Source organism: Diplotaxodon limnothrissa, linkage group LG20, assembly GCF_057381915.1.
Source record: "Diplotaxodon limnothrissa isolate DT_005_m linkage group LG20, D_limnothrissa_male_GT1.1, whole genome shotgun sequence".
Classification (NCBI taxonomy): Eukaryota; Metazoa; Chordata; class Actinopteri; order Cichliformes; family Cichlidae; genus Diplotaxodon; species Diplotaxodon limnothrissa.
Window position 1 is genome coordinate 37,462,326 of NC_140615.1, and position 53,199 is coordinate 37,515,524.

Sequence of the window (53,199 nt, forward strand, 5' to 3'; positions counted from 1 at the left end):
ATGTAACTCCTGTCTGCTGTAACTATAACAACGACAGTAAACGCACAAAGGATAAACAAACAGGCTTCAGACTAATGGAGGCAGGTTCACAGAAGCTGAAGAAGGCGTACCGCCTACTGTAACAAACAACAACTGTCAACTACAGTGATCGGCCACAACGACAGAACCACTAACATCTGAAGGAAATGTGGCTCTGACACATACGACCCGTCAGGTGGACGAAACAGAGCCATCGCCATCCACGGACGCACCACCCGACATCCTCAAAGGAACCAGCCAATCTGCTGCAAGAATCCCAGTTCCAGACACTGCAGGACACCCAGCCCCCCACCAACACCCCAAGGTGGTGCATCCACGCCCTAATGGGAGAGTGTTCATGCAGCACAGTGGTGACCGACACACTGTCAGGCATTCAGAGAGTAAAAGCCCTGGCCTGCACAAAAAACACCTCATCACCAACCGTGTAAAACAGACAAGAAACAACATTTGTTTTAAATAAAAATATATTTTCTCTTTAATTTAAATTACATTTGAGTCGACAAAGCACAGCAAAGTTCTGGTCCTGAGCTCCTTCATAGCAACAAAAAAGCGAACCCCAGCAGATCTGTGTAGGAAGGTCAGTTTAGGAAACGGAAACCTCAAAACTCTGTTTTCACTGAGCTGCTGAGATTCGGGTCTCACTCAGTCGCTCACGGCGAGACGCTCGGAGGAAGTCGAACAGTCTCACGTGTCGTCGGTAAAAACTTGCCCCAGGATGGAGAGCCGAGCGCTGAACGGCTGAACGGGGCAGGACAGCAGAGGGGGCGTCTTCTTCTCTCCGGGTTTCAGAGCAATGCTCTCCGATTGGCTGCCCCCCTCTGTCTGTTTGGGAGGGGGTTTTGATTGGCTGCCGGGCTGCGACAGGGTGAGCAGGATGTCTTGTAGCTCCTGGCGGTCCTGGTCGTGCCGGCCGCAGCAGTACAGTGCCGCCGGATCCAGAGGGTGAGCCTCCGTGTTAAAGATGAACCCCCCTGCCCCTAACACACACTCCCCCGCCTCCCCACCCTCCTCCCACGACCCGTCCCCCTCCGTCCCTCCGCCGTGCAGAAAGTGGGTGGGGTCAAAGAGCAGGTAGAGGTACTTGATGGTTTCAGCTAGAAAGAAGGATTCCATCCTGTTGTCCAGCTGGTGATCTCGCAGGTCTTTAACCTGCAGGAAGAAGAGCGAGGAAAACTTTACTCGTGAGCTCTTTTTAATCACGAGCACTTCAAAGTGATAACTAAGGCCAGCCAATCAAACTGATAGTGGGACTTACGCTGGCATATCCACACGGCGTCTTGGCGATCTTCTCGATGGACTCCAGAGCGTCGACGCCCAGCTGGAGATAGGTGTGATCACCTGTTGCCCTGAACAGGTACATCGCGCTCTCGATTAACTCTGAAACACGTAGGAAGAAGGAAGATCAGCTGGTTTGTTACTTAAAGTTGCTCAGAAAACAACCAAAAACTAGACTCCGGAGTTTTATGACACCCAGGTAACTGACATCAGCGCCTTCAAGGTTCATCTCCATGCATGCATGAGAGGGATGTCCTGAAAGGTAGTAGTTCATATCTGAAGCTTTGGCTTGAGGGGGTGGGACGTGATGAGGGCTGAACTCAGGAGCAACACTGTGCGTGTATAATAATACACAATAAATAAATCACAATAAATATTATTGCGATAAAGCTCTGTGTTGGTGCCCATCTCAGAAAGCATTACTCACCTGCTGTTTAGCTCAGATTATCTCAAGACACTAAAAATCAACCAGCTTCCCATCACTCCCTGAAGCTGATAAATATTAGTCTGAATGAGCTCCGACTGTAACCTTTGACCCCGAAGACAGAACGCGATAGGCGGAGGGTGTTAGTGGACTGACCTGGTCTCAGTGGGTAGCCCTCTCTCTTATCCACAGTGTAACCCTGAGGGATGCTGTAAAACTCAGGCAGTCCTCCAAACTGTCTCCACACAGAATAATAATTCTGGAAAGTTCTCACAGCACTGTCCAGGTTTCCCAGCAGAGACTGAAACACAGATTTAACTTTGTTTGTATGTTAACAGCCTCCCGTTACAGACTTGTGTTTGTGCGTTCACTCACCTGCAGGCCGGGCCAGAAGGCCTCCAGACTCTGGAAAATGGGCATGGACACAGTTCCTTTGTGCATCTGCACCCACAGGTACCAGTCGTCAAAGCGGGTGTAGTTCTGGATGGCTCGATCATACGCTGATAAAAGACATCACAGGATCAGACATCAGATGTTTGGTTTTCCTTCTGTTTGTTAGCACAGAGGCATCAACTGAAGCTTTCACAAAACTTTTGCCAGAAAGTGCAGAAGTTATGCAGCTGGAAGCATCGGACAAACCAACCCTGACGACAACTTACAGGCTAGAAAAAATATTTTATTTGTCTCCACAAATCAAACTTTTTTTTTTACTAAAACAGGAAATTGCTTAGCAGCTGTCAGGAGGAAGCGCTGTGACTGTTACCCTGAAACATGCTGAGCAGCTCTTCATCCTGCAGCATAACGGCTCCTTTGACCAGATACTCGAAGTACGAGTCGACTCCCGCGCCAATACCAGCATCCTGAGCGACCCACTTCGTGGACACGATGTCAATGTGGTTCCCCACCTGGGCGGGCAGACAGGTGACAGAAACAGGTAGGAGGGCTGTTCCTTTTTTATTGACACATTCAGCTAAAAGCCAGCGAGCTCTGGCAGGGTCGCTCCTTCACCAGCTCCAGGACTGCTGTGATTTGGCACAAAGCCCTCCACAGAAACTTTCGCATAAAATCAGCATATTTAAATGTTTTTGTTTTTGTTTAAATTAATTTCACTGACTAGCCAAGGAAGACAAGCTGGCCTATCAGTGGCTCACCCTATACAAATGCTCATTAGGCCTTTTCCGACTTTAGCTGCCATGTTTGCACTTTGGGTTGGATGTGAGCGGACGGTTGTAGCAGACACTTTATTTACCAGTCCGATGTCAGATCTGGTCTTCCACAGGGCTCTCAGGGCTCGGCGGGCGACGTTCTCAAATGTCGGGTCTCCCGTTAGTCGACTCAGTGTGGCGAACTCCAGGATGAAGGTTCCCACGCCAGCGGTACAGGTGACCGGTGTCTCAGTGGGACTGACGCCACGCAGAAGGTTCACCGTACCGTACGGCATGCCGGTGGGAGTCTCAAACGCTGATTTATTGTTGAGACAAATTTCACTGATTTATTCATGTGTGCTTTTCAAAGTAGTTCATTAAAACTAGAGAGTCTGAAACGCCAGAACACACCAGGCAGCAGCTTCCTGGCGGCGTCCTCGGCCATCCTCAGCAGCGGTCCTGAGCAGGGCCACCCGGGCTCCAGCTCTATTCCCGCCCTCTTCGCCAAGAGATGGGCTGACAGCAGACCACCCACAACTACACGCAAACACACACACACACACATTAACCTGAGGTGGACACTCTCCTTTGCCACAGCTCCTGTGCCCAGAGGTGCAGTGTATATAAAAACAGCAGTTTAAATGTTGAACATGAGTTTCCCCTCAGAGTCCGAATCGTCCGTCAGTACCTCTGATGTTGGTTTCAAACACGGACGCGTTGACGTCGATGTCGAAGTCGACGGTGTCTTGGAGGATCGACGCCACTCGCTGGAACTCCGTACGGTTTCCCAAAACCTTCAGAGAGAACACATCGGACGACTGTCGTGTCACGGCACAGGAGTACAACATCTGCTCATCGGTGTTTGTTAAAGGCTCTGTAAACGTAAAACGTCTGTTTCCAGTCTTACCAGCAGAGTGTCGAGGGCGTCAATCAGAGTGAGCGAGAAACTGTGGAGAAAAGAGCAGCAGGGGTCATTTTACTGTCTCTGGCAACTCTTAACCTGACATAATGTTTTCTTCTGAACCACTTTAATTGAAGAGAATATTTTCAATGTTTTACTTTGAAATTCTTTGTCTAAACGTAACTTCCTTCCACATGCATAAATACATAAACAAGAGAAAAAATCATAATCGTATAATTTAATATTTAAGTCACAATTTTTTAATGTGATGTGTGTAATGTGTTGGACTTTGGAAAAAGCAGTAAATTTATTAAACTTTTATAAGAGAAATCTTGAATCTGTTCATTAAAGGGAAATGATTTTCACATGTTGTGTCCTTGAACTTGACCCGATTTTCTAAGTAAAGAAAAGTTCACTGCAGTAAAGTGTACTTTACATTCAAGTTTTTAAACTGCCTCACCTGCCCCACGTGTCCTGTCCATCGCAGGTGAGAGGGCGGAGCTCATCGTAGGGGAAGGCGTTGTCAAGGTAACTGTTGTAGGCGTGGTAGAACATGGATTTGATGCGCTGTCTGAGAGATGAAGTTTGTTACATTAAGGACGGGACAATTTATCAAAGCATTCAAAATTAGATGAAGCTAATTCAGTAAAAATTGGATTCTGCAATTTTTCCCTCGTGTGAAAAACGTTAAACATCCAAGTACAAAAATATTTCAACATATATTAGAATCAAAATGGAAACACTCTGAAGCCATAGCAACTTTTTTAACGGGATTTCGGAAAAGCAAGCAAAGTAAACCACTGAACAGTTAGAATAACTTTCAACGTTTTTCAGAATAAAAGCTTCTCACATTACTGACACAGGCAAACAAACACGCAAACGAACGAGAGCAGATCGAGCTGTACACAAATGGCTGTTTAAGGTTGTTTAGGACCAGAGTTCATACTTTACATCACCTAAACGAATCTGTGTGCTTTCATCGACACATTAAAAACGTTTGTGTTTCAGGTGAATTCAAAGCTTTTAAAAACAAACCGATTAACCTGTGAATATGTTGGGACTTCTCTTAATCATCAGTTTGAAATATCTGACAAAATTAAACGCACATGTCAGTTGCTTAAGTCAAAAGAAAGAAGGAGGCAGCGTTCAAATTATGAGGCAAATGCAGCTGATAGTAGAGTGAAATATTTCCACAAACATCAAACCTGCCCACACCCACTGCTCAGGAACAGAATCAGTCAAACACAAAAAACAAATGAGAGACGATTAAAATGCAAATGAATTTCTGTGTCAAGGCAACTCGCACTCGCATTTATCTTATATTGTTTTAATGCCACTGCTGCATATCATTAAATTTGGCATCTCTCTTCCACAGTTTGTTTTTTGTCTTGTTTGTGGTCTTGAGTTCTTCCTCCCCACAGTCGCCAGCTGTTGCTCGTGGTCTGAGTGTGGTGACTTTGTAAATAAAATACAATAAAACGACCCAAACATCTGCCGGACGCATTGCTAAGATGACTGCTGAGTGGAAATACTTGCTTAGATAAAACGTACAGTAAAAAAAAACACTTTACAATTATTATTTGATTATTGTGTTGTGGGAGTTTCCCCACTCTCAAACTCACAGTGGGATCCCAGTCTAGTGTTCGCGTTTGCCCCTTCAGACACACGCACCCACCCTCAGACTCGCTCCAGCTGGCGTGATGAAGGGAGGATGGGTGGTGTCTGCACAAAACTCAACTTTAAACCGAGTCCAGACGGAGCTGGTGTTCGTACCTGACAGCAGCCATCTCCTCCTCCGAGAACTGACGAGCCGCCGCATCCGTCAGCACCCACACCAGCAGCGCCGCGAACACGGGAGCGCGCATGTAGACAGACAGACGGACAGGTGAGACAGGTGGACTCGGACACAGATATGACCTGAAATCAAAGATCGGGGAAACACGCACGGAGCACAGAGCGAAAAGTCTTCTGTTGTTGTTGTGCAGCTGTCAGGAAGCAGGAAGTTAGTCATCTGCGCATGCGTCGAACCGGTGCGCTGACGAGGACTTTCGACGTGGAATCTCATTGGACGTTTTTTTTTGTTTTTTAAATAAACCTTTATTAATAAACTGATTATATGACAATGACGACAGTAGAGCCATTGAAATGACAAATTATATAACTGGACTGTAAAATATATACAGATATGAATTAATACAAAAAAGTTTTATTTTAAAATTACGCTCCGTTGTATTTATTTCAGAGAACGTTTATTTCGTAGAGCTAAATGTATTTTCCAGCTGTCTCTTATTTTCATCTCTTATTTTATTAATTAAAATTATACTTATCTCTATTTATTTACATAATGAGTGAGCCAGTATTAAAAAGATAACTTTGCAAATATGGATGGACACACGTCACAAAATACTGTACACTTGCAGTAGTGTGGAAAGTCTTTGTTTTGTTGTCAAAGAGCCAAACATACATACATGCAGAGACCTGCCCCCTACAGAAAACACAGAGTATGTGAATACCCTGAACAGCATGACAGACTTGTGCAAAAGACCTACAGCCATGTAATCTCTATCATTGCACGTTAACTGAATGCTTCCATTTATTACTGCTCCACTGTATTTTAGAGTGACAAATTTTTCCCCCAATCAGAAAAACTATATGAGATGTTCAGTAATAATAAAGCCATTTTAGTTTCAGAGCTTATCACAAAGCTACTATTTAACTAACTGAAGCACACCTGAGGCGATCCTGGTTTGTGACATTTGTGTTCATCGACAAAACGATGACATGGGCTCAGGCTCAGAGCTACTGCAGGGCTCATCACACAGACCTGGCCAGTGCGAGAAACATGTCAGAGAATCAGAGGGTAAAGGAGTTGGTGTCTGCTGAAGATCGAGCTGTCTGGATCGGCCTTTTCAGAGATTCTTGGAAGTGGACGGATGGAAGGACCTCCACATTTAGATACTGGAAAACAAAAGAACCAAATAACCAATACTGGAGAGAGAACTGTGTGGCAGCATACTTTAAACATTCTGGAAACTGGGAGGACTGGAACTGTGACTGGAAGAAGCCATTTGTCTGCTACAGTGGTAAGCCATGATTCAGACAGCCTTCAGCTACAGCTACACACGGCTGCATGCATGCAGTGCATTTAGCTTAAAAACAAAACAGAAGTAATTTATATAAAAGTTGGAAAGTTGGACTTCAAAACTAATAATGCATCAAATTCTGTGGAGTCAGGCAGCACATCCAGTGGGTGTTTGTTGTAAATGCACAGAAAGCAGCTTTCAGTGAACCTCACTGGCTAACTGTGAACCTTACTTTTCTCTTTAAAAAGATCCTGTTTACAAGCAAGCGGTGAGAATCAGGCTGGAGAAAAACGCTCATCTGGATCTGAATCGTGCTGCTGTGATGGACGACATGCTGAAGCTGGTAATTTTTAAAGGCAACAAGAGTTCCAGTTTACATACAAGTCAGAACTTCTCAACAAAAAACAGATTTTAAATCAATCGACGTGTGATTGAAGCACAGACGTACAGATTTATTTCAGGGGGTTCAACAAAAGTACTGAGCTGTTTAACTATTAGTCATTTTCAACTTAGATAGCCAGATTTCCAAGGCTCAAAGGTAACTGGACGATCCAACGTACTGTGATATGGATTTTTTAAAGGTTGATGAAAATCTTTTGCAGTCACTGATTTCCTGAAGTCTGGAATACGTGGACATCATTAAATGCTGTCTTTCCTCCTTTGTGTTGCTCAGCGTTTCACTGCAGCCGTGTTTCATTCCTGCTTGTTTGTGGGTTTCTCTGCCTTCACTTTGGTCTTGAGAAACTCTTGGGTTGCTTTTGCAGTTTGCTTTGGCCCATCATCCCTCTGTCCCATCAGTTCTGCAGGTTCTGAACCTGAGCTGAGAGTCCACTTCATGATTCCTCCTGCTACTTCTCTCAGCAGCCACATCATCATAAACTGGTGGCAGCCACACATGATGTGATATTCTTCAGATTGTAAGCGGTGTCTTTCATTCGCTGGGACACATTATTCTTGGTCTCATCTGTCCAAAGACTGTTTGCAGAACTCTGGAGGTTCAGATGTTGTGTTTTTTCTGTCTTTTCTTTGGCTTGACCCCCCTGGTGTGTAACAAGACCAGTATGTTTGCCACATCAGATTGTAAATATTAACAGAAATTATTTTGTTCCCATTAAAAAGAAGACACCGGTCTGGTATGTGCGTCCTCTCCTCTCTCCCTAAGGCTTTGTAAAAGGCCCAGCAACTGTAATTATTGTAGTGGCCTAAACAGTAATTATTTTGGCAAATATGATAATGTTATAGGACATAGTTTTCTTGTAAAAGAACAAAATTGCAGTCAAGAATTGACTCTATTACAGTTTTATGGCTTACATTTTCTGTGTGTCTCAGGTTAAACAGCAGCTTCAGGCCCACGGGGTTAGAGTATGGAACGCCAGGACTGCCATAATGAATTAATTAAATACACCATTAAATAATTAATTAAATGTGGCAATAATTAATTAAAATTGGAATTAATTAATTAAATAAATAGTTATGACACATGTAATTAATTAATTATTGACACATTTAATTAATTATTTAATGATATATTTATTTATTTCATTTTGGCAGTCCTGACGCCTGGCTCTCGTCATGAAATAATTTTATCTGTCAGCCTCACCCATCAAACTCAGGGGGCGGGGTTAACGCTGCCCATGCAGCTTCTCTAACATTTGATTGGTTGCCGTGCAAAGTAAGTCAAAACAGGTCGATCCTAGAAAATCGATTGCTTGTGTAGACTTGGGGCAGCCAGTTATCCCAGAATGCAGATCAAATCACAAGCAGCAATGGTGGTGTAGTTTTAAAATACCCCGTTTTTCTGTCACCAGCTACACTTTTAACAGTGTTTTAGCCGCGAATGTCGCGACGTATGTCTGGTCAGGTTGTCAACATAGAACATGTTTGCAAAAGTGCTCAGATGTTTTCAGAGATTTCACTAGCTCTGCTAACAGTTAGCATGCAGAGTGCACCGAGGGGGTACGTTAACCGGTTTGTTTACATATTCCACTCTCCGTGTTCCACATGTTGCATTCGCAGATTCTCATTTTCACCGAACGATCGTCTCTTTCCGCCTGGTCTTGTGTCTCTGTGCTTCTGTAACATAAAGAACGAGCTGACATTTTTCTCACGAAACCAGCGATCAGCTCAGCAGACCCTCAGTTTACCTGCATGCATCCTCCTCCTCATCTGTCAGCTGTTTAACACCTGCTGCTAATTCAAGAAACACGCCTAGTTACCTGGTGATAGTCACCGTTTAACTGGGCAGCTGGTGCTCGATATAACGCAATGTCAGCGCATTTTTCTGCACAAGATAAGTAAATATAGTGTTTTCCCCGAGCGCAGAGCTGCTGGAGCTCGTTTCCTTACAGAGCACTTTATAGGCGAACAGCTTTATCAGCGGCTGATGTCCAATCACCGGCACACAGCTTTGAAACCTCAGCTGAGTTTTAGCTCTCAGTGGTTAAACGCTGGACTTCATTCACTCAGGTTCTGTCTGTCGGGTCACGTTTACTTCGCTGTTTTATTTACAACTGAGCAAATCGGTTTGGCTGAGGTTAAAGTTACGTTTCATAACTGCATAGTTTCACAGACGTTTAATGGTTCACTGGCACATGTGTTAGACTGAACTATCATCTAAATATCATCTGTTTTTTAATAGTTATTCAACTGTATTCTAAGCACCAGCTGTCTGTTAGAATGTGATTTTTTTTCTCTCTCTGTTGGCAGAGGTATAAAAATGCGCAGGAAAATCTGACATGCATGGCGAACTTCACCGACGATATTTAGGGAGGAATAAACACACATCAAACATAAATGAACCATTTGTCTGTCTCCATAATTGAGAGAATTTTCTCTTCTTATGTCAACACTCTCTCTCTTTTTTTTTTCTTTTTTTTTGCTTTTTCGGTCATGTTATGTTTACCTGTCAAAGGCTTGTTACAAACTATGAAACACATTGTGCAGACTTCTGGATGTTAGAAGAAAACGAATACTGCTCATGAATGAGACTAAAGGCAGGAAGGTGTCCTTTAAAACTAAACATGTTAATAGGACCTCCCTATTTATATCATAGTTTATGATATAGCACGTGTATTTCAGTAATAGCCTGCTGAGGCCACTATACGTGCTGGCCTCATATCAAATGTGAAGGCAGACTGAGTCTATGTTTGACGTTTGTTTATATCTAATCTTCCTTTTGAAACATTTAAACAGCAGCGAGTCTGCAGCTGAGGGAATACAAACTCAAACTGTCCGAACAGGTTTTCTCGTTTCTTGGATTCATTTGGTGATTTATTAAATGTATAACTGTTATTCTAATCTGCTGCTGAGTCTCTTACACTTTTCTTTATGCTGTATATTTTCACGTCTCTGGAATAGTTGGCAGTTAGATAGTCAGCTGGGAAACTTTGTGTTAACTCATGGAGCTGAGGATATCGTGGATATGCTGACCTCGCTGCGTGGTGTACAGAGCGAGGTCAGCATGATTAATATTCACAATAAAAATATTAGCCGAACATCATGAAGTCTGTATGTGTTTCATAGTGTCGAACAACCTTTGTACAGTTAAAGCCAGCAGTTACTACATGACGGAAACACCAACGTTATCTCTTTTATGTGTTTATACACAGGTCACGCTGATTACTGAACAAAAACCCAAAGATCAGATGTTAAACAGATTTATTTGCTCTCTCTCCTCCTTAAACATGTTTTTAATGTTAGTTATAATTCAGAATTGGCGACTGAAACACGTAGGACACATAAGAACATCAGGAAATAAAACATCGATAAATATAACCTCAGTAAAAGAAGTCAGCGGGGGTTACTACAGCTGTGTACCGGGGCCTGCGCTTTGTCGGTGGGATTGCTTGCGAGGCGAGCGGGTCTATCCCACGCTTTGCCGTGAGACTGGGCAGACATCTCCGAAATCATCGAAACACTTTTGCAAAGAGGCTGTATCTTGACAAACCGACCAGACACATGAAGATTAAACCACTACATTCTCGGCTAAAAAAATATTAAAACGGTATTTGGTAACACACAAACAGGGTTTTTCAAAGCTCAGTTCTGTTAGCTTCCACATGCCGGTTGTTGTGTGCTAGAAACAATGGCCACCAGGCCAAAGCAATGGTTTTGACTCGATCAGCGTTAACCCCGCCCCCTGAGTTTGATGGGTGAGGCTGACAGATAAAATTATTTCATGATGAGAGCCAGGCGTCAGGACTGCCAAAATGAAATAAATAAATATATCATTAAATAATTAATTAAATGTGTCAATAATTAATGAAATGTGTCAATAATTAATTAAAATGTGAAATACATAAATAATTAATTAAATGTGTCAATAATTAATTAATTAAATGTGTCAATAATTAATTAAAATGTGAAATACATAAATAATTAATTAAATGTGTCAATAATTAATTAATTACATGTGTCATAACTATTTATTTAATTAATTAATTCCAATTTTAATTAATTATTGCCACATTTAATTAATTATTTAATGGTGTATTTAATTAATTCATTATGGCAGTCCTGGCGTTCCATAGTGGGTCTGTGTCCCAGCATTTAGTGTTTTTGAATGATTAATAGTCTTTTATTTCATTCTTATTCATAGTTTCTAGTTTCTTGGTTCCTGTCTCTGTGCCTGTCTCATGTTCCCAGTTTTGCTTCCCCCCCCAGTCTCATTGTGATTTCTCCCAGCTGTGCTCTCCCCCCGTGTCTCGTTCCCTTGCTATCTCTCGGTGTGTTTAAGCCCTTTGTCTGCACATCTCCTGTTGCATTTCTCATGTTCCAGCTTTCCTTGTGTCACAATACGGCTGTGTGCAGGCAAGAGAAGGACCCAAACGCAAACTCAAAAAACAGCTTTATTGCTGGTGTGGAAGGGAAACAAAGAACAAAACTAAACTGGGAAAACTAATAATAAATCGTGCTTGGAAACACAGGGAGAATAACGGGGATAGCGAGGGGGAATGAGCCACAGGAGGAGGTAAACTTAACAGACTGGGGAGACAGAACATAGGGACCTGAAACATGGGACAGAAAGGCACAGCAGACACAACATGAACATAACGACGCCACAGGGGAAGAGTAAAACAGAACACAACACAGGACCTCTTTCAAAATAAAATAGGAAACATAATGAAACGCAGACATGAAACACATGAAGGACAAGGGAGACTTAACAGGGGTTGAAAACACAAGGGGAAACTAATAAACAAATGAAGTTAGATAACCTAATGAACTTAAACATAAACCATAAACATCAAAAGACCCAGGATCGCGACACCTTGTTCCATGTCTCAGGTCTTTAGTTTCTTTGTGCTTGTTTTTAGGTTTCTTCCAGTTTAGGTTTTGCTAGTTTCGTCATTGTCACCCTTTGCTTTTGTCTGTATTTTGCTTTGCTGTAATAAAGGCTCACGTTCAGTTTAAGTCTGTCACTAGTGTCTTTGGCTGAGGATTTGTCCCTTTTATCTTTTGATTCTTTTACTGATCTTAACTGTTTCAACTATTGTGGAGTTTTGTGCTGTTTTCATTTGATTTTGTTTACCTGCTATCCTCATCTGTTTTCATTATTTTTTGCCTCTTTAGTCATTTTTTTCATTAAATCCTTGTGTGGATCCCGTGAAATGTGATAAATATTACTTTCAGTTTCTTTGTATCCATCAGCTTCATGATGGGATGAGGATCGATTCTGAAAGTTGGCTTGCTGGACTGACCTGGTAACATTGAGTAACTGTACGTGTGACAGCAGCATAACCTGTGCTGATAAATAAAAGGAAAACAAAGAATGGGAGAAAATTTTTTGATGAATTTTGATTGTTGTCACAAAAAAGTGTATGAAACAAGTCCTTTCCTTTAAAGCAGGAGGATGTGTCGCTCCTCCTGTGTCGCTGTTCTAGTTCTCCTCTGATGTGTAATCTATAATATAGCACGCACCCTGCTCCACACAGCGGGTGTCAACCCTTGTTTATTTGACCTTGTGCAGAGTGTGTCTGTCAGGTTTGTCCCTCACCAAAGCAGACAGGCTAGGAAAAGGTGGAAATGTGGAGGTGTCTGGGGAAAGTTGCAGAGAGGTGTGAGTGTTTCCTCCATACAGCCTTGGCATGGGAAGTTTTCATCTCATCACAGGCCACAGATGTCTTTACCTGGCCTCACACTGCTGGAGATAATCCTTCCATAGCCGCTTACCACACCCGGGCACTGGATGGTTGGATGATGCTGGATCGAGACTTACAAACATCCAACAAATGGAATATGCTGGATATTAATTTTCAGCCTACTCTATGGCAAAGGTGGTTTTGGTCAAACCTTTTGGTTTTTGGGGTTAATTTTCCCAAGAGCCCAGAATTATGACCTATAACTGTAACGTCTCCTCTTACTAGTATCAGTTAAAAAAAAATTAAATTGATGCCTTAATTACATCAACAGCCACTTTAGTTCATTTATGCAGCTGAAGGAGAGAATTACTTACAGTAATATAAAATTTGCCATATGTGAAAACAAGAACAAAATTCAAACATTGATCTTTCAGCTGCTGGCAGTCTGACGCTGCTCTCTCCTGTTTCTCTTAAATGACACTGAATGTGCAGCTTTGTGATGGAGCTGGCAGCAGGTATCCACATACAGACATCGCTGCCTTATGATCACTCCTTACACATTTCCTTTATGTTCATTCAGGAAACTTCATCACATCCCAACAGCATCAGTAAAGCTCCACGGTTACATCATCCAGCCAACAGCGTCTCCAGTATCAGTTATATGACACGAAATAACCTCACAAGCAAATATTCTCCTTTTAATAACTTTGCATGATGTAAACATTAACGTGTTCATGTATAACCTCCTGAGTTATTTTATTATCTGAGTGTGTGCAGTGACAGATACGAGCAGAACAAACAAGGATGGAGAAACTTGTTCTGTTCATCGCCGCTGCATTGGAGCTGGCCACCATAGAAAACATGGAGGATGTGAAGACCCTGACATGGTGGACTTGAGCAAATCTGATAACAGACAGCGATGTGAATTCACTCTCTCTGTTTAACTGAAACATATTTTTGACACTGGCTGTTCAAATGCTCGTACACGTCACGTCTTCATTGGACACATGGAGTAATCACTGACAGGACAGGCTCATGAGAGTATGATCAAAGTTTCACCTGCTGGCTGCGATCCTGGACTGGACTGTATGATGATGTAAACAGCTGTAGGTTTACAGCTGTTTATGAAAATAGTGAGGCTGAGTTCAGAAATTGGAAAGGTGGAAAACCAGACAGCAGAAGAAGAACATTGTGCACAGATGATATCTTATGGGTTGTGCCAATAAAGTCCTGGTGTTCTCCTCACCGGCTTAGCCTCACACACAATTTAAGATTAAAGTAAACGTGTGAGCACCGGTGCTGCATCTTTTTATTTACATAGTAACACGGGAGGAGGCCCCGGGGCAGACCCAGGACACGCTGGAGAGATTATATCTCTCGCCTGGCCTGGGAACGCCTTGGTGTTCCCCTGGATAAGCTGGAGGAGGTGGCTGGGGAGAGGGAGGTCTGGGCCTCTCTGCTTAGGCTTCTGCCCCCGCGACACAGCCTTGGATAAAGCGGATGAAGATGGATGGATGGATGGATAGTAACACGTCCTCCAGGCCATCCATTCCCAAACTCAAGAATGCTTTACAACAAGCAGAAAGTCCCCTGGAGCCTAACCAGTGTTAAGTCTTCACTCTAATCAAGACCCAAGAGAAAGTGATGTTTTCATGAAGATCTTATTCTAGAACATGAACAGCACAGGCTGTTGGGTATAAATTCTCAATGCTACACAGTCATGCTAAGCCCAGTTTGTGACCCAGCTGCCACTGGGACATAAGCTTGAAGTCACGTGTAAAAAAGACGACCCATATAAAACTAGAACATGCAACATATACTCTGGTTACTATTGAAACTCCCCCCCCCCCCCCCCTCTCTCTCCATTTAAATAACGACTGAGGCAATGAGTTCATTTACCCCTTTATGACATGCAAATCTGATCTAAATTATTTCCTCCTTATTACTTTGCAGCTCCATGTTTACCGTCATACATGAAACAGGCAACAGACGAGGATGGAAAAGTTTCTTCTGTTCATCAAAGCGGTTTCAGGCAAGTATTTTAATCTATTTTTCTTAATATTAGTTAACAATAAATAAATAGCTTTATTATTTTTTTCATCTGGTGACTTTCACAACTATAAATAATATTTTAACTACACACCATTCTTTAATCGCTGTACTGATTAAATAATCAACACGACCGAGCAGACTGAAATGGATGAGAGACTAGTTTTGCTTGTTTTTCACCATGTAATTAATATTCACATCTGTGTCAGGGCTGTGGGCCGTTTCCTCAAGTGCTCAGCGTCAGTACCATTTTGTTTATGAGCAGAAGAACTGGACTGAAGCACAGCAGCACTGCAGACAGTATTACACAGACCTGGCTGCAATAGAAAGCATGGAGGATGTGAAGACTCTGAACAACATGGCAGACTTGGAAAAAATGAAATACTCAGAATACAGCAATGTAAATATCTCCTTAACATCGTTTTTAATAATTATATAAGATGCAGATGATGCTCAAGGTATCCACATGAAATTTGTAATGTGAAAATCAGAAAAAATACTTTTTGTTCGTACATTTTAAACCTTTTAAGTCCTTAGAGCTAAAATTTACTTTGTATTATTGGGCCAACGGTTGAGTTCATGTTCTTTATGTCACACCTTTGCCCAATGAAACACATGAAACACAGCGAGCCTGGATCGGCTTGTACAACGACGTGAACAGCTGGAGGTGGTCGATGGACGACACGGGTTTCTACAAAGATGGAGAACCTGAGCTCAGAAATTGGTCACCTGAGGAACCGAATAACTATAAAGGCACTGAATGTTGTGCAGAGATGTTTGACAGCGGATTATGGAATGACAAAGACTGTGATGCCGTCCGTAATGCAGTCTGCATTTACATCGCAGGTGAGGACTTTAAATAATACAGAACCATTCAAACATACAGGGTTTTTCTGTGATTTCTTTCCTGACTCTGCTTCTATTTGCCTTCATGTTTATTGTTTCTATCTCTTTCAGAGTCAGATGTGACATTTGTCTTCATCAAAAACATGATGACATGGACGGACGCCCAGAGCTTCTGCAGAGCTAATTACACCGACCTGGCCAGTGTGAGAAACATGTCAGAGAACCAGAAGATAAAGGAGCTGATACCCAAAGGGAAAAAAGCCTGGATCGGCCTTTTCAGAGACTCCTGGAAGTGGATAGATGGATCCAGCTCCTCGTTTAGATACTGGGATACAAAAGAACCAAACAACAATTTTCACAAGGAGATGTGTGTGGCAGCATACTTTGGAAAGGAAGGAAAATGGGAAGATTGGAACTGTGATTATAAGAGAGCATTTGTTTGCTACAGTGGTAAGCTAGCCTATGCTATCCCGTCAGTATTGTCATTTAGCTCAACTTTGCAGAGACAGGGCAGCGCTGTTGTGCCTCTGTTTGTGCAAAAATGACAAACATGTACAGTAACTGTTCTGGAGGCTGCATTGAAAAATGTAACAAAATACCAGGAAGTGAAACCTTTAAAGTGTGCATGAATCTATCTATCTATCTATCTATCTATCTATCTATCTATCTATCTATCTATCTATCTATCTATCTATCTATCTATCTATCTATCTATCTAACACTGACACAGATTCAACTGTCGCTCAGCTGCATAAAGTTAAAACCATGTCTAGCACCATCTTCTGTCAGTACGTAACGTGACATCACAGGGTTGGCTGTTTGGTTGCAGTCAGTAGACTTGCATTAGTTTACTTTAGCTAACTAAAAATCAAGAAACACAGTTATGTTTGTGGTGTGATGTGCATGTAGTAACCTGTGCTGTTGTAAACTGGCTCCAAGGCTCTCCTCCACACAGTCCTCATTCATAAAGTGCTTTGCAAACCCGAACATTGCAGCTAACAGCTGGATCTCCAGTTTCAGTGCAGCTAGCCAAACGACAAAAAAACCCACTGACTGCTTATGAAACAGAGTGAAAGTGGGCAGTTTATCCTCGGTTCTTTACATAAAACTAATTTGGACAAGCAAAAGACTTTTCCTGTTACTATTAGTTAGCTAATATAAACTAATGTAAGACTTTTAGCAGCGACCAGCTAACCTGGTAATGTCAGGTCCTGTGCTGACAGAAAAGGGCATTAAACATGTTTTAAAAGCTTTAACTACTTATTTCTAAAACCCAGCTTCACAGTGTTACATCTATGTCATCTTTGGGGAGCAGGGCTCCATGATGTAAATTAGGCTTTGTGCATGTAGAGTTTCATGCCCACTTTTGTACAGTTTGGAGATGATAGCACCTTTCAGTGAAAAAACAGCAGCGTGTGCTCTCTCTTCGGCTAACCCTAACCATTATTTTCTTTCATTTACAGAAGTACGTGCTCGCAGCAAGCATGTAGTGAGACTGGGACTGGTGAAAAACTCCAGTGTGGACCTGAGTGACCCTGCTGTGATGGAAGACGTGCTGAAACAGGCAGATCATTTAGATTTTTACTTTGTGTTTCCTTTTCATCTTTTTCAGCACTCTGTTGGGTTTTGAATTTTGGAAACAAAACTACAACTACACATGTGGTGTAGACACCCAACTGAAAAATGTCCAAAACCAGTTTTATGATCGACAAAGTGAAAAACTTTGAAAAACCAGCTCAAACATACAAGTAACCAGTAAATATTCTTGAAGGAAATTTCCATCCCGGGTTTCCTCCGTGGCGTGAGCGATAAGCAGAGTTTTGTCCTTTCCTTATAAGACTCCTAATTATTCAAAGTAACACTCAGGTATGCCGTTCAGCAGGTTAGTTACAGCGCCGGGAGCAGTTAGGAGAACAAAGTGACACAGACTGTTCAGATTGCTCTCCCACAATCAACTCAAAGGTTTATTAAGTATACAACAGCTTATATAGAGGAAAAAGGTTCGTGTGTCAGCATGTTCTCAGTTCAAACCGGTACAGACCAAATAAGGAAACGTCTTCCTGCCTTCTGAGCAAAGAAGTATCCTTTGTGTAGTTTATCTCTTCAGCTACAATTTATGATCATCCCAGCAAAATACTCTCCTAGACATAGAATACAGAGTTCTTTCATTAGTGAATTCTGAAACAAACCACCTGGCCTTTAACAAGCTCTTTTCTAAAGGATAAGGAAGGGAGGATGGGAGTAAGGAAGTGGTCTCGTCTCTGTGGTATTTTCGACCTTGGGGTACCAGCCTGTGATTCTTACACATCAATTCTTGGGTCACAGAGAAAGAGAAAAACAACTAGTAAATGGGCCTTATTGAGTAACAGTTTTCACTACAAAACAATATCCTGTAAATGCTACCATGGTATCAAAATATCACAACAATTCTATTGGGAAAAAAACCAAAGATAACACAACACATTTCACATGGACATTTGTTGCATGCACTCTTTATTTAAACAACTGCAAACTTCCACCAGCACTTAGTTTTTAACCAAAAGCTATAACTACTGTCATTTTTAATCTATTTATCTTTGTGTTTAATGTCCTGAGAAGTTTGGCAGAGGTTCAGGGTGGGAAGGACAATAGTCTGCGTGGGCGGGTAGAGCGCATTGAGTGGTGGTAATAACCCTGTGGAGGGCTTTCCTCCCTGCTCCTGGCACACAGATGCAGTATGACATGGATATCTATTGCAGACTGGTGCCACCTACAGGAGTTTTCCACCTCTAGAGTAGCCGCCATGATTGCTCAGCCAAACTGTGTGGGGTGTGTGCTGAACACAGTGCATGCCTCAAATCGCCCTCCAGTGAAGTGATTTATGTGCCTGTGATGTCACTGCCCACAAAAAGACAGCAGTATATTCAGTGTAAATTATATTTAAATTCTAATTAATATGATCCCTTCAAATCAGCTGAGTAAAATATGCAGGATATAGCTGGAGACGTTTTTCTGAGTGACATTCAGGCAAACATGTTTTTTGTGTTGCAGCTTAAACAGAAGCTGAAGGACCAGAGAGTCGATGGAGACATCAGCCTGAGCTGGAGGACGCAGTCAGGTGGGGAGGTTTTCTACAAGGATGAGAAGCAAACAAAGAAGGAAGCTCGAAAAGTCAAGAGTAGCCTGTGAAGAGTTTTCATTCTTTGTTCTTTTCAAAATTATTAGGATTTTTTTACCGTCTAATGTTTGTGACTATATCAGTTTAAAAGGTGTCAGAGTTGATGCTACATGAAGTTAAACATCAAACATTTTAAGTGGAACAGCTGTTTTTAGCTACTCGTTTGTGATGTGAAGCCCAGACCGATGATTTTACAAACAGAAAAAAGAAAGATTTTATTTCAGAGTTTCTCATTTCGGGTATTAGTCGTGTTTTTGACTTTGGAAAACGTATTTAATATTTTCAAGTTTGAGATTCTGTTTCGAGCTGGAAAGTTAGTTCTATTCATCTGGACGTCACACTTTCGGAGCCTGAAGAAGTGTCCTGGATGAGCGGGGAAGCGGTTCTCTCACTCCAAACACTGCGTCCAAATGCATGTTTGCATTACGATCGTTTCTATTTAGTTGTTTTCATTGTTATTAATCTTAATTTTTGTGTTTATTGTATTTTCATCCAGTTTTCATGATACTGAGTCTCTGGTTCTTTTTACAATATGTTGATGAGTTCAGTGCTTGTAACATCTTGTGTTCACACATTTGATTTTATCTGTAGTGCTCGTTGTAATTTTTATCTTCCCCGTGTCTCTGATTGTGTCTCTCTGTTCTCTGCGTTTCACTGTTGATGCTGGTGTTGTCGTATACAGTGGTGTGAAACTCTGTTCACCATTTCCTCATTTTTTTGCACATTTTGCTTCAGATCATCAAACAAATTTAAATATTAGATAAAGATAAAGTAAAAATAAATGCAGTTTCTGGTGTTTATTATTAAGGGGGGAAAACTCACAACACAGAAGACATGAGCATTAAAAGGCGTTCGGAGGGGGTGTGTTCCATGTTCAATCGAGATAAAGTGTCCCTTCACTCGGTTAGGCAAAAGCCAACACTTTTCGGTCCACTCGGGTGGCCTTGAATGAGAGGGGAGAGAGTCACAATACAGTTTTGTTATCTAAAGGAGAATTTTGTTGTTCCCTTCACCTTTTGCCTTGAGCATCCAGCTGGCGCTGGGGGGCCCGCATGAGATGAAGATGGTAGTTGTTTTGGTTAGTGCAAAGAAACTGCTTCCAATTTTACAGTTGGTCTAATTTCCGTCACTGTTCACCAGGTCTCTCAATTCCCGTTGTTCTTCTCCAAGATCTTATCCATATTGTGTTCAACAAACTCAGTCTTGAGTACACACAGCCGTGACATCATCAACGGGGCGATCGTGACTCAAGAGTTGGGAGTTCACCTTGTAATCGGACGGTTGCCGGTTCAAGCCCCGGCTTGGACAGTCTCGGTCGTTGTGTCCTTGGGCAAGACACTTCACCCGTTGCCTACTGGTGGTGGTCAGAGGGCCCGGTGGCGCCAGTGTCCGGCAGCCTCGCCTCTGTCAGTGCGCCCCAGGGTGGCTGTGGCTGCAATGTAGCTGCCATCACCAGTGTGTGAATGGGTGGATGACTGGATGTAGTGTAAAGTGCTTTGGGATCCTTAGGGACTAAGTAAAGCGCTATACAAATACAGGCCATTTACCATTTACCAATCATGTCGGGCAGCCTTGTGGGGTTTTGAACATCTGTAGCTGCTTCTTGTTCTTTGATAAGCCAGGTCCGATCCAGCTCCAATCAGCCAAAACTCTGTTACCGTAGTTCCGAATTGGTAGATGTCATTCAGTGTCCTCCACCGAGAGTGTCGCCAGACACACAATGCAACGGACCATCAAGTATCCGACAGCAAACATCTCCACAGGACAATAAGGCTCTCCCAAGCCCAGGAGGGTGTCCGTTTCGTTAAGGGACCCGTTGATCAAATCCATAATTCTTCTTCAGGTTTTTAGAGAACAAGTCTGGGAGACTCTCTTAGGGTTAGAGAATAAGCGAGACTATACAAAGGACATGAGAAGCCAATCAGGAAAGATAAGGGAGAGGGAGAAAGTGCGATCGCCTCCGTCAAGAGCCAAGAGTTGAAATCAACTACTTTGTTGTCTGGGTCAACTTTGCTAGCGAGAGACAGAGAGAGGCGTTGAAAGGCTGCTGCAACGAAACGTATTGTTTCAGAGGAAAACACGAACACAGCGTACAGTCGAGTCTTAACAGCTTACTTACAACTGGGCTCGTCAGGCTCTCTTCTTGGCTGCAGTGGTTATTATTATATTTACATGCTTCCAGCTCCCGTTTCTGCTCCGTGGCAGCTCGTACTTTTCCTTTCTCTCCCTCCTCGCTCACAGACACATCACGGGTATGACAGTCCATTCTCCCTGCAGCACGGACTACACTGCCCATCAGGCTGCATGCTTTAGGGCTATGCCGTAACACTCTGCCTGTTGCCTTCATGTTAAATAATTTTTTAATAATTTTTTAAAATATTTCTTCACGTCATCATGCGGGCTGCAAGTAGAGGTGACATGGGCGGCGTAGAAACCAAAAATAGAGAGGTCAAAGACTAACAATTTGCATATTAATAATCAAGAAACTAACCTCATGACTCATTGTTCCTTCAGTGGGCTGGTTTCAGTCATTGTTCAAATGTACTGTTTATAAGATTGGGGAAACCTGCAGTCAGCTGAGACTGAAGACGTCACCTGGATGAGTGACGAAACAGCAATAGAGATGAGAATAGAAGGGAAAAATGGAAATTGGATAAATAATGTGGTGATAAAAAAATACATTCAAAATAACTTTTTAGTTAAATGAATAAATAAATAAACTGTAATAAAATATTAAAATAATAATGAAATAAAAATAATAATAAAATATAGCGTTAGAATCTGTGAGAGAATCTGAAAGTTGGGCAGCCAGTGGGCACCTCAGGGTTGCCATTCAGTGGATTCAAACCCCCAACCTTCCTCTACTTACTCAGGTATCCCTGCCCCTCGTCGTGAGTGGGAATGGGAATTTTAACTGAGTTGATGCTTTTCACACTTACATCCATCACCTTGAGGAACTCTGGTGACAGTGTTTACAACACAAATTACTGGTTTCGCCATCATCAGTTGAAACTGAAATGCAGTTAGAAACAGGAAGATACAGTTCGTTCTAAGATAAATTACAGTTTTAGCAGGAACACACAGAGAAACTCGCTAACTTCACTTAATAAACACAAAGAATGAAAAGACTATAACCCAAAGATGGCCCAAGACGTGATAATGAGTCAGATTCCCTTTTCTTAGTTATTAAATAGTGAATATATATTATATGTTAGCTAGGACATTTTTCCATTACTTAAATGAGCTATTCAGGTGTTCAGCGGTAGCCTTAACAGTGTTATCTTCTAGTTACTTCCTGTTTTACTCTGAAGTTTAATTTTCTTTCATTGTGTTTCATGTTTTACATCAATTCAGTTTTATTCATGTAGCGCAAAACTTAAAGCACTTGTCGATAGTTATTTCACAAGTGCCTCATTACTCTCCACTTTCTCATCACTAATGAGCTTCCTGTGACTGTGAGAATCAGAATCAGAATCAGAATCGTGTTTATTGGCCAAGTATATGTGCAGACACATACAAGGAATTTGGTTCCAGTAGATGGTGGCTCTCAAGCAAATCACACACACACACACACACACACACACACACACACACACACACACACACACACACACACACACACACACACACGTGTCTATATATACATTACACATGCATACACATACATAGACAAAGCTGTGTAAACCAACTATAAATAACTAATCTAAACTTATATACATAAAATACAGAAATGAATGAGGTGGAATGAATACTACAGAATGTGCATAAGGTGCAGTTGCAGTCTGGCAGTGGGAGCAGTGTGACAGGTCAACTGTTAAGAAGGGAGATGGCGAGGGGAAAGAAACTGTTCCTGTGTCGGGGGGTCCTGGTCTGCAGGCTTCTGTACCGTCTGCCAGAGGGCAGCAGATCAAAAAGTCTGTGTCCATATTTCTTTGTAAGCCAAAAGAGCACTTTCGTTTACATGTATTCAGAGGAATTGTGTTTCTACAATAAATAAAAGCATGCTAATTATTGGTGCTAAATGCATGCTGTGAGTCACATCATGATCATTAGGCAATGCGGGCTGGTTACGAGCCGGGAACGAACTCACAAAGGACACGGTTATTAGCTGCTAGCTAACTGGGCGAGGGTGTCATGGGTCTGTAGCTCTGGCCACCGTTTTAGAGACATGTTTCGTTTTAAAGTAAGTTACAGGGCTTTTCCTGCCTTTCTGGAGGGCTTATATTTCACTAAAAACTATCTAATATGTATGTCCAAATGATTATGGATTATTATAATTATGATATTAAAACACACACACTCTATTTTAAAGAAAATACATTAAGAAACAGATTACATTGATATTTCAAATATAACAAAATGTTGATTTACAGCAGCAACATTATTGTATCTCTAACATCTGATGACCCAGGGTCCACGAGCATTTTTGGACTTGTTTATATGTTGCTGGGGTGTATCATGGTTATGTGTTGTGCTTGTGTCCCCGGTTTCCCTCTCACACACCTGCTGCTGCTCAGCTGATCATCACTACTTAGTAGTGTAGCTGAGCTCTCCTCCACGCTGGATCGTTGAGAGACACTCCCTGTCCAGCTAGCAAGTTCAGTGAGTGTAAGCCTGCCACATTTTGAGTGTTCTTACATGTGCCTCTGTTCCTCAGGAGTGTGGAAACGAGAAGGCAGCAGGCTCATTAACTTATTTTCCCCAAAAGGATATTATCAAATATTATCCATCATGTATATCCAAATACTTAAGAGTATATTCTCAGTCATCCAGCTCATCGTAGTCTAAAGAGCTTGGAAAGAAAAGCATCTGGACTTCTTTAAGTTGCTTGAAGATGTTTCGCCTACCATCTGAGATCTCTTCTCCTGTGAAGCTGTGCTGCTGGAATAGATGCAGTCTGCTTTTTATCATCGTCCTGCTCAAACATGAAGGCCTTCCTGAGAAACATGTCTACATGGAGCTGTTGGAGATGTTTCTCCTTTCAGCACTCACTGAAATTTCCAAATCTCCAAATGTTGGTTCTGGTCACCTGGACGTAGCGTTTTGTGGGAGAAACGTTTCGTCATCATCCAGGTGACGTCTTCAGTCTCAGCTGACTGCAGGTTTCCCCAAATCTTATAAACAGTACATTTGCATAATGACTGAAACCAGCCCACTGAGGAACAATGGGCTGGGAGAACAGTTGCTTGATCATTAATATGCAAATTGTCATGACCATTGATCAATGGCCATGAGTCCCATTCACAGAGAGTTGGGGAATGGCTGCAATCACAGCATTGTAAGATGGTGACAGATGGACCCTTAGGCCCCCTCCTCGATTCAGAGATGGTCTTTCCCTTTTTACGTAAATGGCCTCCTTGACTCCGCCCTCAAACCAGCGTTCCTCCCTGTCCAGGATGTTACATCCTCATCCTTGAAAGAGTGTCCACTGGCCTGTAGGTGTGAATAGACTGCAGAGTCCTGGCTTGACGAGGTGGCTCTTCAGTGTTGTACCATCCTCTAAGCCAGAGGTTGTTTGGTTTCCCCGATACATCCTGGCACTTAACAGCTCACACTCTGTTACTCTGTTTGTGTCGGGGGACCTGATCTTTGGGGTGGACCCATTTTTGACGAAACATGTTTTGGGGTTTAAAAGCCACAGAGACACAGTGTCTTCTCAACTGTTTGAATACTCCTGACACATATGGGATCATTACGGGTTTCTGCTTAGGCAGCGGTTGTCCTTCTCTCCTGGATCGGTTGGAGCTTTCTTTAGGTTCCTTCCAGCTTTGACAAAAGTCCAGCTGGGATAACCACATTTACTCAGGGCCTTCTTAAAGTGAAGTTCTTCTGCTTCCCTGGCCGCTGTGTCTGTGGGGATGGTGTTCGCTCTGTGCTGTAGCGTCCTGACGACGCCCAGTTTGTGCTCCAGTGGATGATGACAATGTACTGTTTATAAGGTTGGGGAAACCTGCAGTTAGCTTAGACTGAAGAAGCCACTTGGAGGGGTGAAGAAAACGCTACGTCCAGATAAACAGAATCATCTTTTTGGATGGCCTGAAAAGAGGTAAACCTCATCGCATTGACTTTGGTTGCTAGGAGATTTCCTGTGGTTTCTGGCCACATACTGGTCAGCTGTGTTGGGAGAAATAAAAGTGCTGTGTTGTATTCTGGACTAGTAGATAAAATGGAGAATCGTATGGGTAGATGCTACAGTTTGTGCTGTGTACTCTGTATGTCTGTGATACTCGCTGTCACGTGTCAGAATGTGAAACATATCTGGCTACAAGAAGATGGTTCGCAGAAACTTACAGGTCCACCAGGCTGTTGTGTCAGATTGATGTTAGATCATCATAACCAAATTGTTATGGTGTTCATTCAGAACTAGACTGAAGCTAACTCCTGCAAAGAGTCTTGGTGGGGTTATTTTGGTCTGCACCCAAACATCTGCACAAAGGAACTGTCCAAAGGAGAAAACTGGGTTTGATTTAACTGTACTAAACAGTGCAGGTTAGGAAAACATCATTGTTTTACTAGCTGTTTAAACAGATTTAACAACCAAAACAATTGGATGGATTAAACACTCAAAGTTACTTCAGCAGATTTTGGTGTCCTTTTTTTCTAAAAGTATGTAAACTCAGTTTTTCCTTTTGGTTTTGTTTTGTTTTTTGAACTCTAAACAGAACCCAGGAAGCTTTCATTACTGGATTTCTGGATGTTAAGTTTGCGACATGCGTTCATTATTGCATCATGCATCATGCATTCACGCTGTAATGCAAGCAAGCTTTATTCCAAAAGGTGAAAACATAAACAGAAGTGGAGATGGCCAAAACATAACTACGATCAACCTGAACTGGGATAACTAACAAAACAAATAAGAAAACATGAAACACAGGGCATGAAAAGCAGATGAACCAACAACAAGCACTGAGAGAAGTGTCCTGATTCGTGTTTGAGGAAAGAGACATACGACGGAAGGTCCATTGTGCGTCAAAACAATGATTTTATTGAAACACATATATGTGGGAAGATGAGCTCTGCAAAACATCAGCCTCGATCTCCCCAGAACAATAAATGGGATGTCATATAGAATTAACAGCAATAAATTTTGTCAGTCAAATATTCCCCAAACTTTTATCACTAATTACTCCAAAATCCCCACGGACACAGACCAGAAGCTCTACTGAGTGAACATTTAATTTAGCTTAATTTCCAATTTAGCACCTTTGGATATTACTTTAATCAACAGGTGGTGCTTACCTCTCTTATTCCGGGCCCATCACTCAGTCGACCTGCTGGCTGTCCGTCCGTTTGACACCACTAGACCTCAGCCAAACCCAAGTCCCTCCTCAAACCGGGTTTTCGGCACCAAAACTGTCCTGATTCATGTTTGAGGAAAGAGACATACGACTGAAGGTCCATTGTGCGTCAAAACAATGATTTTATTAAAACACATATATGTGGGAAGATGAGCTCTGCAAAACATCAGCCTCGATCTCCTCCGAACAATAAATGGGGTGTCATATATATAACATAGTTGATGACGAGTAATATGCGTCAACGCAGATAAAAACACATGCATGTTCCAGTAATTCTGCCAAGGACATATTCTAAAAAAAGAACAGTTCCTTCCTCTGTTCCTCCACCACCCGCCAGATGCTTCCTGTTATATCACTTACTGCACTTCACTTATTTGTGTATGTGTATTCAGGCAGACTGTATGTCTGTGTTTTAACCTTAGTGCATGACCTCCCTCTGCGTCATCTGTTACCAGGCAAACTTCAATACCACAGGGCACACAGGCCTTTATTCCATCTCTGGACAGCATGTATAATATGTGGTAAATTGTACTGTAAGCATGCGTGCAATCCTTTCAATAGCTGTACTTTGAGGAGCAAACCATTAATTAACTTGACCGACCTTCAACTCTTTAATTAGCACAAAAATGCAATATGTGCATAACATGATTACGGTTGGACCTGCAATGAAAGATTGTTATGTAATTATGCTCACACCTGAAATACAGACTTTAATGTAACATCAACAGTTTCAATAAATGCTCTAATGAAATGATAAATCATAAGTGATGCAACAGTAATAATAATGGTTATGAATAGTAACAGTAAAATAATATTCTCATCCCGACAGAAGACACACTTATATACACAAAGGGAAACAAAACACAGGAGGGAGACACAGCTGAACCTACAGACATGGACCTTCCAGTTGTGGGATAAAACAAATTATTTCACTGTTACTTGTTATCTGTATTATCATTGCATTAATTAACCTTGCATTAAGTCATTATTATTGCATTAGAACCACATAACAATCATTGCATTAAAGCATTTATTGGAGCTGTTGATATTACATTAAAGTCTGTATTTCAGGTGTTAGCATAATCACATAATAATCTTTCATTGCAGGAGCAACTGTAATCATTTTATACACATTGCATTTTGGTGCTTTTAACCCTTTAAAACCAATCAGAGCGGGCACGCTCCGTTTTGCGTAACTATTTTTAAATCCCAGTAGCACTGCAACCACGTAAGCTAGCACAATAATTTTTTTTCCATATGAAACCAGAGGAGCTGTACTTACATCTCATGCCATCAGCTTGTCCTCGGTCACAGTTTCCTTCCACATACAGCTTTGCAAAAACTGCATAAAAAGCACTTGCAGCAACAAAAACATAATATTCCAGAAACACGCTTTGCCGATCAGCTGTTTGTAACACTTCCTATGTTGGAATAGACATCAGCATGAACTATCGCATGTCCGCCATTACCTGCCCGAAAACCGGAAGTGATGTCATTTTCGCAGAAATGTAGTTTTTTACCATCAGGGCCTCATGAGCCTATACTGGTGTTTTTAAAAGTTATCTTTGACTTTATGACTTTCTGTGTCGTTTCTGGGATGCTTAGGACTCATAATGCACAGCTGGAAATAGTTTATTTTGATGCATATGCGGCTTTTTTGCAAATTTGCACTATAATATTTATTTTCGTTTTTCCTGCAGTGTATAAAAATTGGTGTATTTAAAAAATATAAAACTATGAAGTGGTGGGAAACTATTTTGTGCAACTTTTTTGTATTTACAGTTTTGAGGGATAAGCCTCTTAAATTTCTCTAACTAGAAATATATGTTAAAAAAAAAGATTTTAAATTCTTTTGTAGTTTATTGCACTTTTTTGCAATTTATGTAATGACTATGTACTTAATGCAGACATATTATTAAAATTTAGGCTGTAATGGTTGTATTGATAGCCCTGCGACAGACTGGCGACCTGTCCAGGGTGTACCCCGCCTCTCGCCCTATGACAGCTGGGATTGGCTCCAGCACCCCCCGCGACCCTGAAAAGGATAAGCGGTAGCGAATGGATGGATGGATGGTTGTATTGATGTATAGCAACTTGAAATGCTCCCAAAAATGGCTCCACAGCAGGTAAAAATATAATATAAGCTCTGGCGGACTTGGTTCTATGGTTGGTCTTAAAGGGTTAAAGAGTTGATGCTCGGTCAGTTAATTGATGGTCAGAAGCTTCATCCGGCGCGATGTCCGGCCGATCTATTGAGCAAAGTGGCCTAGAGCTATGGAAGGATTGCATACATGCTTACAATACATATATCACATATAATCTAGAAACAGGCCTGAATAAAGGCCTGAGGGTATTCAGCAACCTACTGCGTTTGAGTTTGCTTGGTAACAGATGACTCAGAATAAGTCAGGAAGTGTACTTCTGAAATGTCTTTGTTTCCTCTGTAAAGTGTGCATTTTTTGGTGGTTATTTTGAGGAGCTGTCTGGATGAGGCTATTTGAATAACCAGGTTATTCATTATTGTCTTTTATTCGTTTATATTCTTTTTATTAAGCTTTGAGTAGTGGAATTTAATTAAAGCATTTATTCAATATATACATGTATAGTTTTAGTTAGATGGTTACACATATGAGAGTGGCCTCTGTCTGGTTGGGAGCTTTAGTAGGCGAGGTGAGAGGTGAAACAAAGTGCCTGCAGAATTGACAGTTTTGTTGCAGAGCATGCATCTGAGGTTTTGGAGAAGCAAGAGCGAGATGAGCTGGACGCACCTGGCTTGGAGGCGAAGAAAATGTTCTTCTCAAACTGTGTCAAAAGTCGTTACCAGAACATTTGTGGTTTTGGAAGTTATGCATGTATTGTATCTGCTTTGACGCATGAGGGGGCACCATCAATAATACCCTGATGCTATAAAAACAACTGCTTGTGTATTATTGGGTGGAGATCGACGCTGAGTGTGTGACCGTTCATCTCCCCACACGTGATTTTGAATCCCTCCTGTATCCCTCCTCGATATTTGAACCCTTAACACAGTTTTGAGCCGGCCCATCCCATGTTTTTCTAGATGTGGTGTAAGTAGGTTTCCTTTATGTCCTAATTAGCTAGGACGCCCTCATGCAAATGATTGACTTTAAGGAAAACTGATTTGACTTGTTTTGAATTGACTTCTGCACACACACATGCATCCATCGCGTCCTTGGAAGTAACTTGCATAATCCTTTTGCATGAGGATGAAGATGAGAAGTCATGTCACAACAGTCGGACCAAAGGAGAAAGCAGGGAACATACAAGAATGGAAAAAGCTCTGTTCATCATAGCGGCATCAGGCAAGTCTGAATTATTACGTTTCCATCATCATATTTAAGTGTGATCCTTGTGATGAAGATTATTACTGTAACTCTAAGGGACTTCAACTTTCATTGTTTTTCTTCACAGAAATGAAAAAGATGATGCATTAGTGCGTTATATTTACTCCTGACACAAATTTTCTGCCAAGAGAATAGATTACACAGAAATGCATTGAAGCTAAACTCATTTATTTACTGTGTTTGCAGGCCTGTGTGCCATCGCCTCCAAACATCACTACCAGTTTGTTTATGAGCTGAAGAACTGGACTGAAGCGCTGAGTTACTGCAGAGACAAATACATAGACCTGGCTACTATAGAAGACTTTAAGGATGTGCAGATGCTGAACAGCACAGTAGATTTAAGCAAAATGACCACCATGACATACGGCAATGTAAATTATTTTTCTGGCTTTTTTTTGTGACAGTAGGACTTTAGGTTTTTGTACATTATTTAAATTTTATGGTACTGAACTATATTTAAACTATATTTTCTTGAAAGATCACTTTTCTTTTCTTACTGTTGCCAAGTGCTCACATGGGGTCATCTGATCGTTGACTTTACAGTATAATAAAGCAGATTGAGGCAACAGTTCTTGTGATTTGCTTTTATAAAAATAAAACTGAATTATTATGAACCATTTTGAATTGAACTGAATAAGGTTAGCGTTAGGATCTTGTGAACTTACAAATATTTGAATATAATTTTTGTCAAGTGGAAAATCTTTTTGACAGAAAAATTGTGATGCAAAAATCTACAAATTAATTGAGATTTTCTTAATTTGTATTAATCTTTATAAATAAAAATGGAAAAAATTAAAGAACTAAATTACAAAATATCACAAGATATGAAATGTTTTATACTGTATATATCAGTGCTTACTGATAATCTGACAGCCTAACTCATATATTTTATGTCTAATGAAACAAACCCACTGGTGCTTTCAGAGAGTCTGGATCGGGCTGTATGATGACATCAATGGCTGGAGGTGGTCAATGTCAGAAACCAGTGAGTTCAGAAACTGGTCACCTGGACAACCAGATAACCAATGGGTTATAGAATACTGCGTATATATGCTTGATGGACCGTGGTTGGATGGCCCTTGTGCGAATGTGTTCAGATTTGTCTGCTCTGATAACAGAGGTGAGGATTTTCAACTTAACTAGAAGCTTAGAACAAAACAGGTCCTGTTCTGTGCTTTTATTGATGTTTCAACAACGGCCTAATTGTTTAGACTTACAAATGCATTTACAGTTGTACACAGCACTTGAGTATGGTCTGTTTTCAGGGTCGACTAGGACATTTGTCTTCATTGACATTATAACGTCATGGGCGAACGCCCAGAGCTACTGCAGACTTCATTACACCGACCTGGCCAGTGTGAGGAACATGACAGAGAACCAGAAGATAGATAACCTGGTACCTCCAGGGATAAGGGTGTGGATCGGCCTTTTCAGAGAGTCCTGGAAGTGGACGGATGGAAGTAACTCCTCATTTACATATTGGAAAACAAATGCACCCAATAACAAGAATGGACCAGAGCTTTGTGTGGCAGCAAACTTTGAACAAAATGCAAACTGGGAGGACTGGTCCTGTGACTCACAGAAGGAGTTTGTTTGCAATGTTGGTAAGCATTACTACCTGAATCATTGGCTGCTATTGGTCACAATTTACAAACTACACCCTAATGTAAAAGGTTCTTGCTGTACATCCGCTGTTGTGGTGGCAGCTGCTCAATATGTGAAAGTAACTGTATGTGAGAAAACAGTCCTGTACAGTGAGCTCCTAGCTGCTGGCTTCACATTTTGTCACCCAGAAACCTCAAGTGGGCACACAGTTTATTCTGCCAGACCCACATTCAGTGTTGTGATGGAAGCTGCATCAACCGTTGTGTTCAGTTCAGAGGTTTGAAGTGAAAACTGTAAAATTATTGTGAATATTAGTATGACAGGATGGGTCATAACAAATGGGCCATTTCTGTTTTCTGGTTGTCGCTTATATATAATATTAAAACAGCAAACAACACACCAGGAAGGTTAATCTGAGATTTTGGCACTCATAAGTTTTTTATTGCAAGTAAATTATGTATTTAAAAGCAGAATATGAAAATGCATGTGAAAGATAGAGCTGATGAAGGATGTAACAATTTGTTCTTATTTTAAAAGCACCTGTTTACAAGGAAGTGGTGAAAGTGAACCTGATAAACTCCGGTCTGGATCTGACCCACCCTGATGTGATGGAAGCCATGCTGAACCAGGCAAGTCATGTTTATTTATTAATATACATGAGAGAGAGATCATACATGCACACATACATCTGTGTATGTGTGCATGTATTTAAAAATTGAAGCTCTCACTGAATTGCAGCTTTATCACAACACTGAATGTGGACCTAACAATCTGGCTGGATTCAGTTGCACGACTGTGTGAACAACTCAAGACTCTCACTACTTCTGGGTCTGTCCTCGTGATGTGTCACTGAAACTGCCAGTCGACTGTATCTGCTTCACAACAATATAGAAACAAGAATTTTTCTCAAATCAAACTTAAAGCAGCGTATTACTTCTACTTGATCACTAAACAAGTGCTTTATTACAGCATATAAATACATTTTTCTTCAATATTCAAAACACTGACTATTAGAGATGATTTCATCTGTGTATTAAAGTTGTCTACACAAAATGTTTTGTCATGCTTGTTTGCACAAACACCTCCTTCAGCTCATGTACCTTAGGCTGAGTCAGGTAAATTTAAATATCTTCTCTTAAAAATAGATTCTGAAGAATTTAGTGTATATTATTGTCTGAGTAATGTTAAGTATTTGTGTGTGTCAGATCCAACAGAAGCTGAAGGAGCAGGGAGTACAGGGAGACGTCAAACTGAGCTGGAGGAAGCAGCCAGATGGATCGGTCTTCCACAAGGACGAGGAAACGAAGAAGAAGAGCATCGTGTGAAAATAGTTCAAGAAATGTTGCTTTCGCCTTTGACCTTTCAAGTGCTATTGTGCCATATTATCATATTATTCTATGCTTTGTGTGAATATCATCATCCAAACAAAACAAAAATCTAATTATGATGTCTTTGCATAGTTTTACATAGTTTTATTCTTACCTGTTAACATTTAAAACACAAGACGTTTGCTGGGTATTTGGTGACAGTTCACTGTAATTTTAATACATGCGGTTTTTCACTGTTGCACTTGTTAGACTATAATATTATTTTATGCCATGTTATACCCCTAATTAAAGATGGTGAATTATTATGTAGTTTTAGTTTACATTATTCTCCTGAATTAGAAGAAGCTGATAACTATTGCATCTGTTAAACTGATTTGCATTACATTAGACTGCTGATTTATTGTGGATGAATGATATTGTTTTATGATGCATTATACTGCTGAGTTATAAGAAATACTGTTCGCAGAAAGTCATCGCCTTATTTGTCTGATTAGAAGAGAACAGAACATGCTGGAGTTTTCTGCCCCATCTCAGCAGGAGCAGATAAACGGGGAGCCACGGTCGTAGCTTAGGCGCCGTGTGAGAGAAAGCATGTGAATGTTTAGGCTTTTATGATAAGGTGGGGGCACCAGAGGCTATAAGAGTTTGATCAATGCTCCACCATTTTGAGATCTGAGGCTGTCTGCATACAGTGTCCATCTCCCACGCGTGTGACTATTAAAATCATCGTTTGACTTAACCCGGCCGGACCAGTGTTGTTATTGTGGTTTTTTTCTCTTGTCTCCATCCCCAATTTTGAAATCGTAACACACTTTACAGACAGCCACTGAGTGTTTGATGCAGTAGAAGCAGAATTAGAAGCTGATTGAGGCTGTAAAGATGGCGCATTCTTCACAAAAGCAGGTCAGCCCCACGCACGGGGCGAACTTGCTAACGGAGATTTGCACATTGGTGCGGTTATGGCGTTAGCGTAATTTTAACTAGATTAAAGCTGACAGCACGAATATTATGAGATGGGCCGGCTCATCATTATCCTGATTTGCATTTGTTTGTCTCACTCAGTCCAAAAATTACATCAATAGGGAGACGTGGATGTCTACCAAAGAGTAAATAAAAGGGCGAGTATCCTGTCACTAGTTGTGCAATTATCGGCATGCACAACTTTGTTTACATAGTCACTCCAGTTTTCTTTCTTTTCCTCATCCAGGGTCCGCAGCATTCACAGCACGGTGCGATTAAACCTTTCTACTGGGTTTCCCTGTGGATGGTAGGGTGTAGTCTTTGAATTAGCTATTCCTCTGTACTTCTGCAGCTGTTTGAATAAATGGTTTTCATATTCTCAAAAATCAAATCAAATTTTATCTGCTGCTGTTTTGCCAGATTTGTTGTGTGTAGAGTAGACTTGAGCAAACTTGGTGAAGTTGTCCTGTATCACTAAAATATACTCATACCCTCCCCTGCTCTTTTCGAGATGGACATAGTCTATTGAAACCATTTCAAGGGGTGCAGTAGCCGGCATGTGACACATGGAGGCGCTACGCTGAACTGTAGGTTTTTTTTCTGAATATTACATTTGCACACGTGTGATGAAAAACTCAATATCTTTGTACATATTCAGCCAATAAAACCTACTCCTTGCCAAATTCATCACACGGTCCACCTCCAAGTGACCCATTTCGCAGTGAAGGTGTTTGTACACCAGTTCTTTGTTCGATTCTGGAATCACAATCTGAGTGTAAGTCACAATCTTTCATATCAGCAACCCATCATCTGAAATAAACAGCTTTTTCCACTCATGTAGTAGCTGTTTTACTTTAGGATTTTTGGTCACTGATGTTTTGTCAAAGCTTGCACCTGTGCTCTTTAAGTTGAGAACATAAACTACGGCAGAGTCCTGCTTTTGAGCTTGTAATAGCTCCTGTGTTGTGATTCTCACATCTGGCTGAGTTTCTCTAAGTATTTTATTTACTTCTCGATTGCACGTTATAGCTGATATCCAATCCAGTTGTTGTTCTTCCTGTGCTTCAATGGCATTCAGTACTGCGCTTAACACTTCAGGCGAACACAGCTCAGTACATTCTGACATGTATGAGTTCATACTAGAAGGTGTTCTGGACAAAAAGTCTGCATCCACGTTACTTTTTCCAGGTCTGTATTTCAGTGTTATGTTAAAATCAGCCAGCTCGGAAACCCATCTGTGTCCTGTCGCATTCAGTTTACCTGTGCCTAAAACATAGGTTAAAGCAGGGGTGGGCAATCTCAGTCCACGAGGGCCGGTGTCCCTGCGGGCTTTAGATCTCACCTTGGGTCAACACACCTGAATCACATGATTAGTTCGTTACCAGGCCTCTGGAGAACTTCAGGACATGTTGAGCTAATTTAGCCATTTAAATCAGCTGTGTTGGTTCGAGGACACATCTAAAACCTGCAGGGACACCGGCCCTCGTGGACTGAGATTGCCCACCCCTGGGTTAAAGGGTTGTTGTCACTGTATACTGTCACTGAGGAAACATATAACAAATAGTCTCTAAAGCGCTCAGTCGCCGCCCATTTTAGTGCCAAAAACTCCAGTTTCCCTGAGTGCCACCTGTAGTTCTTCTCAGCCTGTGTTAATGTTCTTGATCCATATCCAATTACTCTTAATTTACTGTCCTGCCTCTGGTACAAAACTGCACCAGGGCCTTCTTCTGATGCATCGATGTGCAGAATGAAGGGTTCCTCAAACTTAGGATAAGCCATCACAGGTGGATTAGTCAAAACATCCACCAAATAGTCTAGTGCTTTTTGGGTGGCTGTCACTCCATATGATTTTTTTGGGTGGGTGCAGCATGCCCCGCCTTGGCTGACCGCGCTGGTGTTTGGTCAACTGAGAGTAAATCATATAGGCACATTGCATGTCTTGAAAAATCTTGTGCATAGCTTCGGTAGTATCCTAAAAGCTTTCTCAGCTCTTTAATGTTTGTCGGTGGGTTGTCCTTCAAAGCTCGTCCTGCTTGTACCTCTTTTTCATCCATTTTGTAACCGTCCTCATTTTTAAACAAGTCACATTTATCAGGTCTTAGTTTTACGCCCCAAGCCTGCTGACGTTTGAGAACTGATCTCAAATCTTCAATATGCTGCTCAAATGTTTGACTGTACACTAAAACATCATCTAAATATGGAGTGCATATTTTGTCCCTTAAGCCTTCTAAACTTTCCTCCATACTACATTGGAAAGCTGAAGGCGCATTGGTGAGTCCAAATGGAATTCTATTCCATTCATACAGCCCCCAGGGTGTTGTGAAGGTGGTATATATTTTCAAGTCTTCGCTGATTTCACCTTGATAGTACGCTTTGCCTTGGTCAAGCACACTAAACCACGTATTACCGCCAAGTCCATCAAGGATTTCCTGTATTCGTGGAATAGGGTGTCTGTCTGGAATGGTCTTTTTATTGAGGCCCCTATAATCGACACACAGTCTCAGGCCTCCATCCCGCCTCCTCACACACACTATTGGAGAGGCATATGGTGAGGTTGATTTGCGGATGTTACAGGAAAAATTATTCTATGTTTCTTTACCTTCTTTTAAATGTACAAAGATGCCCTTTGTCTATGGTTAGATTAGTTTAGAATTATCCTTTAAGACTTTCTCAGCAAAGACACTGTTTTGGGACATATTGTTTTAGATTGTTTTATCTCTCACAGCTTTCTCACAGCTCTCTGCTGACGAGACTAGCGCCACATATGGAGTTGTTTATTTTATCTGTTTTGTATTTTCTTATCCTGTTCTCACTGTCTTTCCTATAAAAAAGTGCCAAGCCTCTGTTCACGTTGTGAGTTGTTCGCAGCTCACCTGTGTACACGTTTGATAAAGAAAGTAACTTTGTCTCATTGTGTCTTTATTTCTCCTGGGTCTTTAACAGAGTTTTCCCCCAACATTTCTTGGTCCTTCGGAGCCGGATCGCCTCCATTGTGTCCCATCTCCGTGACCAGTCCACGTTGTTCGCCTGTCGACAGCCCACACACCAGGTCTTGGCCAACGTCTTAGAAAGCGACCCACGGTGGTGGGGCCCGATCGAGGTGGACCAGACCCAGCGACACTGACCAGGTAGATACAGACACACTGACACAATCTTGCGTAAAAGCGCATTTTGAATTCAGGGAATTTAAAATAGCGGAAGTAGCTCGTCGACTGGAAGCTTTGGAAGCTCGTCAACTGGTAGTGTAGCTCGTCGACTGGAAGCTTTGGAAGCTCGTCAACTGGTAGCGTAGCTCGTCGACTGGAAGCTTTGGAAGCTCGTCGACTGGTAGCTTTGGAGCTCTGGGTAGCTCCCCCAGCTGGGTCTAGACTGGGTCTAGGGAGTAAGTAGCTCTGGGAGCTCCCCTTATCATAAGGGTTCCGGTCACGCGCGCGTCGAAGCTGTGTGTGTATTGTTTTAATTAACGGAGCAAGCTGAATTTTCACGGTCCAATAAGAGACTGAGCTGCTCCTACTGTGTTTTCTTTTACTGCTGTTCACTGACGTGCTGGTGAGTTGAGAGAACGGTCGAGTTCCGTCTCGTAAAGTTCACACCGCTTTTGGAAATAGTCCGAAAGTAGAAGGGCGTGTGAGCAACCACTCTCGTCTCTAATACCAGCGAAGGTGATAGCAGCTGTATCGTGTATATATTACTTAAACAAAAATAAGTAATTACATAAATAAGATGGGTAATCAAGCAAGTGAAATTAAAACTCACTCCTGCTGACGAGCAGTGGTGAGAAAAGAAAAGTCCAGACGCCGGACAAAAACAGTGTCTGTAAACTGAGAGATTTAAGAAAACAAAATATAAACAGTCAGAAGAACAGAACTCAACTGCCAGTTTAGTAAAACCAGAAGACGAGACACTGTGCAGTCCCCACAATCTTTTTAGTAAACCATCACTCATTCCTGCAGCCGCATCTGCAGCAACACCCATATCAGGAAGAACATAATAATCCCTTATTAAGTGAAAACTAGAGATCACAGTAGTTTGAAGTAGTTTAAAAGGGTTGAAAACAGACCCCACTGAGTAGATATAAATATAAAAAGTACGAAATAAAGCTAAACAAAGGGAAAATTACAGTAGAAATGATCTTTAGAGTATTTGAAATTAATAATAGCAAGGATAACAACCTGTAAAGTGATATTATCAATGAAACACAGTTGGCATGATGACCATGCCCACAATGTATAAAATGAATATAAAGCAAATAATTCACACGAAAATATTTTAATAACATAAATAAAGTATATTAAGGCTGTGTCACTGTTCAGCCAAGGACAGTGTGTGAAAAGGTAACTGTCTCCACCCTGGGAAAAGGATGATTCTGCAGGTCATCTGAAGCCCTTGATGGATACAAAATAAAATATAAATAATATATTATAATAGACCTGCCTGGTCCGCCATGCAACAGAGAGAACAAATGTGACCGCAGATTGGATGAATTCTAAATTATCTGTTTGCTGAATAAGATGATCCTAACTAACAAATTGGCTCAGTAGTAGTATAGTGGTACACACTAATAAAATATTATAATATGCTATTGCTGTTATATAAGACAAAGAGGATAATATTAACAATGACATAATATTAATATGAAGAGGCACCTTAATCGGTTATGATGTGAGGTGGATAATTGTTAAGCAGTAGTCTGCATCAAGCTTAAGGTTTGCTGAAACTCAGTGTAATGACATGTGAGATGAAGACAATACGGAGAATAACTAAACTAATGAAGTGCATAGAGGCACTTGACCAGCTTGAAACCTATCATCCTAGAATGACACATTGCTGAGATATAGAGCACACCTATAATAACAACCAATAAGCAAAACCCTGTAGACAACAGCTACAACTACAGGATTGAGAAGCTGAATTAAATATGTAGACACTGCTAAGCTGATGAGCATGTTACACATTTTCTTTTCTTTTTATTCATTTGTTTCTTTTAGAGCAGAAGCTGCTGTAACACACCCAAAGAAAGACTCTAGGTCTGACAAACCGTTTCAGTCATGGGCAAAAAGATGTCAGTCAATAAAATTCTAAAAGATAATTTATTGACGAAAAATATATCAAGAGATAAAAGATAAAACAGTCCAGTGTCCCACTTATGAATTGTATAAAAACACACAGTCCCAAGGCCAGAGCCAGCTATGCCACACGGCCAAGTTGCACTCCACATGTTGCCTTTAACAGGGTTAGAAGTTGTCCTTGGAGACCCACCACCCTGCAAGCATATAGTCAGTGGTCACTCAAGCCTCTGCAACTCTGCTGCCTTTAGGCTGTGGCATATAATAGGCCCTGGACTGCACAGAGAGACAAAACGACACACTTAATATAAAATTCATAGCGCAAAACCCATCCATCCCAAACATATCTGATTTCATCACATTACATACCTGCACAGAGAGACAAAACGACACAGCAGTGTTTGTAGTGTGGGCTATATGTAGACCAGTGTATCAGTGCAATCAAGTACACCTGCCTCTAATTAGTCCAACCCCATTCCAGCCATTGGCTCACCAAAAATGTGACACACACAAAACCACTCCCAACACAGGCACATTAGTCTACCATGTTATAAGCTGCATGCTATTAAAAGCATTTTTTTTTCTTTTTTCTTTTGTGTCCTGACACGTTTATGTTTTTGTTTTTGTTTGATTATTTTGTTGGTTTTGGAAACGAATTTAAACGAACTTGTGACAATACTTGAGAATCACAGTGACACATAGTGATTAGGCATATGATTGAAAAATGCCTAGGTTTAGAGCTGTGAGCTATGAGCTGTGAGCAATGCAAAGTTAAATATATATATGTATAAATGGGAAACAACCCTAACTTGAAAGTTTGAAATGTGTGAGATCCATGAATTGTTTGACAAACTAGAAATTATTTAAAACTGCCTTAAGTGAAAATGTAGTGTTGCACCTATTCTCCCAAACCAAGACAAAAAAAGAAGAAGCATTCTGTAACTTAAAAATAAGGCTGACGTGTTGACAATAGACTAAAACACTAATTCGCAGGTGGCTATCAGGAACAGAGAGGCGAGCAAAGTCACAAACACCAAGGCTGCAGACAGCCACGCAGAAACAGCAGATAACATAGAGACAACGCCTGCTAGAACCGTGGAGAGGAAGGTCACTTCCCACGAGATTGTAGGAGTAGGCCACAGAGAAATAACGCAAAACAGTTTTGAGGCAGCCACTTAAGAACTTACAGTTTTCAAAGGACAAATTAGTTGTAAAGTCAGCTGCAGGCCACACAACTGTACAACAATTAACTGCCCCTTTAGAACTAGTACATACAGCAAGTGGCCGCAGGTGCTTTATTAAATGCATATATGACCCGTCGTGTCCAGTAAATTTGCTAGGTAGAGACGCTCTGACAGAACTTAAGATAGCAGTCATGCCATTCTTTTCTGGTATTACACCTGAGTGCATGCTAAATGACACCCGCCACATCCACTTTCCAGAAACCGACCGAGTATCACAACATTCTGACATTTAAACAACCTCCAGGCCCAGATCCACCTTATGATCAGCAAGTGTGGAAGCTAGGAGAACAGCATTTGACCTTACAGCACAGGCCGAAATTGTGTAGGTTACGCAGTAACCACAGATAGTAGAATAATAGAAGCGAAACCACTTTCTTCTTCATATTCTGCACAGAGCGCTGAGCTGATAGCTGTTATTCGTGCATGTGAAATAAACAAAGATAAACAAATAAACATTTATACAGACAGCCAGTATGTTTTCTCTGCTGTGCATCATTTCGCAAAGCTCTGGCATAACAGTGGAATGATTACATCAACTGGAAAACCAGTTCAGCATGCCAGCCTTTCACAACGTCTACTGACTGTAATAAATCTACCACAACAACTCGCATTGTGTAAATGTGCAGCAGACAAAACTGATGGCTCTTTCATTGCTACAGGCAATAACTTTGCTGACAGAGCAGCAAAACAGGCGGCACAAAAGACAAACATCACATTGATGGCAGTAAACACACATCAGATTCCACTGGATGTGTTGAAAAATGAACAAAAAACAGCAAGCACAGCCGAGCAGGCAAAATGGCTAAAACACGGTGCAGTTCTGACAAACGACTTAATGATGTGTTATGGCAAGCCAGTGTTGCCAAAATTCCTCCACAAAATGGCGGCATTAGTGACTCATGGCTGTACGCATTTGTCAACGGGGGGACTGACCAGTATTGTCAACTCTCATTTCTACACTGTAAATTCTACACTGTAAATTCTACACTGTAAATTTTGAAACCTCAGCAAAACAATTTGTCAGAACGTGCATGACGTGTCAAAAATATAATATAAAAGAGGCCGTTTTCCCACACCACCTTATCTTTTTCACACAATCCATATGGACTTTATTGAGCTAAATGAATGCCAAGGGTAAAAATACGCCCTAGTGGTTATAGATGTATTCTCAAAGTGGCCAGAAATCTACCCAGTGAAAAGGGCAGATGAAATTTCAGTAGCAAAATGTATGTCTAAGTTGTAGGAAAATAAAGAGATGATTGTAAATAACGAAGAATGTAATGATGTCTATCAAGTGTCTTGCAGATTAAAGCCCGGTGACTGGGTTCTGATCAAGGTGCTCCAAAGGAAAAACTGGAGCACACCCAGGTGGGAGGGACCATACCAAGTTCTTCTCACTACACCGACCGCTTGCAAAATTGCGGAACGACCATCCTGGATCCATCAGAGTCACTGCAGGCGAGTAAGTGAAGCCATCTAAACACAGCTGACACAGGCTCGCCCAATTGTTGTGATCTCGCCCGGTGGAGGGGTCAGCTTTCCTGGCCGGGGGGTCTACTCACGACAGGAGGGTGTGTCCTGTCGTCATGAGGTGGTGGCTCTTAATAACTGCAGCGGCCCTGACCCTGGCCGGGCTCCTCATCTTTGCTTCCGTGAGGGACAACAAGTCACGCTATATGAAGAAAAGGCAGACACTGTATGACAAAGGAAAGTACACCGAGTTTCCCCATGGATACGCCACTAATTTCTGGTGGCAGTTTATGAACACTACAGCTCACTTGAATAGCAAAACTGACTGCTATGCATGTACCCATATGCCCCTATCCTCACAGACGTCTGGCCTGTGGCCGTACAGCATACCTGAAGATCGCAGTTGGTGCCTGTTGGGCCTGGCAACACATCCAGGCTACGGTACTCTTTGGTCCAAGGCCAACTACAGCATCCCAGCAAAAGCAACCTGGAGGTCATCATCACTCACGAATGTGCACTGTTCCGGACAGACCTACCTACTGACCTGGCCCCAAGTCTCAGACCCACTGCCTGATGTAATTCTACTGAACAAACTGAACGCATCACAACTGCCAGTATGTGTGATGAACAATGGATCGCGGGCAGTGGGGGAGCTGCCTACTCACCTATCTACCGGATGCCACTACAAACAAAGACTCAGCACCAGACAGGATGTGCACGGACGGCACCAAGCAGTAAAGGAACCAGAGTTTCGCATCTGAGGAGGAGTGAAATTGTTACAGAGCTTGATCCCCGGCATTGGAGCTGCCGAGGTGCGGGATCATGTGGAGATCAACCGATATGCTCTGCTACGACACATCAACTTTGACAAAGTCCCTGGGACCGGCTTTAGCAGGAGAACAGAAGGCCATCAGAACGATGGTGCTGCAGAACAGACTGACTCTAGACCTGCTAACAGCATCACAAGGAGGAGTTTGCAAGCTGATCGAGGAGACATTTATGCACTGACCACACATCTGGAGCAGCTACACCGCCATGTCTAAGAGTAATGATTTCAAAGATGATAACAACTACAATGACTGCTTATGTTGCCGTGCCTCAAGAAGAACAGCATCCCGTTGCAATTCTGTTAGAGGAGAACTTGTAATAGCTGCTAATAAATGACGTGGTGATTAAAAATGACTTGTCAAGTGATCATGCACTGATTAACACATTAGTAGTTTATACAGGTACAACATAAAGTTTATATTCTTTTCTTTTTATCCTTTTATTTTTTGTAGTTTTCGTTTTAAATATAAGGTTTTTATCCTTTATTTTTTGTAGTTTAGTTTTATTGTTTTCTCTTGATTATTCCTCTTGTTATTTCATTTACTATGATTTTCTTTGTTCTTTTTATTATTTTATTTGTTTTATTCTTTAGACAAAATGATTTACATTTCTGCTATGCTGACATTTTGAAAATTAAAAATTGCTTAAGATACTTAATAAATAACCTTCACAGACAATTGTTGTATACATTTAAAATAAGTTAAAACAGGAGGGAATGTTACAGGAAAAATTATTCTATGTTTCTTTACCTTCTTTTAAATGTACAAAGATGCCCTTTGTCTATGGTTAGATTAGTTTAGAATTATCCTTTAAGACTTTCTCAGCAAAGACACTGTTTTGGGACATATTGTTTTAGATTGTTTTATCTCTCACAGCTTTCTCACAGCTCTCTGCTGACGAGACTAGCGCCACATATGGAGTTGTTTATTTTATCTGTTTTGTATTTTCTTATCCTGTTCTCACTGTCTTTCCTATAAAAAAGTGCCAAGCCTCTGTTCACGTTGTGAGTTGTTCGCAGCTCACCCGTGTACACGTTTGATAAAGAAAGTAACTTTGTCTCATTGTGTCTTTATTTCTCCTGGGTCTTTAACAGAGTTTTCCCCCAACAGCGGATAAAGTCTTTTTTAACAAGTCCTGAATGTGACTTTTTACTTCATCATAGAGAGCACGTGGGACCGCATTATAGGATTTGGCTACAGGAATCTGATCAGTGAGTTTAATATCCATCAGCAGCCTAGTAGGCGTGAGAAGCCATTTTTGTTGATTAAGTTTTCTCCTGTTTTTCATGTAGAAAGTTAGGTAAGAGAATTGTCTTTTGTTTGGTTTTCATTTTGTGTAGGAAAGCGTAGGGACCATTAGGGAGTTTTGTTTGTTACACTGAACAAAAATATAAACGCAACACTTTTGTTTTTGCTCCCATTCCCCATGGGATGGACGTAGAGACCTAAAATTCATTCCAGATACACAATATAACCATCCCTCCCAAACAGTGGTCACAAATCAGTCCAAATGTGTGGTAGTGGGCACATCTGCTATATTGAGATAATCCATCCCACCTCACAGGTGTGCCACATCAGGATGCTGATCTGACATCATGAGTAGTGCACAGGTGTACCTCAGACTGCCCACAACAAAAGGCCACCCTGGAATGTGCAGTTTTTTGCGCTATTGGGGGTCTGGGGACCCAGAACCGGTCAGTATCTGGTGTGACCACCATTTGCCTCATGCAGTGCAACACATCGTCGCATGGAGTCTATCAGATTGTCAATTGTGGCCTGTGGAATGTTGGTCCACTCCACTTCAATGGCTGTGCGAGGTTGTTGGATAGTCGTGGGAACTGGTACACGCTGTCGTATACGCCGGTCAAGCACATCCCGAACATGCTCAATGGGTGACATGTCCGGTGAGTATGCTGGCCATGCAAGAACTGGGATATTCTCAGCTGCCATCTGCCCTGAACAATGTGAACCATGATTCATCCGTGAAGCGCACACCTCTCCAACGTGCCAGACGCCATCGAATGTGAGCATTTGCCCACACAAGTCTGTTACGGCGACGAGCTGGAGTCAGGTCAAGACCCCGATGAGGATGACGGGCATGCAGTTGAGCGTCCCTGAGACGGTTTCTGACAGTTTGTGCAGAAATTGTTTGGTTGTGCAAACCAATTGTTCCAGCAGCTGTCTGGGTGGCTGGTCTCAGACGATCTTGGAGGTGAACCTGCTGGATGTGGAGGTCCTGGGCTGGTGTGGTTACACGAGGTCTGCGGTTGTGAGGCCGGTTGGATGTGCTGCCATATTCTCTGAAACGCCTGTGGAGACGGCTTATGGTTGAGAAATGAACATTCAATGCACGGGCGACAGATCTGGTTGACATTCCTGCTGTCAGCATGCCAATTGCACGCTCCCTCATTGCTTGTGGCATCTGTGGCATTTTGCTGTGAGACAAAACTGCACATTCCAGGGTGGCCTTTTGTTGTGGGCAGTCTGAGGTACACCTGTGCACTACTCATGATGTCAGATCAGCATCCTGATGTGGCACACCTGTGAGGTGGGATGGATTATCTCAATATAGCAGATGTGCCCACTACCACACATTTGGACTGATTTGTGACCACTGTTTGGGAGGGATGGTTATATTGTGTATCTGGAATGAATTTTAGGTCTCTATGTCCACCCCATGGGGAATGGGAGCAAAAACAAAAGTGTTGCGTTTATATTTTTGTTCAGTGTATGTTAATGAACCTATGCATATTCATGTAACCTCAATAAAAGAGCAGTGTTACGGGAGAACGGACGAGAGCAACTGGGGTCAAGCGAAGGAACGGCGTTTGTCCGGTCTCTCCCGTGCACGAGAAACCTGAAGAACTTTGCCTACTTCGTGTCTTGCTTTGTTGTGTAATTGTATTGTCTTCAACGTTCCAGCGAATAGGTTCAGGCTACAAACCTATCATTAATTGGTCCTTCGAGAGCCGGCTCCCTGGAATCGACATTCACCGAGGGGAGGAGGGACACGTTGACAGACTGACGTCAGCCAGGAAGTTCCTGTGGATTAGCTGTCTGTCTTTTCTCCTCGATGAATGACGATCGGTGGGATCCGAGGCTGATATTACACGCTAAGCAATGCCGAGTAAGTTTAAAGAGCCCGACTCTATAACCGTGTGGTTGTGCAGTCTCCGCCACTTTGTGGGGCGTTGAGAAGTTCGCTACTTTGTGGAGAAAGAGGTTCCTTGCTACTTTGTGGAGCAAGAGGTTCCTTGCTACTTTGTGCAGCGAGAGGTGAGTTCTCCGCCACTTTGTGGGACGTTGAGAAGTTCCGCGGGGTCCAGACTGTGCTGGACGATAGGCCTATTTTGTGTTGTTGTCGTTGTTGCCGTCGTCGTTGTTGTTGTTGTTGTGTGAGTGTGTGCGGAGCAGAACACGTGGTCTGTGACGTCAGCAGCTGTTGTTGTGAAGAGCGTGTGGAGAAGGCCAGCCCACATCAGCAGCACTTAAGATATGCTCTGGTGAATGGCTTTCCCCCACCCCTTGCTGACACAAAATGTTTATTCTTTAGCTTGCCCTGTTCGACAACAGCCTGTGTGCCAGACCATAGATTTAATTGAGGTGGATAATTGCTAAAAGTAATCTGCATTAAGCTTGTGGTTGCTCAAATTCAGTACAATGACATATGAGGTGAAGTGATATAGGCAAATATTTAAACTAATGATGTGCATAGAGGCACTTGACCTGTGTGAAAGACTGTCGTCTTATTATGAGCCATTGTTGAGATATAGAGCACACCTGTGAAAACAACTAATATGCTGAACCCTGTATGAAACATCTAAAAGTACATGATGGAGAAGCTGAATTGAATATGAAAGTGCAAGTCTTTGCCACTGTGGGCAAAGCACACAACCACTGTGTGAGGTTGCGTTGCGGTCTCTTCTGAGCTGATGAGCAAGCTACACATTATCAGATCGAGAGCTGTCTGAGGACTACTCAAAGAGAGGGAAACAGAGCTATGATAACTGTGATAACTGGAGTGTGCAGCGTTTCCGTGAGCAGTTTTCCTGCATCTTGACTCATGTGTGTGGAGTGTTCATAGCATCAGCATCATGTTTTTGTTTATTTGTTTTGTTGAGTTAAAAAAATAATTAAATAAACTTGTGATCCTGGCTATGGATCACCATGGCACATATCATCAGCCATATGATTTATTTATGCAACTGACAAAGTGAGTGTGAATGTGTCTGACGTCACCGTGTTTTTGTGCGCTGTGTAAAAGTAATTGCCTCTGATTGTGAGAGCGGTGATTCTGCAGGTCACCAGCTATTGTAAAGAAAGAAAAAAAGAGTGAAGAAGAAAGAATTTGTATTGTAGATGAAAAAAAAACATAGGAAAAAGGTTTTGTGTTAATTAGCCAAAAACAACTACAATTTCATTTTCTGCTTTTAAGAAAGGATTGTTCACAAAAACAGAGAGAGAGATGTGTGTTGATTAAGCAGTGATGATAATAATGAAAATGTCTTAGTTTGTTAGTTTGTCACTTTCAGGTGAAAAGCAGACCTGAATCAATTTTCCACATGCAGCAGTCGGAAGAAAGTTATAGTTTAACATCATTGGAAACATGCAGGCCAAGTTTCTGGCTGAGTTATTTACAGCGCCATGTGTTTCTCAACCTCACAAGCAAGCTCTCACTCCTCCCTGAAGACAAGGAATGCAGCTCCAAAGAGCAATAACATGGCAGATAAAGAGACAGCAGCAAAGTCCTGAGCAAAGAGTCCCAGCAAGCAACAGCAGTGTGGACAAACAGCATCAGAGAAGAAGAGCAAACCCATCATCCTGCCTGATCGGATGAATGGCACTGTGTGTCCAACAAGCTGCAAATTCACTGTGCATGTGAAAAGAACGTTTGAGGAGAACTGAGGAGACTGTTGGAGTTTGACATTTGCCACCTTGCAGTAAAATGGCAAGAAGAGACAGTGAAACACAGGACAAAGTTGAAGGAGAACTGCCGGCTGTTGGACTGTCAAAGTGGGAGAGGACAACAGAGTGAGAGTAAGTGGAAACACAGAGGAATGCTGTTATTTAATGTGGGAAATCAAAATTTGGGTTAGCAAACCTGGGGAAAAGAAAACTGACTGCTTAAGTTGGAAAATTGTGAAGGAGTCTGAAACACTGCAAAAAAAGAAACATATACAAAATCACACACACAAGCAGAACATGCATTAACCCTACTAATACAAACAAAAGAGAGATTATGAAGATTAGACAACATCTTAAGCATGTGAGTCTGTTTATCATCTTGTCCAAGTCACCTCGTGTGATGCAAAGTCCAGTGGACTCATAGCACATTAGTTAAGAAATGGTCAAATAATAGCAGAGAAGTGTGTAGGAAAGGCAGCTTTAAGAACATGCCCTGCTGGAGATGCAGCTCCACAGACATTGATTAAACCTGCCTAATAACACAAACACACGTGCAATGAAAATTAGCTTGTTATCTTTCATCAGTGTTAAAATAGTGTGAATTTAACAGACACTTGTTATCAAATACTGAATTTATCCAATGCTGACAATTAACTCTCTAGGTTGCAGGACAACAGTTTAACTTTTGTGGAAAAAAAAAAAGATTCTGGTTTGACCAACCAGTGATCAGACAATAAATTTAGTCGTTGATATAGTAAATTGGGAAATGCTTGCTGCTTGATTGATGCAGCACAAGTAATTTACTGTATGAGGGAAATTCTATTTTTGTGATAACATTTTGAACGTGCATTTCTGTTGTCCTGTCAACTTAGTGGGTTAATAGCTGATATGCAAATTAGTTGATCGTTCTTAGATTAAGGAAAGGTGACTGAATTTTAGCACGAGTGAATGAGATGTTTGGAGTTTGTTGTGTGTTGAGTGGAGACTCTAAAACACTGAGTTTCCTATTTTGATGTGCGAGTGAATCCTGTACCTAGATATACAATTCTGGATACGTCAGAACAAACTTCCTTTGTGAAGTTCATGACACCATGTCACATGTTTTAGGATGAAGGGAAAAAGGAAAACTGAATAAAATCTGTGGCCTAAATGAGTGAAGAGCACAGACCTGGGGATTAAACTCATAGCTAATAGGACATTAGGGTTATGTTGTGTGTTGTGCAGCTGATGGTTGGTTTGGAGTGAATCTAGCTGATGATTTTTCCTTTTGTTGTGAAGTTGAGCCTGCCAATTAGTATGATAGTATGATGAACCATGCTAATGGTATGATTTACCCTCCTGAGATGAGGAGCTTGTGTCATGACTTAACAAGGCTTTTTTATTTTGATACTTTCACAGTGCACTGAAAGTTTTGTTCGATAATCTCTGTCGTTTGAGCAGATCTGCACGATTAGAACAGAAAGTGCTGTACGACACGTCGTCGAGGTAATTGTTACAAGTGAGTTTCTCCACATTAAAATGGGCTCTGGAGAAAGCCACTTATTTGGGACAATTAGAAAGTAAGTTCCTGTCCAAAAAGGATTCAGCGATGTATTCCGAGCTAAAGTTCTTTTTCTTTTTGAAATGACGTCATTTTGCTGAGAGTGGAAACTAAATGCGACGATAGGTTCCACTATCAGCAAAGAAAGAAAGAATGAATGTATGAATGAATGAGTGAAAGAAAAAAAAACTGACTGACTGACTGGTAAAAGCTGACAAAAGCTGACAAGACTTTACTGATGTAACACGACTGTGCGGAGTTAACCCCCACCTGACAAAGGTGCAGATGAATCTATGTGTGTTTCCTTTTACAGGAGCAGAAAGATGACAGCAACATTCGAGGTTGCGTGATGATTTAACCTTTTAAGTGCCACTTTCTGTGTCTGTGCATCTACCAGGGGTGTTATTCACTACCTTGTGTTGCTCACAGAGGAAACTGTGAGAAAGTGTGTATACACCTGCGCAGCGCTAACATTTGCATTTTCTTTTCTACAGCATTACAGTTCTTCATGTGGTTTGATCACGTGATTTATACCAGGACAACTGGTTGATGTTTTTTCCTACTACAGGATTTCTGGGTTTATATGTGAAGAAACTGTGTTTCCAGGTTATGAGTGGTGGTGCTGTTACACTGTGTTGTTGGGAAAATGTGAAGGTTACTTTGATGATGTGAATAACATGTGAGAAATTTCCTGTGTTGAAAATTAGTGTCACTTCTTTCCACAGCAATGGATGGCTAACTTTATGGTCTTTTTATGGCACCTCTGGAACCTGTCGACCTGCGTCTGACCACAGTCAATGTGTATTGCTAATGTTTGTTTTTCTAAGAATGCATGTAGAGGATTCAGCAGAAGCGGACAAGTGACATGAGAAAAACAAATAAGAGATGCAGTGTTTATGGGATAGTTTAATATGGGCTCATTTGCTGGCCACTTTTGAACCCATAGTAATATATGAGTGGAGTGACTTTGCTTAAGGGAAGTCACCGATTACATTAATGTTAACTGAGCACATGGGATGATCCATGTCTGAGGCAAATTAGGGTAATAGTTGTAGTTTACTGATTTGGGAAAACCTGCACATGACACTTGTCTTGCTGATGTTGAATGCTTTATTACTTTTATGATACAATTGTTTACAAGTGTGAAGTTTGATTTCACTTCCAGATTTTGCTTTCCAGGCCACGATGGTGTGTATGCAGGCTCCTGGGAGAGCCAGGTGTTAAGCAAACTTAATATGCAAAACACGCTAACATCTTTTATTGCAGGGTTACGGAGCTACTCCAGCGGAGATGCCCTCATGTTGCCTGGGACATGATCTAGCTAACCTTTTTCTTTAGGACAGGGATCCAGGTTTGATGAGTTGACTCGTGGGAGTGTCCATGAGTCAAGAGGAGGGGTCCAGGATTAACATGAAATAATGTTTTCTATGATTAACCGTTTATTTACAGGTATTAAACCTATGCAAGTCGTACATCCGTGTTCAGATGAGGCTTTGATGGCCTTTGTTGGGAGTTCGCCTTGTAATCGGAAGGTTGCCGGTTCGAGCCCCGGCTTGGACAGTCTCGGTCGTTGTGTCCTTGGGCAAGACACTTCACCCGTTGCCTACTGGTGGTGGTCAGAGGGCCCGGTGGCGCCAGTGTTCGGCAGCCTCGCCTCTGTCAGTGCGCCCCAGGGTGGCTGTGGCTACAATGTAGCTTGCCATCATCAGTGTGTGAATGTGTGTGTGAATGGGTGGATGACTGGATATGTAAAGCGCTTTGGGGTCCTTAGGGACTAGTAAAGCGCTATATAAATACAGGCCATTTACCATTTACCATTTATAAGTGAAGTTCACTGAACTAAAAAATGTGGTTTGATGATTGTTGACATGCTCTCCAAATGGAAGTTTTTCCTCCTAGCAAGGAAATACAGGTGCAGCAGTCAGAGTATTGCTGAAAGGGATCTCCTGAGAAATCTTAAGAGGCCCAGTGAGAAGCAAGAACCATTCCAGGCATAGCTGACAGCCCAGGCAGTGGTTGAGGTCAAAGGTCGAGCTGGTTGGGGCCCATCATGAGACCAGACTTTGGAGCCACAGCAAGGACCATGAAACTGCATTGGAATGAGAGCTGTGCCAAAGGGGATTTCCAGAGACCAACAGAGGAGATTGTGGACAACAGACGGACACCTGAAGGATGAGGGGAGCGTGCCAAGCTCCATCGACAGCGCAGAGGGAGTTCGAGGATGGCATCATGATTCTGTGAAAAGCACAGGAACCAGAAGCTATGGTGGTGATGACAGCAGTTTCCTATGAACATCACCTAATGCTGTGCCACTATACTGTGCATACGATGACACTCTGAAGGCTGCTGGGATCACAACAGCAGTAAGATAACTGAATCCAGCACCCTTTTCACAGAGAGGTTTTTCTGCAGAGCATGGACAATGGAGGATTCATAAATATCCCCCTCGCAGGACGAAGGCCTGAAGTGAGGTGATGGGGGTTGGTAGAGGCCATAAAACTAGAGTGCTGAGAGGTCTGCAGCTTTGGAGATAGCTGAGACCCATGTTGACAAACAACAAAACCAACTGGTATGTTTGAATGTTTATTCTACATACATTTGAACTCTGGTCCTATGGACAGTGATGGAAACAACTGGAAGAGACATTCATGACGCCTTGCAGAACTCAAACCACTCTGCACAGATGATGAGTGATCACCGCAGAGCTGGGATGTTTTTGAAAATGTTAATTTCTCTTTTGACCATTAAAAATTCATTTGTTTGCTCGTAGGATGCAGTTTGCCATTGGATGAGATCAATGAGGAATGGGATAACTGCAAACACATTTGTTAAACTGTGTACTTTTTCAGTAATCTAGGGTGATTTGACATATGCTGAGTATAAAAATGTTTGTATTGAAACTGTCAGACATGAGGTATTCATAACTGGGAACTTTTCTAGCATAATTGTCAAAAGGGGGAATGTTAGGTTTTGTATTGTTGATTGTCATTTATGCTTAGAAATATTTACTCATATATGCTTAGAAGTATATAATCATTTGTATATTGAAAGAATGTCTCATCCTAGGAGGTCTGTAACAACTCTGTGTAGCATGAAGAGGGGAGTGCGTTCACTCCTCTACAGAGTGTTCTGGCATAGATCACACACCTCCTAGGAGAGGTCGTATCTTCTCTTATTGATATATGGTATAGCAAACACACGTACATCTCTTTAAGTATAAGAGCCCTTTGTTCAGATGGACCCGCTAGACTCCTGGCACCAGCTTTGGAGAGTCTTCACAGGGTCACATCTTGACCTCACACACACACACACACACACACACACACACACACACACACACACACACACACACACACACACACACACACACACACAGGCAAGGTACTCTTTGTGTGTATGTAGACGTCATATGTTAATGAACCTATGCATATTCATGTAACCTCAATAAAAGAGCAGTGTTACGGGAGAATGGACGAGAGCAACTGGGGTCAAGCGAAGGAACGGCTGAAGAACTTTGCCTACTTCGTGTCTTGCTTTGTTGTGTAATTGTATTGTCTTCAACGTTCCAGCGAATAAGTTCAGGCTACAAACCTATCAACCACCACCTGTCTTTCTTTGCTCTGCCCTTTTCTTGGTTGCTGTTATAAACAAACAGATTATTTCAGGGTCTCTTTTCAAGAGACTAAAAGCAATATAAGTGATAAATATTACCATTCTGTAGAATATTCTTATATTTCACTTTTACTTGTTCCCATGTTCTAGTGGGTCCTGTCGTGGCTCTAATGTGAAAGAGGATATAATGTAATATAATATAATATAATATAGTGTAATATAATAAATTTACCCTACCGCCTACTGGTGTTGGCCAGAGGGGCCGATGGTGCGATATGGCAGCCTCGCCTCTGTCAGTCTGCCCCAGGGCAGCTGTGGCTACAACCGTAGCTGCCTCCACCAGTGTGTGAATGTGGGAGTGAATGAATAGTGGTATTGTAAAGCGCTTTGGGTGCCTTGAAAAGCGCTATATAAATCCAATCCATTATTATTATTATTATTAAATTACTTACGAGTTTAATTTGTCAGCAACTTCCTGCCAGCCCTCTCTCCTTGCTTCTGCAGCCTTTGCAGTGTTCCCTTGCATTTTAATTAAACTCTGAAACTCCTGAAATCCCTCAATCAAGAGTTCTTCCTCTGCTGCCGAAAAATACTGAGCGCGCTCCTTCGACATTTTCGCCGACCAATCAAAGGGTTGCCGATCAATGTTTCTACTTTCGATGCGTAGCCCCTGTTAAGCCACCCAGTGATCTCACATTACTTCATCCAGCTGTACTAATCGTCAACAACAGGTGTGTTTGAAGAACTGGAATAGCGAGCTCAGAGTTAGCGCGATGATTTGATCTTGGATGTGTCATTTGATCTTGGATGTAGTAAGCGAGGTACGAAGAACGGACCCCTGAACTGGGATAACTAACAAAACAAACAAGAAAACATGAAACACAGGGCATGAAAAGCAGATGAACCAACAACAAGCACTGAGAGAAGTGTCCTGATTCGTATTTGAGGAAAGAGACATACGACGGAAGGTCCATTGTGCG

The 53,199-nt window shown here is 41.8% G+C and overlaps 3 protein-coding genes across 3 annotated transcripts; 2 read left to right on the top strand and 1 right to left on the bottom strand.

The window, feature by feature from the left end:
* Positions 1–518: 518 nt before the first annotated feature.
* Positions 519–5,671, bottom strand: edem2 (ER degradation enhancer, mannosidase alpha-like 2). The gene is made up of 11 exons (XM_085344636.1): positions 5,558–5,671; positions 4,245–4,355; positions 3,791–3,830; positions 3,572–3,677; positions 3,295–3,420; positions 2,988–3,199; positions 2,502–2,643; positions 2,114–2,238; positions 1,895–2,039; positions 1,295–1,416; positions 519–1,188 (listed from the first exon to the last, which is right to left on the bottom strand). The coding sequence occupies exons 1-11, from the start codon at positions 5,647–5,649 to the stop codon at positions 724–726; spliced, it is 1,686 nt and encodes a 561-aa protein (XP_085200762.1). The 5' UTR covers positions 5,650–5,671; the 3' UTR covers positions 519–723.
* An 8,080-nt stretch (positions 5,672–13,751) lies between these two features.
* LOC146611436 (lymphocyte antigen 75-like) lies at positions 13,752–19,010 on the top strand. The gene is made up of 6 exons (XM_085345616.1): positions 13,752–13,783; positions 15,201–15,396; positions 15,623–15,842; positions 15,954–16,289; positions 17,309–17,406; positions 18,873–19,010. The coding sequence occupies exons 1-6, from the start codon at positions 13,752–13,754 to the stop codon at positions 19,008–19,010; spliced, it is 1,020 nt and encodes a 339-aa protein (XP_085201742.1).
* Positions 19,011–29,586: 10,576 nt separating this feature from the next.
* Positions 29,587–32,592, top strand: LOC146611437 (macrophage mannose receptor 1-like). Its single transcript, XM_085345617.1, has 6 exons — positions 29,587–29,620; positions 29,849–30,033; positions 30,587–30,782; positions 30,928–31,266; positions 31,805–31,896; positions 32,473–32,592. The coding sequence occupies exons 1-6, from the start codon at positions 29,587–29,589 to the stop codon at positions 32,590–32,592; spliced, it is 966 nt and encodes a 321-aa protein (XP_085201743.1).
* The last annotated feature ends 20,607 nt before the right edge of the window (positions 32,593–53,199 follow it).

Bases quoted from the DNA above. Each gene is read 5' to 3' on its own strand.
- LOC146611436 (XM_085345616.1), top strand. From the start codon at position 13,752: ATGGAGAAACTTGTTCTGTTCATCGCCGCTGC. The intron at 13,784-15,200 runs ATTGGAGCTGGC...ATTCACATCTGT, and splicing joins GTTCTGTTCATCGCCGCTGC to GTCAGGGCTGTGGGCCGTTT. The intron at 15,397-15,622 runs GTAAATATCTCC...CATGAAACACAG, and splicing joins AATACTCAGAATACAGCAAT to CGAGCCTGGATCGGCTTGTA.
- edem2 (XM_085344636.1), bottom strand. From the start codon at position 5,649: ATGCGCGCTCCCGTGTTCGCGGCGCTGCTGGTGTGGGTGCTGACGGAT. The intron at 3,421-3,571 runs GTACTGACGGAC...GTTTGCGTGTAG, and splicing joins GTTTGAAACCAACATCAGAG to TTGTGGGTGGTCTGCTGTCA. The intron at 1,189-1,294 runs GTAAGTCCCACT...TTCTTCCTGCAG, and splicing joins CGCCGTGTGGATATGCCAGC to GTTAAAGACCTGCGAGATCA.
- LOC146611437 (XM_085345617.1), top strand. From the start codon at position 29,587: ATGGAAAAAGCTCTGTTCATCATAGCGGCATCAG. The intron at 29,621-29,848 runs GCAAGTCTGAAT...CTGTGTTTGCAG, and splicing joins GTTCATCATAGCGGCATCAG to GCCTGTGTGCCATCGCCTCC. The intron at 31,267-31,804 runs GTAAGCATTACT...TTATTTTAAAAG, and splicing joins GGAGTTTGTTTGCAATGTTG to CACCTGTTTACAAGGAAGTG.